Source organism: Argentina anserina, chromosome 6, assembly GCF_933775445.1.
Source record: "Argentina anserina chromosome 6, drPotAnse1.1, whole genome shotgun sequence".
Taxonomy (NCBI): Eukaryota; Viridiplantae; Streptophyta; class Magnoliopsida; order Rosales; family Rosaceae; genus Argentina; species Argentina anserina.
Window position 1 is genome coordinate 11,924,337 of NC_065877.1, and position 54,913 is coordinate 11,979,249.

Sequence of the window (54,913 nt, forward strand, 5' to 3'; positions counted from 1 at the left end):
TATGGTCGATCTCTCTCCTTGGGGGTAGTTTCTTGGGCAACTCCACAAGTGAAACATCCTTGAACTCCTCAAGAACTGCTGCTACCTCCTTGGGCATGGCATTTTGCGACCTTGGTTTCTCATCATCGAACTCACTAAGGATGGCCAAGTAGCTCTCCTCTTCTCGCTTGATGCCTTTTTTGAATTGCAATGCCGACAATACATTGATGTCTTACTTTACTCTTCGGGTTGTTGGCACCACGCACAACCTCTCGCCATCCCTTATACATAGGCTATTGGCGAATGGCACCGGGAATGCCTTGACTTGATCGTGAAACTCCAACCCCAAGACTACCTTGTAGTCATCCATCGGTACTATCAAGAAGTCTAGGCTTCCACACCAAGCTCTCACGCTTGTTTTGACTCCTCGAGCTACTCCTTGTATGGGAATGGCAGGTGAGTTAACCGCCTTAATGGAGCCTCCTCCATTTGTTGCCTTGAGTCCAAGCTTGCTTGCCTCTTCAACGGAAATGAAGTTGTGAGTTGCCCCAGCATCGCCGTTGTTGGTTTCCCACATATGGTGATATCCGTGTAGAGCAAACCTTTGGCTTGGACCTTGGGTGTAGAGCAGATTGCATTGAGCACCTGTAATGTGCACCTTCATTGCCACCCTCGGCTTCACTCCCACCTTGATGACTTCTTAAGAGTGCGCTTAGAGCTCTCATTTGTGGGAAATGCCTAGCCCAATGCAGACCATCGCATAACAAGCACTTGTTGTCATTAGGCTTGTCTCAGCAACGCATGTCCCTTTGCTTGCCTTTATCCTTGAACCTTGCCGAGCAGCTCTCTTGGCGTGGCTCCTCCTTATGTTGCTCTTCTTCTCCTTACGCGCGTCTCCCCCACCTTTGGCATAGTTTCTCTTCTTCTCCTTGGGCTTGGTGGACTCTCTTGGACTTGAGAAATCAACTAAGCCTTCGGCCACGACAATGGCGGAAGCAAGGTCTTGCACTTCTCGTTGCCTTAGCTTCGTCTTGGCCCATGATTGGAGACCATCCATGAAATTGAAGAGAGCATCCTTGTCGGATAAGTTCGGGAATCTCAAGAGAGCATCCTATGTGCTTGAGCCTTCGCAAGAGAGCTCTTGCCTCATCCTCGGCATTCTCGAGATAAAATTGCTTCTTGAGCTCTTTCACAAAGTCATCAAAGGTAGAGATGGTTCACGTACCTCTTTCAACATCTCCTCGCCTTCTCCTCCACCACAACATGGCGGTGTCGGTGAGATAAAGAGTTGCGGTCCTTATCTTGGCATCTTCCTCCATGATGCTTACGGCCCAAAAGTATTGGTCTAGCCCCCATAAGAAGTTGTCTACTTCTCGAGCGTTGTGCATGCCTCCAAAACTCTTTGGTTTTGGCACCTCGATCTGCTTGGCTTTTACACTGCTGCTGGTGCTAGCCCCCGCGGCTAGTGCGCGCTTGCATAGGACAAGATCTGCTTACATTGCCTCCATGCGTGCAGAATCTGCCTGCATCTCCTCCATGCGTGCAAGCATGCTATTGTGCTCCCTTTCTTGCACTTCACGCATCCGGGCGAGTTCCCCCATGAACTCCTCGCGAACCTTGTCTATCTCACCCCGCAAGGACTCCTCTAGCTTGAGCATCATGCCCTTGATCGCAGTGTAAATTGCGGCGTCCTCCGCCTCCAAGTCTTCCACCTGGGCTCCCATGCCACTCACACTCTCTTCCACTTGAGTTAGTCGTGAGTTGATTGCAGCTAACATGTCCTTGACCCGTTCCTTCTTTGGAACTGTCGGGTTAACATGTTCTTCAAGACCATTCTCCTGCGTGTCATCGGAAACACTATCAACAGGATTGCCATTCTTTGCCATTGTGTCGAGCTATCCTCTTGATCAAACTTCTGCTCTGATACCAACTGTCACGAGCTTACTCTTTGTCTATGCAACTCGTGCGGGCTTAGCAACTCCATTATGCTAAGTCAGCCTTACTCTCGCAAACGTCCTGCTAGAACAATTGAAAGACAAAAAGAATAGCTCTAAAAGAGGACTTATATTGAACAAGGAAAGAAAGCTTACAAGTATGCTTCTTACTTGATTGCTTGCTTGCTTACTTGCTTGATTAAATGAGAGGGGTGTCTTGCTATTTATAGGCCTCCTCATCCTACCTCTATAGTTTTAGAGAATTAGGACTATGTACAATGTAGATGACTCTAGAGAATTCTACATAAGTCTAAGATGATCCTTGAGTATTCTAGAGAATTCTGGAGTGGTCTAGTTCCCTTAGCCTCTCCATGGTTCTAGAGAAATCCGGAGATGTCCCAAGGCTTCTTGAGACTTCTAACGCCTTCTAGGATCTTCTATAATCTTCCAAAGAGTTCTGCCATATTCCGGGTTCGTCTAGAATGCTCAAGGTAAATTTTGGTTAAGTTTGGCGGGATGTGACATTGAGCTGCTAATGTGTGGAGTCTTTTCTTTTTGAAGTTCCATGTTTGACTGAGCTTTTCTGTGAATGATATATGGACTGTAGTAGTTGATCCTCTATTTCAGGAATTGTACTTCTAATATTTTTGTTGTGTACATGTTTTATATGTATTTGAAGTATGAACCTGGAGAACTTGGTACTTAATGTGGTGGAGTTGTTTTGAAAGACAAATTGTAATTCTTTGTTTATAAATGAAGGTTGTTATTAAATTGATCTTCTGTTTTATTTACTTCGAATTTTTCTTTTGGAACCTTGCCAAAAGTCTGACTCAGAGGCTAAAAGCATGGTTGCAGGTTTTAAAGTTCAAGTCCTTTTTTTGTTATCTTTCCTTCTTAAATAATTATTATTAACAGTTTGGTACTTATTTTCAATCAATCCACCACATTAGTCATAACCCAGGTTGGAATGTGACATGTTGACTTCAATTTCAACCGTTATATTTGAACTTTGAATGATAGCCAATTGTTATTATATTATCAACATGTTTGAGTACCGATACTCTAAACAAGTAAGACGTTTCTCTATATGTGTAATTTTCCATCATTATGACACAACCTTCCTACCATGTTACCCCCCCCCCCCAAAACAGGTTTTCAATTTTTGCTCTCCTTTTCAAACATGTTTATCTTCTTCACTTTTGCTTCAATTAATTATTGTATCTAACCTGTAAATGATTTGAGATTATATACTAAATTTGAATACAATTTTAAAAGTTAATGACTTGAGATTATATACTAAATTTGATTGTTGTAATAATTGTGGGACATTCCCAGTTTTGTCATGTACATCCACTATTAAAAAAAAATTTGGACAAAGTCCACATATCCCACGAAAGTTTTGTGGCGTTGGTGGTGTGGCCTTTGCAAAAAAAATGCCACAAATTTCATACAAATGTGGCAATTTAATTATTATAATTAATTTAATAATTATAATAATTGAATTGCCACATTTGCATGAAATTTGTGACTTTTTTTGTAAAGGCCACACCACCAAAAGTCACACAAGTTTTATGTATGGCCTTTGCCAAATGTTTTTGTAGTGATCTTGGATTTCATTTTAAATGAAATTGGATTTCATTTTGAATGAAAATTAATGCTATGTGAATTAATAATTTTCATGAACATTAACGTCGAATACATTATTACTTGTTAATAACTTTCAATTGAAATTTGTGGCTGTAATGGAGGAATTCCCATTTTGGTAATGCATGTATTGAGTGATGACAGGTTCAAATATAAAAGAAAGCAATGCAAGATTGCATCTTTAAAAGAGTCTATCGATAAAAAATTTCACATCCCTCTCCTATATTGACAAGTTGAATAATGATTACTGCCATAAACTTTGTTGTTTTCAGCATACTAGTTTGTGTATGGAGAGTTCTGAACTACGTGTGGTTAAGACCAAAAAAACTAGAAAGATGCTTGAGGAAGCAAGGCCTCAAAGGAAATTCATACAGGCTAATGACTGGAGACATGAAAGATAGCTATATGATGCTGAAACAAGCGCAATCCAAACCAATCAACCTCTCATCCTGCCATGATATTGCAGCGCGAGTCATCCCCTATGTGCATCAAACTGTGAAAAAATATGGTATGTTACAAGAGAATTACTAGTCAAATCTCTTTCTTTCTCTTTTAGTTAAATAAGGCCCTAAGTTTATAAGATTTTGTCTGTGCGCATCGTGCAGGTAGTAATTCTTTTACTTGGAATGGCACCAGACCAAAGGTGAATATCACAAATCCAGAAGATATAAAGGCAATCTTCGACAAACATGATAAATTTCATAAGGTCGTAAACCCAATTACAACTTTGTTAGTATCAGGGTTTGCAATCTATGAAGGTGAAAAATGGGCCAGACACCGAACTATTATCAATCCAGCATTTCATGCACAGAAGCTAAAGGTACTTAATTACAGTTACATTCTTGTCAATAAGACTGAATTTGGGAGAAGAGTACAGAAACAAGACATAACTTATTTTAGAAATCTAAGCATTCTATGCTTACCAAATGCGGTTACAAAACATCAACAAATACAACAATTCAAATTTTATAGGATAGAAGAGTTGAATTCTTTCAATACTCCTGGGAAAACTACAAAAACAGGACATAACTTTATAAATCTAAGCATTCTATGCTTACCAAATGTGGTAACGAAACATCAACATGATGTGTATAATTCAGATTTTTATAAAATAGTAGAGTTGAAATTTTTCAGTTCTTCCGGAAAATCATGTCACCATGTCATGTGGTCCTCCCTAAAAACATATATATCTTACAAATCTTTAAAAGGTGGTGTTATTGACACCTCTTTTTTGTTATTCACACATCCCACTAATGATATGAGTTAATGAAAACCAAGTAAAAGTGGTAGGTTGCATTAAAAAGTAATAATAAATAAATAAGGTGTGTTAATAATGAAAAATAATGCGTTCTTAACAATACATCAATACGCTTTTTAAAAAATGAGGCCAGAATATAGGAAAATTCATTTCTTGAAGGGAGCTAAAACAACACTTAACCTCCATATTTTCCCAAGTTCATTTTGATTTTTTCAACGCATGTGAAATTACTAAAAATACATATAAGAGTGAAAAAAAACAAGAGAATCTGATTTTTTTTCTTTTTCGTCAATCCTTTATTTATGTATTTATTTCAAGAAAATCTAAATTCAGAATAATAAATTGAATAAGATGATTTATTTACATTGATTTGTTATTATTAAAATATAAAATAAATAACATTATTAATCTTCATATATCAATTGAAAACTACATAGAATTTTTGATAAACTTCAGTTAGGATCTGAGAGAAAAAATTGTTCAATACATATTATAATTTTTCATGTTGATTTTAGTATTTGGTGAGTTTCAAATCAATGAATGAAAAACAAGATAACAATATTATTAATTATGAATTTATAAGGGATGGAGAAAATAAATTTGAGAAGATGGATTATGTAATTATTAAGATTTTTTCGAATTGTTTATAATAATTGAATAAAAGTATAATTGGAAAGATATTAATGGGTAGTAGATTGAATTAAAATCTAATAATGATATATTGATTATGAGTATTTTCAGAAAACTATGGAGGTCTAAATAACATTTTAAGTATTTATAAAAGTAAAATTGAGATCTAATAAGTGAGAAGGTCTAAATACCGTTTTTAGATATATGAATAGAAGCTCTCTTTCTTGAAAGAAAAAAATAATAATTAAATATCAAGGTAGTACATGTTTCACAAATTTAAGTATTTATGTGAAGTGTTTATTAGCCTCAAATTTATTCATTTAACCCCAGTAGATTTGATAGGCATCATAATAAGTGAATTCATGTCTAATGTGTAATAGATCATATGTATCATTGTGAGAGTTCCAACAGTGTCAACATAGCTTCTTGATCCGTATATAAGATGGCAGCGAAAGAATATGTAATGGCTGCATTTGTCATTGACGGTGTACTTTTTCCTTATTAATTTGAAAGTTAAATGACATTTAATTTAAAAAATTGAGAGATTATAGTATGAGTTACTGCATGCTATCCATTAACTTTATCCTAAAATTGTAATTGAGTCACCAGGGTAGTAATATTGTCCCCAAACTTGTAACGAGTTTTTAAAGAGTAAATTTTTATTTACCATTAAAATAGTAATATCAGTTTCCAAAGTGATAAGTGAGTCATCAAACTTATAATTACAACTTTGAAAACAACATTTTCATTTTAAAAAATAATATTACTACAACGATGGCTAATTTTACAACTTTATGATAAAAATATTCATATACATCATGTTGTTGCCCAATAGTTTTTCTTTTTTACACATCTTATAAAATTTTCAAGTACCAAATTTGCGCACTGAACTTCATTGAAGTTCTTCAAACAACTTATCACATGCTTCATGATCCAAAATTTCCATCCCTTCTTGTGTATGCATTGTTCGTTATTTCTTCCTTTATGACGATTCTAGTCTAGAATTCTATTTGGTTTCTTTCAAACTAAAATCTGTGTGCTTATTATTTTTTTTTATATTTTTTTATTGAGTGTACTTATTTATTTTTAATGAAATGTTGTTCGATAAAAAGGAGAAAAAAACTTCACACGTGTAAAATTTTAAAATCTGTTTCGTTTGTGTACTCTTGTTTTGCCCTCGTTTCAATCGCTGTCATTCTGGCCTGTGTTTGTGTACGCTTACAACATATTATGCTTTAATTTATTTATCTCATCCATCATATATTATTTCGAAAATTTCTTATTTTTAAAATTTTATATTTCTATGTGCATGAATTGCAGGCTATGTTACCAGCCGTTTTCGAAAGTTGTAGTGATATGATTACTGAATGGGTGAGATTGGTTACTGAAAAGGGTCAATGTGAGTTGGACGTGTGGCCTTATCTTCAGAATTTGACGGGTGATGTCATATCTCGGACAGCATTTGGAAGTAGTTATAAAGAAGGACTAAAAATATTCCAACTCTTGAGGGAACAAGCAGTACTAGTAACAAAAGCCGCACATTTGGTCATTATTCCAGGGTGGAGGTAAAACTAAAATCAGTATATTATTTTTGAGCTAACCACTTATTAAATAGAAAAATTAAGTTGTCATTTGAGCGAAGATGTGGAACTCACATATCAAGATTTTAATCTCAGCAATGATAATATTTTTTGTGCCTAGAGGGTATTACACGTTTTTTCATGATTTATGACATCGATTAGTCTATGAGCCTAGATACATTTAAGGAAACCGCTTAATCTTAATATTTGGATAAAAACAAGTTGCATAATATGATTTGGTCTTGTTAATCTCATTTTATTTACCATGGACACCCATGCATAATTACTGAACTAGAAAATCATGAGTAGAATGTATAACATTAATAATATCAATGAAGGAATTACTAGCTAATATGGTTGTGAGTTTTTTTTTTTTGAGGGGTGGCCACTATGATTGTTGTGTACGCAGGTTTCTTCCAACTAAGTTGAACAAGAGGATGAAGCAAAATGCCAAAGAAGTACAAGATTTACTCGAGGACGTCATAAATAAAAGAAAAGAGGCAACTAGGGGTGGTGAAGCAACTAAGGATGACTTGTTAGGTATACTTTTGGAATCCAATAGCAAGGTAATTCAAGAAGATGGGAACTCAAAAAACATCGGATTAAGTCGTCAAGACATCATCGATGAGTGTAAACTATTTTATTTTGGAGGGCAAGAGACCACTTCAGTGTTGGTTGTTTGGACAATGGTTTTGCTATGTCAAAATCCGATTTGGCAAACTCGTGCGAGAGAAGAGGTTATGCAAGTATTTGGAAGCAAAAGACCAGACTTTCAAGGGATGACACAACTAAAAGTTGTAAGTAAACAATATTACATTTTAACTTTTATAGAGAATATTTATGTACGTAATAGTCTCATCTCATATACATTTTGACTACAAAAATACATCAATGTTTGGGATACTGATTTTTCTTCAAACTATATATATATATATGATTTGAATCTCAACTTACAAATGCATGTTGCAGATGACTATGGTTTTGCGTGAAGTTCTTCGGTTATATCCACCAATAGCTTCGCTAAATCGAACCGCTTACAAGAAAACACAACTTGGAACATTATCATTACCAAGTGGAGTTGAGATATCCATACCCACATTGCTTATTCATCACAATAAGAATTTGTGGGGTGATGATGCGGACGAGTTTAAGCCAGAGAGGTTTTCAGAGGGAGTTTCAAAGGCAACAAGGGGACAAATTTCATTCTTTCCCTTTGGAGCAGGTCCTCGCATTTGCATCGGTCAAAACTTTGCTATGATGGAAGCAAAAATTGTTCTATCATTGATTTTGCAACACTTCGTCTTCGAGCTTTCTCCATCATATGCTCATGCTCCTTCATCCTTTATAACTGTCCAGCCACAATATGGGGTTCATATCATGTTATACAAGCGCTAACGCCTAACTGCATGGTGACTAAGTGGTGGAGCCACCTTAAGTTTGAATAATAAATGGAATGGAAAATAATAAGAAATTTGTTATTGAGATTGGATACAAGGTATGTTTATTTTTCTTTTAGGACGACAACTATGTTTTTATTTTATTTTACAAGATCTTTCAAAACCACAACAAACTACCAATTAGTAAATATTACTAATCTAATGACGACTCTGATACAGTGGTAGTATAATAAAAATATCACTAGATATGTAACATGAATGCATCAAAGATTAAATAAACGGGTTTCCTAGAATAAAGTTGGTGACACTTAGTTTAATCTTGACTAGGAGGTTGCGTCCTTTTTACCAACCAAATGCATCTCTAACCTTGAGTAGCTAAGACACACAAGGCGTATAAACCGGGACCAAACCCATAACTTTGTACCGTAAGAATGTAAATTATTGCTAGCATATTGCCAAAAAACAACTAAAGATAAAACAGTGATATAAAAAATAAACTTAAAGTAGGACTTGAAAGATAAATGAAAATTCTAGCTTATGTTGTTGCATAGGATGCAGCAGCATTTTCTTCCACACACTACCACACCACACACTACGTGCATGTTATGACACTCATTCTATCACCACACACCACGTGTATGTTATAACATACACTGCTTCGCAACAGATGAACCTAAAGATTACCACTACACCGCAAAAATTAAAATATGTGCCACTAGAAACTAAGCCGCAACTAACTTGACTATTACCTCTTCAAACTGCTATAAAACCAAGCCTGACCACAAACGACATGAAAAGCACACCATTGTCACATCTCAGACTTTACAAAGCAAACATGAACGACCCTTTTGTAGAAAGGGGAAGCGGCCCTTCTAAACCTAGGGTTTTGATGTTCTGTAGTTAATCTAGATATATGGAGCACTTTTTAAAAGAATACAATTTTATATTAAGAAATTTTAAATACACTCCACTAAATACTTAATACACACTCACTACTCAATACACCACTCATTTTATTTCTCATTCTAATTTTTTACTAAATACACAACCCAAAGTGTCTAAAATACCCTTAACTCAAGGTGTCTTATCATTTCATATGATTTTTTTAAAAGATTTCATATGATTAGTATGTACTAATTTTTGTAGTGATCCATAAATATTGATTATTTAAAAATTCTTACATATACTTGTTCTTTAAATTCTCAAACATGAAAAACGATGAATGCATTCTTCATCTTGTGTGATAAACTTTACATATTTGTCATCTTCATCATCGATTTTGTTTTTTTTTTAAGAAGAAAAATTACATTGAAATGAGAAAGATCATAATGTCTTAACATAAATTACCTTGGTTTGACATTCTAAATTGAAAATTTTAAGAAAGAAATAAAGGGATGAATTGATAATAAAAAATTTCTACTTAATTTTCTATTAGATATATATAATTTATTTCTTTGTAGAAACTTATTTAATTTTTCACATTATTAGTTTCTGAAAATTTTAAGATTGTAATATTTATATTTTCTTAATTAGGAGTATATTTTGGTCATTTTCCATATCTAAGAGATTTGATTTAAAACTTGAAAAGATATGGATGTGTATTAAGTAATTAGGGGTGTGTATTTAAAACTTCTCTTTTATATTTAATCAACCAAAGAGTTATTATAGATGTTTAGATTATAGATTCTATATTTCCTAAGCATGAATTGAATCCAATTTTTCACTTTCAACAAAACTACAAAATTAATTCATGTTTACATACTTTCTCTCAAAAGATATTAAAATGATGAATATCAAGGTGATTAAAATTAGGATTTATTAAGGTTTACTAGCTTAAACTTTAGGTCTATTATCATGTGTCCTTATTCTTTTATTTCAATCATGTGTGCTCTTAAAGTCTTAAAATTGCACAAAGGTACACATGATTGAAATAAAATAAAAGGGGCACACTCGATAAATGATCTAAAGTTCAGGATAGTAAACTCAAATTAATCTTAAAATTAGCCTTGAACCCATAAATTTATATTTTTTATTTTATTTTGATAAATAATGCATAAATGTCAATTTTACCCTTTATATTCAATACATAAGTCAACATAAATACCAAAATGTCACATAAAATTGAACTTCAGGTACTTAAGTACCATTTTTGAATAATAAAATACAAAAGTGTCCAGTTGATTATACTTAAGGTAATTTCGTTTAATTTTTATTAATTAATTGATGATCTCTATTTACAAGGGTTGTATAAACCATTACCTCTAACAGTACTATTACATGCAGGGAGTTTTTATTCATAGCTCCCAAATTAGCACCTAAACCTCCTTCTTTTTTCATATCAACGTTAAAAAAGTTAACGAATGTAAAATAACCAAAAAAACAACATTAAGAGTACAAATATGAATGAAAAGAAATAAAATAAAATTAGTTCAAGAACTATATATCCATAATCATTCACAATCAATGATTAAGTAAATTTTTATGTCATTTTAAAATGTTATATAATTTGTAAGTAGTGACTGATGTATTTTCTGAAATATGATACTCGCGCACTCGGTTGAAATATATTTTTGTGGTTTTTAACTTCTAATTATAGTGAGTTTATTTTTCGGTTTCACTTCATTTTTCATGATTAATGATGAGATCAAAAAACTTAGAGATAAATATATTTGATGATGTACTGTAAATTAAACAAACATGCTTTGAATCTCAACAAAAATTAAGGACTTATTGAATAAAAACAATTATCATTGTCGAATGTTCAAAATTAAATGAGGTATGAATGGTATTTTATTAATTCAATTGGACTGGACATTTTGGGAAAAAATATAGAAATCTAAATAGCATTTACTATATGTAGTGAAAAACAAATTGGCTGTCTAGGTGCCAATTTAAGAAGTATAAATAAAAGCTCATTTATATGTATATGTCCTATTAAAGAATACCTTTTAAGCCTCCTAGATCCAAAACTTATCAATAATAGAATAACTAGCACGTCGAGCTAAATTAGGAGCCAACATCTTTATTTCTGAAACACATGCAATTTGAATTGCATGTTTGATTAACAATTTGTTTTATCCAGCATAATATTCAATACATACTTTGATGAGTTGATCACAAGAGGGAGCGTCCCACAATTATTGCACTTGGGTTCAAAGTTGCAAAACTAAGAAGCAACTCACTACGTTCAAATACATCCATCTCTTGTTTTTCCAGGTTCACCCAAGCTTCAATATCTTCACCCCCTTTGGTATCAATCAAAGTAAATATATTCTTGAATGATCCAGGTCGACAAGTTGCCCAAATGGGTTTCCCCCACCCAAAATCCATATCATAAAGAGGAAATCCGCACATACTTGTAAACCGAAAGATGTTCACTCCCATCTTGCTGGTTAGTTGATCCTCCTCCCTAAGGGATGTAGAAATGACCGCTAAAGCGTCTTCACCTTTGAATCTGTTTGCCTTATGACTACAAAAGTCTTTGAACCCTTTTCTTATATTGACAACAATCTCAGGTAATTCTATGTTATTATCCTCAATGAAGATATTGAATGAAAAAATGAGATTCCCCATCGTATTCGCGGGCAGCGAAGGGACCATTTTATTTCGTAGATTCACCACTTGGGACATCAACGAAGGCCTTGGTCTCCCTAATACAGATTGTGAAGAAGCAATAGCACATTTCAACAAAATTGCTGTTACTAGCTCAACTTTTGTGGGGGGAGCATTATGACCTAGCTTTCGAAGTAGCGTACTGGATTCCGCCTTCAGACTGGCCATCTTTGAGTGGTTGAAAACAAACCTCCTTCTGATGAAATTTTGAACTCCAAGAAGGCCAGGAGTTGGTCTGATTGGTATTTCAGAAGGTGGCATCAGAGATGGTTCGATGAACTTAGGAAGAACTCCAATTTGACCACGAACATCTGCTGTCCAGCTCCTAAGAAAAGTGAGCATGGATGATGCATCTGCAATCTTATGTAACATACAGATTCCAACGACAGTACCACCACAGTTAAAGACTGTGATTTTAATAAGCGTAACAATGTTGCAAGCTTCATGATCGCTAGTGAAAGGAAGAAAATGTTCAAGTGAGTTAGGATCAGGTTGGGAGAGAATATCAGACAAGTTGCAGTCCATTTTGGCTTCTACAAAATAAGCTCCTTCATCATTGCAATCAATGGAGACATCGTCTTTGAGCCGCCCTGCTAGAGGATAAAAACTAGCTAAGGTTTTGGATAGCGAATTTTGTAGGTGGTTTGACCTTTTAGAGATGAGGGTTGCGAAACTAGCCCTATTGTTGCTTCCAGGATAGAATAAAGTGATCTTTCCGTACAAATTAGACGGCATTCTTTGGTCCAACAGAGAGAGCTTGAAGGTTTTTAGGTGAGGAGGAGTGAGAACGGATGGCCTAACCAGTTTTCTTGAGACGATATTCATTTTTGTGAACTCCATGTTGGGCTTTATTTCAAACATAATCGGATTCTATTTATACTAGATGAAATCGCATAACTATAATTTGATACTAGTTAAGGACCTGGGATTATATTCTAAATATGTCCGTGGGTATCTATTTTCATTAAATGCTGCTTAGATTTGATTCTAAATAAATTTTGATTTATTCCATTCAGGTTAAATTTTACTTTAAAAATCCATTCCTCCTAAGCAGCTCTTGATTTCTTTCCAATTTCCTTCCATGCATACATTGGATTCTATATTTGGAACAAAATCAATCCCGTTGAGGTATTGTATAAAAATGTTAACAGGTTACAATTAATAAAGGACTTGGATTTCATTCTTTAAAAAAAAGGACTTGGGTTTTATTCTAGATTTGGTTGCAGTAATTGAGTACTGCCAATGCATTTAAAACAACACAGGAAAAAAAATCTCTTTCCATTTTCTTTCCAGCATCTTAGATTATTATTTTTTTATATTGGAGTCTTAGATTTTATTTGAAAAAATTGGATTCTATTTGAACAATAAATCCCATTGACCATATATATTAATTTTTTTATTGAATGTCATTACAACTTTTAAATTAACCGAAAACGCATACAAAGTAAGGTCAGAACAACCATTACCCTTATGCAGCCATCTCCGTGCCGATACAAGAAGTTGTGAAGACAAAGAAATCACAATGGTAAGCCCATTTCACTTCTGCATTTTGATTTAATTCATTATATTTAAGAAGGATAAGATCGATGATGCTTCTATTTACTTAAGACTAATGTGAATTTAGTGTTTTAATAATGTGATGGATTTAGTGGTGTAGACACGAAAAATCCTATGACAAATAACGGAAAGATGCGTGTACAAAATAATATAATATATTTATGAATTTGAAGATTACAATCTTTGTGGGTATTCTTTTATAAGAATGTCATCTAATTCGATCTCCGACAATGATTTAATTCAAGGGTTATAACACTTGATCTTGAATTGAATGAGTTTGATTTGAACTTCTCGTCTTGTTGATGGCTTGTAGAAGAAAGTTGACCGTAGAGGCTTGATTTCGGTTGGACTTGAATCACGAGCAGCGTCACATGGTGAATGTTCCTCGGCTTTGATAACTGATAGGGATCGGAACATGTGCTTGGTGCTTGTTGACCCTCAACGAGCTTGTTGAAGAACTTGATTTTTCTTTGTTGCAGACTTGGAGACGAAGGTCGATCAAGGACCGTTAAGGCTTAATATTGATTAGGTTTGGGCCACAAGCGATGTCGCGTAGGGATTTGTACTCCGTCTGAAGATTGGTGAAGAGACCGGCTATTTAACAGCTTGATGGCTCTTCGAGAGTTTGACAACTTCTGGACTTGAGGTTGGTGAAGAAATTGGCTACTTGAGAACTTATTGATTCTTTAAGAGTTTGACGACTTCAGAGCTTAATTTGGCGAAGGAATCGGCTACTTGAGAGCTTATTGATTTTTCGAGAATTTGATGACTTCGGCGGAACTTGATTTGGCGAAGGAATCGGCTACTTGGGAGCTTGTTGATTCTTCGGGAATTTGACGACTTCGGAGCTTGATTTGGTAAGGAATCAACTACTTGGGAGCTTGTTGATTCTTCGAGAATTTGACGACTTCAAGGCTTTAAACTTATGAAAGAATTAGCTATTTGACAGCTTGTTGATTCTCTGCGAGCTTGAAAGGTTTCTGAGCTTCAGGATGATTTCTCTGTCTATGTCTGAAGTTTTCGTCGTCTTCTGCTCCTCTTCTTGGCCGAAGTCCCACTCTTGATTTTGGAGAGGGTTTTATAGTGTCAAGGTTCCTCCACGTATGGAATGAATAAATGACACTAATTTAACTTTATTTCCTTAATCATATAATTAAATCAATCGTAATTACTTGATTAATTTAAATATATTTATTTCCATAATTAAATCAATTAGATATTTATATTTGAATAATTGATTTAAGTTACGACCATTAAGGAATTTCGTTAATTTAGTTAAATGTCTGACTTCCATTTCGGTGATTAATCTATTAATGCCAAATTTTTGAAGACATTTAATACTTGATTTTATTCAGAATTAAGGTAATTTATTCCCGACTATCCATTTATGTTCTGCCACGTGTCCCTCTTGGAATATTGCTGACTTTGACGACTTTTGAGTCATGTATGAAATTTGTCGGACCTGTGTTAATTTAAATATTTAATGAATATAATTTTCATTAAATTTTCAATGTCAACAAGTGGACATGACATGACATGACACGTAGAAAATTGAGGTTATTCATAGATATATATATATATATATATATATATATATTATTGAAGACCTTTCTATGTGGCCAAATTCTAGTATTGCGCTTTGGCCTCTAAAATACCTTAACAGGTCAAGGATACATTTTCATAAATCTTAACTTAAACGAGCTCGAGACAATAAGAATCATAGTAAAATTATCATTTCATAACTCTTGGGGAAATTCGAACCTTCAATGGATTTTTCATAACCATGGTGAACTCTTGCTTCTCCGTCAAGTCAACATCCTCTATACCTTTCCACTCGAATTTCCAGACCAAATTTGCCACAAAATACTTGAGGTTAAGCAATGCCAGGCCAATGCCAGGGCAAATCCTTCTCCCAGCCCCAAAAGGCATCATCTTAATCTCTTTGCTCCCAGTTATATCAAACTCTTCTCCTTCTTTATTCAGAAACCTCTCTGGCTTAAAATCCATGGGGTTCTCCCACACCTCTGGGTCCCAGCCCATGTCCGCCACCAAAAAATTCACTGTCCCGTTCTTCGGTACCATGTAACCATCTAAAATGATGTCGTGCGTGACAGCATGCGGACTCAACAAATGCGCAGGCGGGTGACGCCTCAGCCCCTCCAAAATCACTGCTTGTAAATAAGGCATCTTGGGCAAGACCTCCTCTTTCACCTCCTCATCCTTTGTCTCCACCAGAACTCCTTTAATCTCTGCCAGGAGCCGCTCCTGTACAGTTGGATACTTGACAATGTTGGCCATGATCCATTGCAATGCAGTGGTAGTTGTATCTACTCCTGCATTCATAAATTCTGTACATAGGCTTATGATCTCGTCCTCAGTCAGCTTCCTCTTCTCATTAGGAAGCTCGAGATCCCAAAGTGTGTCAACGTAAGAAAGCACATAATCTTCACTCTTGTTTTGCTTGACCTCTTTCCGTGCTCTAATTAGAGGAATGAGGACTTCTTCTTGGTATTTTCGGTGTTGGAGGAACTCCATCCACCACTTTTTCCATACAATTTTTGTGACTGAAGGCCAGAAATTGAGAATGTTAAACCGGCCATTGCTAAGTAGTTGCGGCCGTTGGAGATATTGGATTTGATTGATTTGCTTCTCGTCGAGTTTATCTCCAAAACACATGAGTACAAGCATGGAGAACATGGCATATTGGAAATGGTCTATGACTTTGACTCCGTTTGATTTTGTAAGTCGATTGGCGAGAATGTCGAGTACCCATTTTCGGGTCCCGTTGTAGGATTTCAGACGAGAGGGATGTAGGATTTCTGATGTAAGGTTGCGGCGGAGGAGGCGCCATGTGGGGCCATAGACAGCGGAGTTGATTTCGTGTTGGTTGCTGCTGAAGATTTTGGTGGTGGCTAAGGCTGGTGGGCGGTCAGCGAAGATAGCGCCATTTTGGACTAAGGCTTTGTGCGCCAAGGAGCGGCTAGAGATGAAAATGGAGGGCTGCGAACCGATTTGGACAGTGATAATTGGGCCATAGAGGGCCTTGAGGTTGCGAATGGCAGGCTCAAGCTCCGTGAACGATTTGCGGAGCCATAGGAAGCCACTTATTATGGGGATATTAATGGGTCCTGGAGGAAGCTTCTTTGCCTTGAGATGGAGAGAAAGAAATGGTATGAGGAACATAGAGATTAAGGTGGAACAAAGGATGAGGATCCAAGTTTCCATGGTGAGTTCTTGTTTTCTCAGTTTAATGAGAGATGATAATGTTCATATATAAGAGTTTAAAGAGCGAAGCAATTTGCACAAATGTATTTACCATTTATGGTGGATTTGGAATTAATGTGCATTCATGGTGACAACTTATATACGAAAAGGAAAATGACATTTAGTAATCACCTTATATTACTAATTTGAAGAGGTAAGAAATTGTCAATAATCAATTAAATTGATAGAGTTTTACTTGTTAACTTAAATTGACAATGTTGATTTAGGAAGAAAATCCAAATAATTTTGAAATATTAGATTTAAGAAAGATATGATTGTCTTTTAAATTAAGAATGACTCGGTTTGATTTGATAAAATGGTGATTTGGTAAATTGGTGATGTGCCTATGTGATTAAACATGACACCTAAGATTAAGGTCTTGTGGCCTAAATTTGTGGACAAAATTTTCAACCTCCCGGAGAACTATGTGGTAATGTACAGTAGTTCTCCTCACCTGCTATATTTTAGTAGTGGATTTATTACACCAAATTTATCATTTTATATATTTTTATTATTTGTGAAATAACCTTCATGGATATTGATGATTTTGAACTAAGATTTTGGGTTTAAAGTTTAGTGTTTAGGGTATAGGTTTTATAATGTAAGGTTTATGGTATAGGGTTTTAGAGTAGAGTATTAGAGTGTAGGGTTTTAGAAAGAAACTCAAAATAATTTTTAATAAAATAGCTTAAATATGATTTTTTTTATATTAAATTTTTTTGAGTGTCAAATAATTTAGAGAAAATGACCACCGGACATTGTCACGTGGTTCTCTGGGAGGATCGAAAAAATGCTCAAATTGATGAGGCCCTATATCACTTGTCCAGTACTTTAGAAAATCTCCAACATATCCTCTTAAAATTCTCTATTATAGAGGATGAAAACACAAAATATGTATATAAAAAAGACCTCAACTCCAACAGTTCTTCTATTATATTGTATAAAATTAAATGCAAATGTATATAATTAAACGAAAATCAAATTTAATCTCATAATGTTATAATTTATACCAAGACCAGAGAATGAATAATAAAGAGTGAATTAAATCATTCTTTTTTTTGTTATTTTTTAAGATTGTTATGGTAAGAAATAGAGTTTAGAGATTTTTTTTGAAAATTATAAAGATTTTAAAAATTCTACAAATCTAGAGATTTTGTTTCTCTCTCTTCCCACTTTCTCTATTATAGAAAACGATTTAGAAGAGTTGTTAAAGTTAAAAATTGATATTTTTCTTCTATAATAGAGATTATTTGAATTTTAGATGAGCTGTTGGAGATGCTCTTATATAAATCATTGGTGCAAGGTCAAAATTGCAGCTTCAGCTACTTCAGTTGGTGACCGGTTGGGATTCCCCGAAATAATTACTTTTGTAGTTGTTTGACAGTGTTATACGTTTGTTGTTAATTAACATATTCCATTAGAAGTTCCTTCTGAAAATTCTATTTTTGGGATTCTTATTGCGAGGCGAAACTAAGTTGCTCATATGAGAATGTAATGGGGAGAGTGATGTGATAACAAATAGTAGAGGCCGCTGTCATTTTTAACTTTAGGACATTCTTAGCCTCGGCAAAGTCCATCTTGTTGAGGGCGGGCTGGCTGTTCATGAGGGGGACTTTGATTTCACCTGTTTCAGCCTGCGCTTTATAAATGGAGAGGGCCAAAGTGTCTCGACCGGAGGTTCAAAACACCAGGCACAGGACTTAATGGCTTAAGAAGCAAGCCAAAGCTTTAGAAGAGTCGAAAAATCTATCATTTTAAAAATATTATTATTAGAAGTCATGTATCAGATAGCAAAGTTGTCGGATTAAGATTTTCAGCTCTTATTGTTTCTACAGTCAATGTGTTCTAACTTTCATACTCAGCTAGAAACGTACAGTGATGAATTTCGAATGAAATCCATTTCTAATACTAAGGAGACTCAACAAGTGGTCTATCCAAGTAAGAGATTGCTACAGCAGCTTTCAGGGCTACTCCTATTGGAAGCGCCTCTTCATCAATCACAAAATAAGGTGTATGCAAAGGCCGGTCTGGTTTCTCAGTCTCATTCTTCACCCCAAGCACAAAGATTGTGGCTGCAAAGTGCTGTGAGTAGAAGCTGAAATCCTCTGCTCCCATGATCATTGGGAAATAATGTACATTAGGTTCTCCAACTAGAGCCTCTCCAACCTTCTTTATATGCCTATATAATGCTTCATCATTAACCATTACAGGATAAGGCAGTGGCTGTTCCTCCTTAAAGTCCAGTGTAGCACTACATCGATGCACGAGAGCTTGTAGTTCGGTGACCTGCAAGTGAAACATGATTGCTATCTTCTTTGACAAAGGAAAATTGTGGTCATTCAGTGATTGTTAGTTTACCTCTTTGATCCTTTCTTTGAGATAGATGAGGCCTTCAGCACTCAAGCTCCTGTAAGTCCCTCCAAATTTTACAAACTCGGGGATTACATTTTCTGCTTTACCTCCTTCCAAGTACCCAACTGTGACCACCTACAGATTCAAATACTGTACGTAAACTTTACCATACTAAGTTCATCCAGTGGGTCTATGAGTAGTGATATGTACTCTATTCTTATAACTACAGGCTTAATTAAGAAAAAAAATCAGCTTATCTTTCTTATGCTGATATTCATTATGCCCTCAGGACATGAGAGGTATAATCAGCACAGGGAACTTGGCCAATAATTCACTCTATAGTTCAATTAGCTAGAAACTGATGTAAAACAATGGTAATAGTATAAAATGTGAAGGTACTACTAATTAGTTACTTCCAAATTCATACTCTGGATTCAAGAGGATCGGTTTCCCTTGATACGATCTGTTGAAGAGCCAAAACAGCAGAGGCAGCAGCAATAATTGGATCCCTATTCTTGTGTGGTGCAGCAGCATGTCCACCTTTCCCTGTTATCATGGCTGAAAATCTGCCAGAACCTGCGAGCATTTGCCCCGGCCGTGAAGAAATGACACCAGTGGGCAGGTCTGGCACAACATGTATAAAGAAGATGGCATCGATGTCATTAAGAATGCCGTGTTGTAGCATATGGTGAGCTCCAGAGTAACCCTCCTCTCCCGGCTGAAAAACCAGCTTCACAGTTCCCTATGGCATCAAAGGAACAGTACATCGATGACTCAAGTTTGCAGTGATTTGGTAAATTTGCTAATGTCTCTTAAGGTTTCTATATAGTATGGAATTCAGACCTCTGCTAATTATTTTGTCATCGATCTTGTGCTTAGGTTGAAGAACCGAGTCATTTTCTACTTGTATTAGGTTATCATCTTCTACAAACATTATATACTGAATTCTAAACTCGGAAAAAATAACCCTTTGAACTTAAAATGAGGCTGCCCGGAAATGAAACACAAGATCAACAGCAGTAGTACCAGGTAATGCCAAAAACTCATTTAAATTCATATTGACTCTGGATGTGTGTGTGACAATAGAACATTTCTACGACTAATGCATACCTTTAACCGGTCTTTTCGACTCTGAAGTATCTTGGCTGCACCAAGCAACATTGCTACATGAGCATCGTGACCACAAGCGTGCATTTTGCCATCTATTTTGCTCTTGAACTCCCACTCTACTCGTTCCTAATGTCAAATCCAACTAGTGCAATTTGTTAGATAATTGACCAAATAAACCGAAAACATCAAAGGTATCGGTAAGATGTGACATGTTGGTTATACAGTTGACACACTTAACATAAGGTTCACTCCAACAGACGATCCTAAATACAACCACGTTTCATAGAATTAGAGAGAGGAGACAGAGAGAGGAGACCTGAATAGGTAGGGCGTCCATGTCAGCTCTGAGAGCGAAGACGGGTTTGGACCCGGACCCGACAGAAGCGACGATACCAGTCTCGGCAACCGGCCAGGTATACTTGATACCAAGCGCGTCAAGCTCGGACCTGATGAGTTGACTCGTCCTGTATTCCTGGAAGCCAGTCTCTGGGTACTGGTGGATTCTTCTCCTCACTCCTATCAACCATTCAAAGAACTCGGGTTCCTTGGCCGATTCCAGCAACTCCCGAGTCAATAACTCCAGCTCCGACTCAGTGGCACTGGCAGTGGTTTCTGAAGCCCAAGATTGACTTGAGATGGACAAGAGCAATAAGCAGAAGAGCATGAACCCCATGATCGATTATGAACCCAAAATGGGATCTGGGGAAGAAATAGCTATTGGGGTTGAGAAAGTGATGGAGTGAGAATGTAGTGAGCTAGACCGTCTCTGCTCTTATACCATTTTCTGTTTGTTTATGGAGTTGTAATGTTGTATGCCACGCATCATCAATTGGTGTGTCACATCTGTTTGTCAGAACTCAGAAGTGATTGTTTTTTGTGTTAGTTTTGGTAGCGACTTTTTATTGGTTGCTTGAGCATAACTTGATCGAAGTCACCCTCATTTCAGCTCCAAATAGTATAAAACCAAAGGGGTGATGTCCACATGCCCACGTTCATCTAACACAAGGTCTTTTTGGGTTCTATGGCTTCAAAAGGCATGAGAATTCTAAAATTAAGCTTGTTCGGGTTAGAGCAATCCCAGAATAAGAGATCACTGGGAAGTTGCTTGTGAGTTCTCAGAAACAAAACTGTGAAGACTATGTCCAAAACGGACAATATCGTGTTACGGCGGAGCGGTCCGTGATGTTACATGCACCAATGGAAGAGTTTGCACTAGAGAAGCCACACAGCCTCCCCACTCATCACGCACGACAACCCTAACACCTCCTACCTTCATACCACTATGAAAACTCCCATCAACATTTATCTTGAGCCTGCCACTTGTTGGAGGATTTGACCACTTAGTCACAACTTGCCGATCTCTGGTCTTCACTCCCCTTCTGTGCTGCCCCTTATATTACTCCAGTAAGCCATACATGTGATGGACCATTCGTTGAGGCTCAAACAATCCCTCCTTCCAGACTAGCTTGTTCCTCAAATCTCTCAGAGAGCCATCACCACCATCTCAAAGTGAAACCCCTGCATACTAGAGCACAACCACCAAAGCCAATCACCAATATCAGTTGCTCCATGTTCGACCAGTCCCACATTAAGACGACTCAACATCCAGAACACACGAACCACCATGCACTCTTTAAAGAGATGAAGGTTATGCTCAACTGCCGACTGACAAAAAGGGCAAACAAGAGAAGGAAGTTAGATCTTTTTCGACAAAGCTGCTCGGGTGGGAAGTATACCTCAGACAATTCTCCAAGTACGCATTCAAACCTTCGGAGGAACATTCAAACGCCAAAGCTTCCTCTAGAAAACATCCTAATTCCCACTGCCTCGCTAGAGGAACCACTACGCATCGCATGCTCAATATAACTTAGTTGTCAGTTAGGGATTTGAAAGAAAGAATTGGAGAATTCTATTGTTAACAGTTGATTGAAACTCTCAATGACTTGGAAGGACGACAAGTGTTACAAGAATCAGAGTTTCACCACACTCTAATTTTTTATTCATGATTTGCAATTAATTTAACTCATACTAACTTTTACTTAATCATTAATATTTTACTAACTTATTTTTTAAGATCATATCTCTAGTTTTTTAATTATCTTTCTTTTTATGCGATGCAGTCTACGAGTAGAGTGAACATGTATTGAGTTTTGATATAGCAAGAAGACACACATTTGGAGGTGTACAACTCCAAGTGGCGTCGTCTAAAACTTGAAAAAAAAAGTGGAAGAGTCTAGGCTAAAAGACTATAAAAGTTAAGCGATACATATGAGGCAACCCATTTTCAATTGCACCAGTGTATGAGTCGTCTACGAGAGTTTGAATTTTCTAATCCCTTCACTTTTATGGTTGAATTATATATGTTTGGATTTGTGAACTTGTTTTATACTTATGAATTACATTCTTACTTTTGAGCTTACATTGAAGACAATGTAATTTTCTAAGTGTGGGGTATGTTTACAAGCATGCTTTGTGTTTGTTTGTTTCTATTAAAAAAAAGTTCAAAAATGTGTTTACTTTATTTGAGTCAGTTGAGTCTTAGGATGTCCTTAAAGTCTATGATGATTATGTCTCTAAATGCATAGATAATGGTTTTGCATTCCATAAAAATTAAATTGTGAGTTTCATTGATAATGTGGATTTGATATGAACATGTGAGATATAGATTGATTATAATATGACACATGTTTGGTTAGTTTGAAGTCCATAACAACCTATGAGTTTTTGAGCCTATATGTACTTTCTTCATGAGATATAATAATAATTAATTTCGCGGTTATTTTTAAACCTCATTGTTCTTTGCATATTTAATAATTATGTGCCATAACTTTTAATAGACTCTAGAATTTACTATAACTCGCTTTTGTAATTGTTGAAACTTTTAAGTCATAAAATGTTCTGACTTTGAAAGGGATTTATGGATCATTTCTAGGAATACCATCACTTTTGCCAAATAACCATGTGTCATGTTTGAGACCCCTTAGTTGAACCTCATTTTAGCCTACATTGAGTTTTTTCTTCATTACCTATATTATCTCCATGATTAGTATAGTAATTTCTACATTGTCTTATAGACTTGGCAAAACTCTTTTTGAGGTGATGATGTATGAAATAAGTGTGTGATGGAAGACATGAAAAAAAATTAAAAGCTTTTAAGCAAAGTGACGGAAAAAAAATGATGAAGGAAATTGAAAAAAAATAAAAAATGAGATAAAAAAATTGTTATATTGTCTTATGTTTGTGATTTGGAGTTGCGTTGTAATTGAATGTCTAAAAATGTTCATTTGACCTTTGTCCATTTTCACTTTGTGTATAAAATGATGATTTGGTCTAACTTGTTAATATTTGGCCCTTGATGGTGTTTGGTGTCATAAATTTTCAGATATGTGCATATGAATTTAGTGCTTGAATTCAGTCCCTAAGATTGTATTTGAGTGATATGTTCATCATCCATATTGACACAAATCGAATCATGCCCTAAGTGGGTTCGGTTTGTGTTGATTAAAGTGAGAAATTCTGGAAATTTACATGTACCCCATAGTGAGTGACGTCATCGTGAAGTCATCGTGAAGCATGTCTCCAACAAAGATTTGGTGCTTAAATATAATCTTGTTTGATTTCTACCATAAATGTTGTTAAACTTGATTACATGCAATTTAGGTGAGGCCCTAAGTCAACCTAAATGTCAATAGAAATCTTGCATGATTAGATGTTCCCCCAAGGCTCTAATTGTATTGGTGTCTAAAAGTATGTAATCAGATGAATTAGACTGCATGATAGAACCAAACTTGTAATTATGTGGTGCATTTGTGAATTTAGTTTAGTTTGATAAAGAGAAGTCGATCATGTAAATAATAATTTGGGTTTTATTTTAGTACTTAATAATTAATCTCAAACCCCCCATTATTTGTTAACACTAAAAGTTTAGAGTTCCATTCAATTCCCCGGACTGAACGATCCCTGCTTATTTTATACTAACGATGACATTTTACAGAGTTAATTGTGTGACGCTCGCGCGTTCCATCATCGCTACACACACGGCTACAGACAGTAATAGTGGCACTCCCAATACCTCTTAAAACTCGGTAGCAGGGGAATCACGTCCTTGTATACCACCCAAGAAACAAAAGAATCAGGTCGAAAAGGAAATGGAGGTTGAAAGCCCACCTCCTAAATTGAATGAAAGCAACAACATTAATTAAAACATACTTGTTTGTTTGCCAAATGAACAACATAATAGTTGCTCTTGATTAATTCCATGGTTATGCTTGAATCCACAAATATACGTTGTATTCTCACCATTTGATTTTATATCGGCGTGTGATAAGTTTCACCAAGATGAAAACATATGGTTAGTTTAAATTCATCACATAGAAAAAAATTAAAATTAAATTACTGACAGTAGATAACTGTGTTTTCACTCGTAGATTATTACAAATTTACTTGGTGGTAAATTACCATGTCCCCTTTTTACCAATTGACCGAGAGGTAAACTCTCTCCAATTTGTTGTGGTTGGTCGGATAAGATTGACTGGGTCGGGTCGACATAATCAGGTCAACTGGGTTTGCAGCTGAGGGTATCATGCAAGGCTAGGACTGTCGTGCAGCATTGGTCTTTCATCGAAGTTATGGGTTGAAAGGCAAGCTAGGGCATGCTCAAGGGCACCAGAAGACATCGATGACGTCGCTATTTTGCCACCATTATGGGTTATGTGAGCTTGAATGTGGCGCCGCCGAAAACAATCTTTAACCTGAGCCTGCAAGCGAGCATGGGTGCTCGCGAGTTCTGGGTTGGCGATGACCCAAGGAGGAAGCTAGCTCACCAGTGCGGATCAACCTTGGCAGGTCGGAAGAAGACAGGGGTGCCAAAGCAAAATTTCTGGGTGTCCTTGGTCAAACGAATTTATGTTGTTTTTTTGTGCGTTTCAGCAAACTTTTTCAGCATAAGAGTATTTATTTTTAGAGATTTTTATCTTCTTCTGCCGAATTATTTTCTTGGCAGAAGGAATTTTTCAGAAATTAGGCATCCGAATATGGAGAATGTAATACGCATCAGAATATAGAGAGAACATTATCTTTATTCATTAATAAAAATGCATTTATTTATCCATTACATCGAGTATCTCGTAGAATCAGAGACTATATATACATCATTTTTATCTAGATTATTCTATACTAATTAGGACAAAATACACCAGAAAATTACATAAAGTAATTCTCATACAACAATTTATACAATAAATTGTATGTCTCATCCTGCTAAAGTTTACAATTATTAAAGCTAGTATTTTTTTTATAGGAGCAATTTACAAATAAACTCGAAACTGTAAAGGAAAATTGGGTCACTAAATCAAATGGCCTATATCCTTTATTTTACCACTCACGGCGGTATTACGACAAAATGTACCAAACCAATTAAGGTAGGAGCCAAACCAAATTTACTATTGGATTAAATTATGTATGCTTTATATTCTCTACTTTAGAGTTGAATATGAGTTTATCTCCTGCTTGATCAAGCGTATAGTTTTCATTTGAGTTTCTCTCCTGCATAATTATCAGTAGTTGTAGGCTTCAGCCGTATGGGTGACTTATTTAGTGGAATATATCATTTTCCCTAAGAAAATAAAATATCTAGGCTGTGTTGTTGCATTCTTATTGCTCAACTCCATTCCTAATCAGGTTCCTCTATCCCCATATGAACTAAGGAATGCCAACCAACGTCACACAACAAGTTTCTATGAACTCATTACATCTCTCTCTCTCTCTCTCTCTCTCTCATGTGCATAACCAGTCACACAATAATTACTTCAATAATATTTTACTTAAAACCACTTCCTTCTTACACAAGCACACACCGCTAACCTAATTAAATTCCACCAAAAAAAAATTAAATACCGAAACTTCATTTACTGATAAAACGACACATGTCAATAAATCAAGTCGAGTCTGCTCTTGCTTGCTTAATCGTGTAGGTTGTCACTGGCCTATTTGACGTCAACGCTCGGTTGTGACATCGAGGCTTTGGAGCTCTAGGTGCCAGCCAAGTTGGATCATCGATAGAGAGGACTATGAGACCTCCATGTTCATCGTCGATGACTTTGTTGAGATCGGGATCAATTTGGACTCTCGACAGCGCCAAAACCAACGTTACTAGGTTGGCCAAATTTGATTCAAGTCGAGATCGAAGCTACCGCGGTGTCGATCTGGACAATGTCGAGTGGTGCGCCATCGAGGAAGGGCAGCGACGTCTCTGCACTACGGTTGCAGCCATGGAGACGGGATTCAGAATCCAATTTTGGAGTTATGAGAATTGTTGGTGGATTAGCATTGTACATACTCCTCGTTGAAAGTTTCAAATAATGCAACATCTTACGAGTCTACAAACACACTGACAAGTCGCACTACCAATTTTTGTTGCGACAGATTGGGCCAAATAACAGACATAAACCGAACAAGCCCATCAGACCTATACCCCCAACAATTTCTCCACTACTATAAAAACCTCAAAACCCTAGCCACACGCCCCCCACTCAAAAAAGAGACCACACTCCAGCCGTCTTCCCTCCTCCCAAACCCTAACCTCCCCAGATCACCGCCGCATCTCCGCCATGGGACGCGTCCGCACCAAGACCGTGAAGAAGTCCTCCCGCCAGGTGATCGAGCGTTACTACTCCCGCATGACCCTCGACTTCCACACCAACAAGAAGGTCCTGGAAGAAGTCGCCATCATCCCATCGAAGCGCCTCCGCAACAAGATCGCCGGATTCTCCACTCACCTCATGAAGCGCATCCAGAAGGGCCCCGTCCGCGGCATCTCCTTGAAGCTCCAGGAGGAGGAGCGTGAGCGCCGCATGGACTTTGTCCCCGACGAGTCCGCCATCAAGACCGACGACATCGCCGTTGACAAGGAGACTCTTGACATGCTCACTGCTCTTGGAATGGCTGATATTCCTGGTGTCAGGAAGGTGGATCCCACTGAGCTCCAGGCTGCTCCCGTTGGGTTCGGCCGCGGCGGGCCCAGGAGGTACTAGGGAAATGAGCCGGAGATTAGTGTTTCGTTTTTCTGCAGTAGATTGGTTTTTTTTTTTTGGATTTAGGAACTGTTGTCTAATTTGCTATATGGATCTTTTTTTGAGTTCGTTATGATGAACTGGCGCATTTGTGGAATTTCTGTTCTGGATTAAGTTTTATAAGCATGCGGCTTTTTATAATTATATTGCTACTGGTCGGTGCTAATGTTTAGTTGCTGTGTGTTTTGTGGCATTTTGTTTAAATTGCTAAATTCACACAGACCTGTTTTTTTTCTTTTTCTGCTTATGCTTGAATTGTAGTAGTTAAAGTCATTGGTTCTTGACGCTGCATTTTTTTTCTAGTGTATATACTAGAGTTCCACTATGGCAAAATGTGTATGTATGAAAGTTGTGCTGGAGAGTGCTGTAAATTTGGGGGAAATAAGAGTGGAGCTGATAAGATGATAATCATGAATGGGAGCCAACAAGATGTAAAGTGAGGGTAGGCTCGGTTCTGAACATTCAGTTTCAAAATGATGGGACAGAGACAGTTTTTTCTGGAAAGACTGGTTTTGCTTATAATTGGTGGTACAAAAATTTGAAATCTGGTTTTGGATTAGGCCCTCTAGAGTGGTGTTTGTGGTAGAAGATGTTTTACATTTCTATGATGTACTTGGGTCTGAATCTTGGTATTATGCCATTCCTTGCAGTCAAACTCTAGCTGTCACAGCCAGGTTGTTAACCAGTTGCAAATGTTTTATGGGATTCGAAAATGTGAACACTTGTTTGCTATTATTCTTGAGGCTGTTCTTTCCATTGCTATCTACTCATGAAAGTACTGTTTCTTTTCTTTGATGCTGCTCTTCTGTTAGGTAGAGGTTGTTTGACTAGTTGTAAATGAAAAATTCCTGCAAGTATGGTGTGTAGTCAATTGGATCATTTATTGATATGAAATGTAGTGCTTCAGATTTGGTAGCCTAGTGCACAATAAAAAGAACATTATTTTCGCCCTAGTTTCAGACTTTATTTTTTTGGGGGGCTTCAGTCTTTATAAAAGGCTACAGAAAGTAGAGTTACTAAGATTTGAAGTGTAGTGGCTATAGATGGCTTCAGAGTTGCTCGAGGGCTGCTGTGGAGAAATCTCCAGGCTGTGGAACTTGTTCATGAGGAAGTCTTTTTGGTTCTTCATGCTTCTCTTTAACCATCTTCGTATCGCCACTTTTCCTTTCCATGTTCTCATCTATAGTATTGTTCTTGTTCTGGATTTCCTTCTTGGCCAACTTAATCTCCGATGAGTGCATGGCGCTCTTCTCCTTTGTGTTTTTATCCAGTCTGATAATAGCGGCAAAGCTTTAACTAATGAGTGTTGTTGCCCACAATTTATGTAGCACCAAAGTATGCATACTCACGCCTCCAAGGGTTGCTGGGCTGCTCCACGTGGCAACGTTTGGACATTGTGATTGACACCAAGTCATAGATAACACAAAGTTCTTGGCTTCTATATAGTGGATCATTTACTCCAAAGAAAATGTGAATTATCTGAATACCAAACTAAGCCTTTGTGCGCGACTACGGTTGCAAATTACTAGCCTTAGCGTAACTGTATTTTTCATTTTCTGCTCGTCTTCTCATGACTGGCATTCTAAAGCTCCATCATCTCCAGCTAATGCAATATTATACTTCTAGAACATTTGTGTCCCAAGTGCTCGGAGTACACTACATATGAAAGACAATGACTGATAGCGAAAAGGAGAAGCCTCGACTTGTATAGCATGCTGTAGATCAAATGTCAACTTATAAGACAATGCAATCACAGTGGAATCCTGTTCAGCTCATATGCAGGTAAGCCACATCAGAAACATGAATGGCTCATCAAGAAATAAGATGGAACTGTTTAGAGAATCCTGTAAAGACGTTCAAATTACAACCATAATATGATACTGTACATTACTCGCTGGAATTTGCAAGCCCAACCATGTTGAGCATATGGCGATCTTCCTTGAACCTCTCCAATATAGTGCCTTTAGCACTGTCCTGTTTGTCTTCATCTACTGCTTTCCTTACAACTCCCCAGCATTCTATTACTTCTGGGCATATTCGGCTGGTCTTGGAGAGGCAAGGGGAACCAAATGTGGTACACTCAAAGGTATGTCCCTGATCAAAGTTCGCTGAAAGAAAGAGACCAAAGTGATTCACCTTTCCTCCAAAACCAATGCCATTCGGGATGCTCTCTGAACCAAAATTCACAGCGCACTGGCATAAAGGAAATAACAAGATCAGTATATGAATTATAAGAATTTGAACTCAAGAGCTTCAGTTATGCAGATGATGCACTTAAGTGAATAGTCTATGAATGCAACAAAGAAACCCTGAAGACATTCTTAATCAGTATAGCATACCATGTATATTTTATTCTTGAACCCAAATAACAATATCGAATAAAGTAATTTTTATTCTTGATACTCTTGGTATTGAATCACCAGAATTTGTATCAAATACACTAACTATATGAGGTAGTGTAAACTAAAGAATCAGCAAGAACTCCATGCTACTTCAAAACTTCAATTTCCACAGCACGTCTCAACCAACTGATTTAATGGTTTGGCTCAAACTCCACTACTGTAGTGTTTCTGAGTTTCTCCTCAAATTCATGATCATTCATATTCTGACGAATCCCGAAGATCTAAAATGTTGTATCCTTTCTGCCCATAAGTTAATTAAAAAAACGGAGGGCAGGAATTTAAGGCTAAAATCTATCTAAAATATTACACTGCAAAGTCTTCTATATCAGAGTCAAATGAGATTCAATCAGAAACTCACCCATTGTAGATTAGTGTTTACTCCAGTAGGCCTAAATATAGATGCCTTCGGATACAATTGGAAAAGAAATGACTTCAAATCACCATAGAAATCGCCATGCCGCTCCCACGGCTGGGAAGCATAACCTCCATACACATAGCCATCTTTATCCTTGATAATGAATACAGTTGGCCCTTCATCGCTTCTGCAGTTAATGAACAAGTACCCATTCCAGGCCAATTAGTTGCAGCAACTGAGAAAACTCGACTATAAGTAAAACAAAAATCTAACATTTTATCAATCATGTGTATACTGTTGTAATCTATAAACCTTTCAAACATTCTGGAAATTATCCAATTAGCAGAAGAGATATGTGAGAAAATGGGAATGGCTTGGTTGAGTCAGATCAGCCACTTAATGTTAATCTAACCTAAACAAAGGGCTACCATATGGAACTTGCACTTGCTGCTTATCTAAGAAGACTGGCAATTTTACTAGTCTAAGCGTAACTCTCACAAAACATTTATAAATTGAGCACAGTGCAAAGACATATTTGACCCGAACATATGTAGGATATGATTTCGTTCAAGTGACAAATATAATACTCACGATATATTTCCCACGAATGTGTTGAAGCTGAGACCATTAACAGCACTATGATATAATAGTTTCCATTCTTCCAGCTCTTCATGAGGAAGGATTCCTCCTATATGCCAGGCATACACCTCATTCAATAATATCAGATTTGAATTGATGTTTTCCTCTGACAATAACCGAGGAACTTGAGAACCTGGTCTTACTACATTGAACACATTTTATTAAAAATAAAGGTCAGAATAACCATCAAATTTCAGATTCTTTTAAAATAATTATGGGGACCATTCAGATTGTAAAACCAAAAGCAAAAAGATAAGAGATCGAGTAGCAAACCATGATCAGGTAAAATCAATAAGCTTCCAAGGAACTTCCTGACAGAAGGGAGAAGAGTGCACCAATTTCTGAAATCTTCAAAAGATAAACTTTCCTCGGTATCTCCTTCATCACGCTTTGTAAACCGTGCAACATTAAGAAATATGGTCACAGTTTCGCGATATGTACTCGATCCAGGTTCAGATTTTTCCGTTTTGAATATATATTCAAACATCGCAACCAGAACACCTTCCAGATCAGACCTGAATTTTTATTCCTGCGATCTATGTATCAGAGAACACATAAAAACGAATTGCAAGGCAAGAACTTCTAAATTCACTAAAACAAGCAATCACCAAACTGTTCCTTATTTCTGCAGCTCACATTAGCATATACCACATGCATATCCTAGAATTCCAATCCGTAACTCGAAATCATCACAATGACTATTTCTAGCCCCTGAAGCTGTAGAAGTAAACTAACACTAGCAATAAACCTTACAGAATTACTCAACTAAATGCCGATACTTTCCTGATATGAAACATATATGGAAGTAGACAACATCCAATCATTGCCATCACTTTTAATACGATTTACCTCCCCAAAACGCCATCGCCATTTAAGTCCAACAATTTATAGATGAACTCTTCAATATCATCTCTTGTTCCCTTCTCATAAGTCCCCTGCAGTCACCACAACCTGAGCAGTCAGAAACCAAACACAATACCACAATCCACAACTGGGTTTCGATTCTCAACAGAAAGTACTTACTTTGGCAACCACCAGGTCTTCAAAAGTGAGCTTCTGATCCTTGCGTTCCTGGGTTACTAAATCAAACATCCTATCTCCAAGAGGACCATGAAGCCCGAAAAAAGCCTGCCAAGTCGTTAAGCTTAGTTAAACATCAACTTCATGATCACAGTATAATGAAGATCACAAAAGAATGAACATTGACCTTAAAAACGGAGGGAGAGATGAATTGGCCATCACTGTGTGATTGGGAAGCCAAGGACTCCACCAGGGACTTGAGATCTTCAAGCTCCGTGTGAGTGAAGGCTCTGCAATCAGTTGGGCATCAAAGTTAATGTGTGGGTGTCAGAGAGAGAGAGAGAGAGAGAGAGAGAGAGAGAGAGAGGGAGAGGAACCTAGAGGCGGAAGCAAAGCGAGGATCTTTGTGAGGTGACTGAGAGTTGCCCATGATTTGTGTTCTGCAGGGTCTGCGAACAGAAACTAGATAATATCTGGAACACTGGCGACATACGATTTAGGATTTTCACGTTTCATGTAGTTTATGTTTCATAATAGGGGCTTCTACTTCTGGCAATGTGTTGAAACTGCCCAAAGTTTCTCAATAATTTATATTCTAGCATAAAATAGTGTAGAATATTTTTTAAAAGAAAAGAAAAAGAAAGCAAATATAGCACGTAGTAGTGTAAATATTGTAGACAAAAGACTTCACACCTCCGCTCCAAATTTAGCTACGAATTAGACGATATGGACCTTTAACATTTATCAGACATCATTAAATCTAGTATTACAAAAGTAATTGCAACATGCATTAGCTCACCAAAACTATATGCATCGAAAGTAATTTTAATGAATTTTAAACATTATTCATGAAATTATTTTTGTTTAGATATATTGACATGTAGCATGTATTTTAAATTTTTATAGGGGCATATATGTTAATATTTGAGCTAATATTTGGTATTTTAGTTAATATAATACTAAAAATTTTATTATATACAAAAAATCAGTGAGGGCTCATGCACCAACTTGGCGCCTTTTGAGTCCACCAGTGCATTATCCTACATGTGTTAAATAACAAGGTTTAGGGCTGAGAGGGTCACTATTAAGAATCTTGTTCTTCGATTGACTTAAATACATTGTAATAGGAAGTACTCGCGTTGGTCTTGAATCATTACCAAACGTCGTATCGTATAAATATAAACGACATATCAATAAGGTCAACTAGTCTCTCATTCATACAGGTTTGTTACGCCCCCACACCTTTAATAAAGAATACAACACACAAGTAGGAGATCAAAAAGGACTATTTTTGTGGTTAACCTCGATCCCCATTGAAACTAAACTAATTAGATACAAATTTGTTTGATAAGAGATAAAGATAAGTGTATATCCTCGTACTTTTAGATAATAACGTCTTTTTAGTGCGAGTTGGGATTGAACATGACACTCATAAGTCTTGAAAATTAAGTTCACAAGGCTATGCCTCGTTTGACTCAACTCACCCAAGTATAAACCTAACAATGGCTAGCTAAGTGAAAGAAAAATAACACCAGTCTTCATTTGACTCGACAACTACCAAAGTTATATCATATACTTGTTTTCACTTTGTTTATACACTTATGTGAAAAAATATCAATCTTTCAATACATTATAGTAATGATTTTTGAATGCGGATGTTGGTTTATCGGATACCGTTTGCTCTGTTATTACTTTTTAATGCAGAATAATGTGATATCGTATTTCAATGTCAAATATCAATCTCTTTTTTTATTATTAAGAAAAATAACATGTTATCGTTTGATGTTAAAGTTTTCGAATTTCGAGTTTCAGATAACTTTTCTATCTTGCGGAAATAAAGAAAAACAAGGTGTCATTTTCAAATATTACAATGCACCAGTACTATATCGAGAGTTCAAGACCTTTAATTGTAGAGATTGAAGTGCAAATTCCAAAACTTCAACTTCTAAAGTGCAAATGACCGAAATGTCGATATAGTAAACATGTAAACTCATTCTAATACCATAGACAACGACTTGGGGAAGCCAAAGCCAATTGTTAAACAAATATATCGAGTTAGAGGTACACGGTATAATCGAGTATACATTCGAGTTCTAAAGTGAAAGACGCGTTGCCCAACCAACATAAGGCCATCTCTGAACTTTCACTCTCCGTTTTGTTCCAGACTTGAAGGGTTGAGCAACACTGAGAAATGCCCTTCTTCTTCTTCTTCAGCTCAGATCTGTAAGTTTCACTGAACTTCATTACCCTCTTTCTCTTTTATTGTTTCTCTCTTCTGGGATTGTCATTTCAGTTAGCGTTCACTCTTCTAGTTAGGTTGATGAAGATTTATTCGTAGTGTCTTGGATTGGGTATACCGACTGTTGTTGGGTCAGTGAGCAAAATGGTGCCAGCAAGAAATTAATCCTATAGGTCACAACTCAGTAAGTATCAAGTTTAGTACTTTGTATTGTTATTACTTTTATGCAGAGTTAGGAATTAAAGATTTGATATTTTTGAGTTCTTGGTGGAGAACGAAGATAATTAGGAAAGAAAGCTTTTATTTTTTATATGCGCCCAATTGCTAAAAAGAATCTGGTATACTTTTCTCTTGCACCAACTACTCAGTTCCTGTCACTAATTAAATAATTATTGATACGAATGAAAATCAAGTTGTTATCTTTCTGGTCAGAGATGATATAAGAGACATTCATGTTCTTTGGCTCTAATTTGCATATTCATGAAACTAAGGTTACAAGAATGTTGCTGTGCTAATTCCTATGTGTGTGACAGATTGGGTGATCGCTCCTTTTGACAATGTCAAGACCCTGGGTACTGGTTTGTCTTCTCCTGTTGATCGTGTTTACGTCACAGTTAGAATGGAAGCAACAATATGGGAATGATGAGCGGAGTCCAAATCCTTCAAAGAAACAGCAATATATTTCTGAAAGGGAAGAAGCTGTGAAAGAAAAGGTGACTTCTTTTCTTTGCCTAGTAGTTACACCTTATTGTGTGTTTGCTATTGAATTTTTTTTCAGTGTTACTGACTCTAGGAGATGTAAGAATTATCAGTAGTAACTAGGCTGTTCTGTCCAAGAAGAACAACCTTTTGTTTTAATTAAATCTCTATGCTGTATGTAGCCTGTTGATTGACCCTCCTGTACCTGTGGGATTAACCATCTTGAAGAGCCCCAATGAATATGTGATATTATTAAACACATAAGCAGAAAATTGTTTTTAGGGTTTTTGTGGATCATTTTCTCACTACTAACCAGTGGTTGTCAGAACTAAACCACTTATTCACATTTTCATCCTTAGTACACGGTAACCTTGCTTTTAACCCTTGCTCAAAGAAATATTTTACAAATGACTTATTACAATCCAGATATTCATCCTTTAATTGATCCCTTTGACAAACTATGACCATTGAGAATATGGTTAAATGGCCATCTGTGACATCAAGATCCGAGGTGTTTCACGGTTCCCACTGGTGTTTTCTCTCTGTAATATATTACTGGTCTTTGATATTTCCATGTGCTTGTCAAAATATTTCGAACTTGAATCATGCCTTTGAAAGTTTCTGTCATTTGTTTTCATATATATTGAAGGATGCTCTCCCATTGACACAACTTTATACAATGAATATCTGGCTTATATGGTAGCATGGTGGGTTGGGGTAATGATGCAGGATCATAAAACTGCTAAATGAAATTAGGAGTTTATTGCCATATAGTGCTGTTTTAGGTCTTTTTACATTCTTGCTGATTTCTCATTTATATAGGCTTTTATTAAGATTAAAGTTACCCCTAGTATATATAGCTGCGTTTGGAATCTTTGTAATCAGTTTTGCTTTTCTGATCATTGCTAAAAGCATATAAATAGTTACTTTGGGAATACCTTGCCCAGAACTCAAATATATCGTTCCTTCCTAAATCATACAGCTTAAATCTTTATGTTTTTTTATTGTTTCTAGCTGAGTTATTTTTTTCCTTATGGTTATTATACACAACTAGCCCTTAAGGCAAACATTACTAGCTTCCGCCTTGCATTAGGTAACCCGTGTTGGGTTGAGTTTGTATCTTGCGAGAAAACGACAAAGACTCGTTTTATCCTTTTTGTATCGACATTTTTATTCTCTATATTCACTAAGTGAAGAATAAAACAACTATCAATTTCCTCATGTTCGTTCTCCAATATGGCCGTTCAACTTGTGTTTCTGGATAATGGTTTCATATACCATATAATGTTTAGTGTCCATGTCTGTGGCTGTAACCAGCACCAGAGGACCAAATCACATGTAATGAAAATTAGAGACACAACCCTGCATATCCTACTCTCCCACCACCAGTTACTCCCACATTATTTATGGATTACATGAACTTCTCTCTCTCTCTCTCTCTCTCTCTCTCTCTCTCTCAAACACACACTCACAGACAAACACGTGTGTACTTCTGAAATAAAAAAGCACCAAAGCAACTAGTGAAAAGTGAAATTAACTTGGCATCAATGAATGAAATAGGAACAAGCAAAATCACGTATTTCAGTGTCTGATGGGAAGAGGAAGAGCAGCTTGCTTATATGTTTCTACTATAACAAAATTGTGTTATTGCACAATTATATAGATGATTGCAACTTCAACCTGGTAGATTTATTCATTAATGTCATTGGCTTTCGACTTTACAGATTATCCTCTCTCAAGAGAAAAATATACAGAAACTTAATGAGCTCGTGCGGAGTCTTCGAGAACAGTTACTACAATGTAGAGGTGAAAGTGAGGTTGTCAATGGCACTGCAACCCCTTTGACCAAACTTCTTTCTGACCTAGAAAGGCATGCACTCTTGGAGGATTAGTCATTGATCACACGCGTTAAACATCAAATATGTATCTGTAAGTAGGCACAACAAACTTTTCCACTAAGCCATAGCTTCATCTGAAACATATCCTTTAATGCTTGAATGCCAGAATGCAATATTGAACTCTCATCTCAGTATTCTGGATCTGTGAAGTACATGTCTTAGTCATTGGCTTTACTGAATATATGTGTCTGTGATTCTGCAGCAGTCACTGGTAGTAAAATTTGGTGGATTATTGTATGCTGTTATTACGATGTTGGTAGATGAAAACCAAGGTTCAAATGTGTTTCACTGAATGCATTGTTTTTTTAACATCATATAGTTACCTATTAATTTAACACTTTAATGTCAAATAGATGGAAAGAAATGCTAACTTGCATCAGATAAAGAGAATCTCATCTCAGGTTACAGATATATAAATTTCCTGCATGCTGAAAATGGGAAATTTGTATCGATCATCTATGTCATTCTCAGTACAGGTATATTGCTTCTCACTAAGACTCAAGACCTTGATTGGACTACAAAGCCGAACTTTTGATTTACTGTGTTTCTGGATTGAGTTAGAGTTGATTGAGGGTTTCTCCATTAGCTTAGAAGAACCCGGTGATTTTATTTATCTTCATGAACCTGTTCAGTATTTCACTTTATTGTTGATAACACTTCTGAACAGTTGTCCTGGTCGATTATGTGTGTTCAATAACAATGGGATTAGTAAATATAGTCAGGCCAATATTTGGCATTCCTGTGGTCTGGGTTTGAACCTACTGTCTGTAATTACTAGGTATTTGCTGGTGTCTCGTGCATCTCAAATATTTGTAGGTTCTTGCAGGGGCATTTGTTTGAGCCTAAATACGGTAACTGTGTTTGGAGGATTTCCTTTTCTTTTCTTTTTTAAACGAAAAGTATGTTATCTTGATACAGACTTCTGTTAGAAATAAAGAGCAGTCAGGACGGATGCATGAATTTGTTTAGTGATTGTCCACCCTGGATTATTCATTGTACCCCTCGTCTCATGTTAATTGTGTGAAGTCCATTGAGACTGATGTTTGGGATAATATTTAGGTCAAAAAACATGGTTGCATAATCAGGAACCTAATGAGGTGAAGGCGCATCTTGGCGATAGTTGATTTTAAGTTGGCAATTATGTCAAGTATGTTTAAACTTATTGACATTATAGATTAATGGTAGGTGGGCAGGCCTGTACACCCTCCTAAGTTTAAGATGCATCACCAGAGTTATAAGACATTGTAACTACTGTCTTGCTGCTTCAACACTCCTAAGTTTTTATTATCTTGTTCCTCCAACATCAGCGCTACTGTTTGGTTTCACATATGCATGACGACTTTAGCTTTCTGTAAGATTCAACATTTTCTTTACTATTACAAGACTACTGCCACATGACCCAAATATGAACAAACAGTAATTGCAATATGATTGTACTATGTCTGATATTTCAAGTTATAGTTCTGTGTAGATTTACTTAAATGTGACAGTGCTCTAACTTCTTCTACCCATTTTCCAGACATATTCATGTTGGATTCTGGACCTTCCTTACCTACTTATCCTTGCTTAGACAACTATGTGATTCTATGAAATTATAGAATAGATTCGTGCCTGAGTATGCTATTTGGCAAAGCCATGCCAGTCATGAAGCTATATGATTTAACTCAAACATAATTGTTCTAATATGGCTGGCTCTGCTAGTATTCAAGTATTGATAATTTCCCAGTTGTGTGGTATTTGTTTCCACTTATTCTATTGAGTGCAGGCTTGTGTTTCAAGGGTCTTATAGTCTGGAGTATTTTGTATAATTAGTTAATTGATTTGTTTCTCTTTGACTAAAGTATGCCCCTTTTTTTCTTTTGTTTAGTAAAAGCAAGCCATCCATGTCAAGTTACTCAACCCAATTTCTCTGGTAGTTAATTCTTGAAATGGTCCTAAACTCCCAATTTCTTCGAAGCTAAAAAGTATGCTTTTCTGAAATTCGAGGTTTTGTTAATTTTTTTTTTCAGATTTGTGTACTACATTATAGCTTAATGCAACATGGACGATCCTAGCTAAAAAAACTGTAAGTAAGAGACTGGTATTAGCAACCTAGTTTCCAGATTAAGCCTGATTACTCTAGATATCTGATGGTAATGCATGAAGTTATAATGCAGCTCATCTACTTTCCACCTTAGGTAAAGGATGTAAGAAATTGAGTTACGGTTGTGCAAGATGGTAATTGGTTTGCTTCAACTTCAATCTGTCTTGGGTCTCTGGACAAAATACTGACTGCGAAATTGAGTTTAAAGTTGGAGTCATCAAGTTACTGAAATAAGTTGAACCAAACACCTTTCTTGATTATCTTTAATCTGCTCGACTCTAGATACTTCGTTCTGAACTTATTCTTCACCTGTATGTCAGATAAAACAGACTAGAAGTCTTGCTTGGCTTTTACGTCATAAAGTCAAGCCCAAGTAGTCAAGCTCTGTAAAAAAATTAAAGTTATACATGTGATATTGCTGATGTATATTAGATGTGAGAACCCACATTCATAAATTATAAGGTGACAATCACAGTAACTTTTTCCTGTACACAATCAAACAGATTCACAGATTTGATGCCATCATTGCATCGGCCAGTAGAACTCATAAGGTACATCACTCCTAACTGATTTATCAAATTGCTGGACAAGTCTGGGCATCTATCTGTGATTTTGGTACTGCACTTGAAGGTGCATGAGGTCTAGGCTTTACTCAATTTTAAGGTGAATCAGTCAATGAATTTTGTGTTGGCTTTGCTTTGATGACTCCCTCAGTCCTCACTAGTGAATGCTAAAAATATATGCTGAGCCTGCTGTGTAGACTTATAAGACATGAGGAACAAAGTTAAGAACACTATACTCTTGTTTCAACTCCTTGCGGTTTTGGAGATTTTGTGTTTTTGTTTTTGTTTTTGTTTTTGTTTTGATCGAGTTTCTTTTTTTCCTATGGAATAATAACTCTAGCAGATTTAGTTTGCAAGTTTAGGGCTTAAAAAATTAATAAGGAAAAGAGACAGGTTTACCAAGCGACTAACAGTAATGTGTCAAGGACACAAGTAATCTTGCATGCAACTTGGTCCTTCATGTATAGCTACAGAGTTGTTTTCATATTTATGTCCGGCACATTTTTCCCATAAATGGTGCAATCGTACCCATCATCTGATCATGAATGAGGACCTAAGAATTGCTCAGCTGTATCACCAGATATGTCTCTGGTAAAAGGATTTGGCATCAGTAAAAATTGTTTTCATAACTCATCCGGTGTTTCCGATCAATTCTACGATAAGTGGTTTTGAATGCCGATTAGCCATGAGTCCCATGACCATATCTTGAAATTATGTCAACTGTTATCAGTCTCATGAAAGAAAACAATACGTCTAAAACTAAAGGGAGCAATATGTGTAAGTCTCGTCAACGGGCCGGGTCGGGCCTTAGTTTATTTAGATAAGTAACGGATTGGGCCAGACCGGGTATTTTTACAAATATGAAGATCCAAGCCCGCCCATTTAAAACGGGTTTTGCGGGTTTTTTTACATGTCAGGCTTTGCGGGCTTTTACGGGACGGGCCTTGCGGGATTGTTTAAAAAAAAACATAATACTCTTATTTAAGGGTTTGGAACAATAAAAGAATTCTTGGAAAACATTCTAAAAAAAAAAGTCACAAATAAATTTTGGTTTTGAAATATTGTCGATCGACACCCGTAGATGTAATCGATATATATATTTAGGGACCTTGTAAAATTTTGTCCATTTTAGACATGGTTTGACCGTCCGTACCTACGGTCAACCAAAAAAGATGTGTTTTGACATATTAAAACCACATTGACCGAGACTTTGCCAAATAGGTTTTCTCGACACAACCGCGCATGATCGGTGATAAAAATTAGGTGAATTCAGATATGCAGATGGCTTTCGGTGTTCCCATCTTGGTAATGAGTCTTCTCTTAGGACATACTAGTGGTGTTTTTGGTTTACTGGAAATTCCGACAGTCAAACGAGGTCCAAATTAGATGAAATTTTTACAATGTCACTAAATATACATACCGATCACATCGGCTGGTGTCGATCGATCTCGAGAAGTTTCATTCATATAGTTGCTTCATAATGTGATAGTTTTATTAACCTAATAAAATATGTATGTATAATATTTTATTACATGGCGGGCTTTTACAGGCCGGGTCTTAAGGGCTTTTACAGGTCGGGTTTCACACCTATAAACTAAGTCCGGTTTTCTACCCACGGAAGTGGACTTTCTCACGGGTTGGGTAAAACTCATCGGGCTTGCGGGCCTCCGCGGGCTTATCGGATCCGCGGGCTAAATTAAGAGGCCTAGCTTAACATATGGTTGGAGAAGAATTAACCACGGCCGATAATATGTAGCCGTCGATTTCATTGATATCCCGTCTAATTTTTCATTCCATGTGCTGCTTAATTTAAAGAGAGCCAAATAAGATGGACAAATCAATTCAAGCAAAAGCAATTGACAGTTTTATGATCAGCCACAATCCAAATTAGGAAGACTGAGGCATGCACCAACACTCTGATAGAAAAGTAAGTAAGATCAAATTTATTGATACAGGCTTACCCACCCACTGGTTAGGTTTACAACCTCAACGATTTCCTTGTTGCAAAACAATGTATGTTTGCTTCAGGAAAGTACACTTCATGAGTTTATGTGTCTTGGTCTATGCCAAATATGATTAGGAACATCAAGTAATACGCTAGTTGTAGTATATGGGTCTATTTGTGGAACTCGCGATATCTCACTTACAAAAGGAACTTATGTATTGGCGTGAAACGGTACTTGACGTGATGACTTCTTTTGGTTTTAAATAAAACTTACATTTCCTATGCCTTTTAAAAAACAAATAGTTTTACAGATTGATTGATGACTTCAAATAGTTTCATACATTAGTTTTCGTTTTCCCAAGTTGAACACAAACCTAAATGGGCCGGAACAGCTGGGAAATAAATTTGATTTTCATATGTATAAGCCACGCATGCATGGATTTATGCACGTAAAAGTATATACTCTTTTTCGACAAGCTGCACGTAATTTACTCTTGGCCTAATAGGAGCAATTATCTGTGCTTATTTGTAAACTGCTTACAAAATTCCCTCACCTTGAACTGAAATCGTGCATGATTATCTTGAAACATCATCAGTTCTTCACAAGACCAATTGCTATTTATTTTCAGTATCAATGCTGTCGCTAGAGAGTGGTAAATGTATCATTATATTCGTCTTTTCTTTTGTCAGATATTGTTGATCAGCAAATCTGAAGAACATAAATATCGTCAGGATCTTTAAAATATTTCAGCTGGAAATTACTGAGGCGATGGCATTTAAATCAACATTTAAGTTTTTCACTGTGTTCATAGTAAAGACCGCAACGGATGGCTCTCAATGAATAATAAGCAAAGAAATAGTGTTTATTAGGGCAGAGGTAAATTGAATGTACATAGATATATACTCTGTACGTAAGGGGTTCCCGCCTGTTGGATTTTGGGTTTACACGACAGATAGATATGAATGTTCATGGATCGGTAGGACATGATGATCGATATGATCATATGACTGCTGACTGCATTTGATCTCCGTTAATGGCATTTCAATGAATGCTTTCAATTTCTTGGCTATGTTTTGGGTTGGTCAATCTGGAAGAGATCACTGATAAGATGAAAAAAGAAAAAAGAAAAAAAGAGAGGTAGGTTTAAATCGAAGCGTATCTGTAAATGTTTGCATGCTTTTTAATGAAGAGGAGGCTGTCAGGAGGTTGAGAATTCAATTCAGAATTTGAAGTTTCATCAATGGATCGAGTATATCAAGAAAATTATTAATTTTAAAGTTTTACGATCGAATATTTATATGAATTCTTGACGAATGGCAGCATGGGAGCACATCACCTATGCCCACTTTTCATGTGCCAAATATGTGAAGTTATTGACATGTGGAATTCTACTAAACACAAACTAACATAATTTTTATTCGGTTAGTTTTTATAAGAGATATTCTATTTGCATCTCCAAAATCACTATTTGTACTTTCATTTTTATTAACACCTCCAATTACTTTTAACAAAACTAAAAAACTAAATACACCTCATACTTTTTACTGTTATACCCTCCCTCCATTTAAACTAAGTTTTATCTATTTCACCCTTAATTTATTCTAATTGCATCTCACTTTTTGCTATTTGTACCTCCTTGTAATTGTTTATTCTATTTTTTTCTATGTTTTCAGACAACCGTAAACAAATGAATTCCGACAACTCTAATTTTTTTTCATTATCATTTGCGTCCTCAGTGTTACATTGATGTAAGCATTGATAGGTTTAGGAGAATAAGTGAAGCTTCTCTTGTGATAGATTGCACATATCATGCCTTTGTCTTATATATTATAAATAAACCAATATGTATGATGCACGTATCTTTAGTCAAAGTATATTTCAATCAAAATGACTATTGAACAATATTAAGTCATCAATAATAAAAATTCCTGTAACTACGGTAGTAGGACAACATATTTTGTATTCCTCCAAACGGTCATGATATCTTGAATACAGATGTATAACTTTAGAGTCTGCATTCCTCTCCCAATTTGGTGCAAGATATGGCAGTGGATCTCCGGGAGACAATTGAAGCTGAAAAAAAGGAAGCACCATGTTAGCATCTATTGAAGGAAACTTAAACCATCAATACATGTATTTGACTCTAAGACATACATGTACATAGTGATTTTTATTCACATGACCGATTCCAATCTCTTTAAGTTCATTGCTACTCAAATGTCCATTTTGGTGGTCTTCTAATGGGAGAAACGTTATGCATTGTTCATCTGATATGTTGATCACCACCACACCATAACAAGTTGCAATTAGATGTCCCATTTCTGGGAAGCACATCCAATATTTTTCAATAGCGAATCCAGAATTAAGATGGCCAAGTGCATCTCTAACCTTCTGAACATGTTCAGTACCAAAGAGTATCTCATACAATTGCGGCATACTATCCAATTCGAACAATAAATCCTTACGAACCCGACGCCAAGATTTACGACCGAATCCCACCGCAGACGCAACAACTCTATAACCACAATTACCATCAGATTCAACATCATATGCACCGATAATATATGGTTGCATTCCAACTCGAAATTGGCAATTATATTTGGTTGTAAGGACTGTGTATTGGGAGTTTTTTTTTGGTTCTTTAAAGTAAAAGAGTTAGTCAACAAAATTTTACAAAATGATTAAATTAATTAGTATGATAAAAGAAATTTGTATCTCAATTTTATTTGGAACACCCTTCGGTTTATGGTTTGATGTAGTAAGATGAATAGGAACAACTGGACCATAAGGAACATCTTGCGCGACTTCATAAACTGTAGGTCCGGGTGAATGATTAACCTGATCAATTTGAACATTATCAATCTCCCATGCTGACGGCAAACGACGAGTACTAGTGTCAATACGTGGACGCCCCTTTGTCTTCACTCGTTATGCAGGTTCTTTAAGAAACGTACTACCAGGATTCATCAGCTCATCAATCTTTATAAAAAATTCCCGCCTTCTTTCATCGTTTTGTTGTTCAACCCACTTCTCCAATCGAACCATATGTTGTTTAACTGGAACCTTTTCTTGGTCATCAATCCCGTCACTAGTATGCATGGTTTGACCAACACCCAACTGTCTCCAATGCTCGTGAATTACATCAAGAGGAATAGGCTTATCAAAACGTTTGAATTCAGCAATCTCATGTGCACAAGGCAAACCGTGCGTCGTTCGTATAGCACAACCACAAAATACCAAGTCCTTGATATTTTTGATCCTGTATTTGATGAACAGATTCAAATAAGTATAAAATACATTAATATATAGTGGCTATATATATAATCATTGAAATTCAAATCACCTTTCAGCTTCACACACAATTTTGTTCAAGGCTTCAATTGATACATAACTTATTAATTCTTTCAAATAGTCATGTTTGAAATTATTTTGCAGGAAACATCGACTCTTCTCAAAAGAAGCCTTGATATCGGTATGATGCAACTCCATCAATGAATGTATATTATCCCATGAATTATTGAAGTCGAACAGACTAGATTTAAGTTGTCTCTTTAACTTTGAATGCACACTCTCCACCCTAACAAAAAGAGCATGCAAATTAATGACATAAGACACAGATTAAGTATGTTTTGAAAATTTAGAAATAATGGATCAGAGCATGAGGATCACCTATTCGAAGTAGTGGTACCAATGTGCATGCAATTGTCTGTACATGCAACCACAAATCGTTCTTTGTACTTGTCCAACCAACTGTTTTTCACATAGTTTACTGCACTTGGATATGAACTGAATTTAGACTCTAAATCCTTGAGATTTTTCCAATACTCATATTCGCTCGTAGAACCAACTACAGTGTTCCAAGCACTATTAAATGATTCCCACCCTTCCTTTCTTGCAAACTTCTTCTTGCACTCTTTCATCACATTCTTGTTAATATGCCACTTACACAAGAGATGTCGGGCATGAGGAAATACTTTGTTGATGCTATTCATTAGTACTAGTTCTCGATCAGTGATAATAACATTTGGAGTATAGTCATCAAACAAAAGAGTCTTCAATCTACTCAAAGCCCATGTAATTGTCTTCTGCCTCTCTTGACATGTAAATAAATGCAACATTGAAGGTTTTCTCAGTAGATGTTACCCCAACAATTTCAAAAAGAGGAAAATGATATTTTTTGTCTTGTATGTGCAATCCATAATAAGAACATATGGAAATGTACGTAAGATCTTAAGATAATCTGGATGACACCAAAATAAGTCAGTGATGATATTACCTTCACTCCTGTGGTGCTCAATGTAATTGTGTTCCCTTAACTTATGTAGCAAACATTGTATCTGCGATCTTCCAGCCATAATTTTTGTCCGATATGCTGCTCTAACATTATATATGGTCTTCATAGTTGTTACGTTTTCTCGATCTCGTTTCTTTAGAGCAATGAGGATATCCTTGGGTTTTATCAAGCTAGTTGACATATCCACTAACATTGCATGTTCTTCCTTAGATAAACGTCCAGCATAGGAATGACCATGAAGGGATTGAGCATGATGGTGGTTATGTATACCACATACTACCTCCAATGTCCATTCATCCCCAAAATCATTGATTCCCCTCAATGCAAATGGACACCCAAATCTCTTCGTACCACTAGCCTTCTGACGCTTTTTCTTTCTACTATCTTCATCAACATGCTCTTGTATATTTTTACAATGAGCTTTAGTCTTTAAAATACGCATGTAATAACCACCACGCTCGCAACAAAATTTTATTTTTGGTCTCTTTTTCTTATTCCCAATCATTCCTGAATCAGACCTTTGAATAATAATAACCATATTATTTTTCTTTCCAATACAATGAACCCACTCTATTAGGGCATCTCTACTTGGGAAGGCCTGCAACACAATAGTATCAAACTATCAAATCTATATTTGGGACAACATATAAGAAAGTCTCAAATATAACAAGTGTAAAACTACTTAATTGATGAAAATATAACACTAAAATACACTATATTGAGCTGTAATACTACCAAAATAACTTCAAAAGTTTCTACATGTCAATGTGATGAAAAGCTATATTTCAGATTGGATTTGACCACTAATGCAAGCTGTAATACTACCAAAAGGCATTATCATTTGTAGGATTGGATTTGATACCAACTGATATTATTTTGGTTGAGTTCTTTATTATGTAAATGTTTCTAAAGTAGGTCATGTCTGAAAAGTGTTTGTGACCATGTTATTAATATATATTTTTGCTAGGAGTTCAAACTGCAGTAGTGAATTTAATCTTAAATATTGTAGCGTATGTGTTAGTGGTGATATTACTACAACATTGTATACCATATCATGCTATAAATCATGAGATAAGAGTATTAAACTATGTTCCCTATCTTTTTGTGCTTAGTTTTAGAAATAAGAACATCAAGGATTGAGCAGTGCTGAATGTAATCCGCAGTTATGCACTACAACAACTATGAACTTTGTGGCTATAATTGCACTCTAAACATGACTTTCTTTTGATTGCAGGATAAAAAGCTATAATGCAAGCCACTCTAATGTGGTTTGTTTCTGAACAAGATGGAGGTAGCCATGTTGCTTAACACAAAACAGATGACTAAAACATTATGGGAGCTGGTCAATAAATAATTTTGCACTCTTGTTTTTCTCCACTTTCTTATTCTCTTTACCTTTCAGACTTAAAGGAAACAAAAGAGGACATTCAGATTTACAGAATCAAATTGCTCTCAGTCACCAGCTAGATTATGTTCTGCAAAGGAAGCTAGACTTGGATCGAGATGTGGGCGAGATATATTTGGCTCTGCTTACCGGGAAATTACAACAGAACTGAAAGAAATAAATCAGAAGTACAACTTCTCTCTGGAAATTATTTAGTTGTGGTTTCTCAAGTATTTTGATTATCTTTGATTACAACTAAATTTCCTCATCTCTTATAAACTTGGAATATTTGTGTGATGATTCTTTCTATCGGAACATTTAATCAAAATTATTATTTTACAACCTCTTTCTAGTACCTACAATATACCAATTTCTTCTTGCCTTGCAATGAACATTTAATTAATCATAAATCAGTATAATACTGAGAGAAAGAAATAACAAAATGAAAATATCAAGATGTATTCAATTGTAAAAGTTTAATGCAAGACACAATACACTAGTAAAGATACAAGGATGCCAAACCCTAACAAACAGTAGCACATACATGCAAAAACAAACAAAATTGGAAGTCTTGTAGAACAACAGAGGCACAAGACTAGGTCGAAATATTATATAGATTGACAATTGCAAACAAAACCTAAATGGATAACATTACGTTTGATTTTGGTTTAATAATTACCTGGCTTGACATGAATAGATTTGTATAATCTTTCATGCTTTCTGTTTCTAATCCAACCCTATCATATTGAGAGGATTCAATGTCAACTTCATCTTGATTTTGTTCCTGCATAACCAAATCATATATTGGCATTCAATTATATAAATAAGAAATAGTAGACAAGAACCTTCTTAATCAGCCCATACCTTATATTGAGATAGAGCCATCGAAATTTGACTATCCACCACTTCATCTTTAGTTTCTTCCATAGAATGCTATTTTAGGGCAGACATAGATTAACTTGAATATTACTCTAATCGTTAAAAAATATGAAACGACTTGATGGAAGATTTTAGGGTTGTGACTTGTTCTTGTTTCTGGGTTAAAAGTTGTTAAAGAAGAAGAGAAGACCAAGAGGTCGTAGGAAGAAAAAGAGAAGAGTCGGAAGACTGAACGACCTTTTTACTGAGTAAAGAAAAATCTTCTCCTTGTTCTTAATTGTCTTTTTAGGTGAGTTGAAAAAGTCAAAGCGAAAAAAAAAAAATCAAGAGGTACAAATAGTAATTTTGGATGTGAAAATAGAACCTCCCTTTTTATAAATGTCAGCTTTTTAATAAAAGAAAAATAATGAAAACTGTTCAAGGAGAAATGATAATATAACAATAGAGAGAATGTAGAGATAAATTGAGATCATCTTATTCATTGATATGAGTCTCTATATATAGAGGATTACATGAACATAACATAAGTAAAGTAGGAAACATATCACTAGTAGTAATAGTAAACCGATTACTACATGGTATGCTTATTCCTGATTCTATATGGAATAGACCAATCACACATAGAGTGAGTTTCCTAAAACACTCCCCCTTGTGCCACGCGTCTATCATGTGCTTTCATATTAAGCATAACACACCAATCTTCATTTCGAAGATAACAAGTATGAGGTAGACTCTCCCTGATGTCTACCTCTCCCCCTGATAACTATACTAATCAAGAGAGCCGCTATTTAGACATAAATGGTGCATGCAATGTTGTCTCGTTAAGAACATTGTCAAGTAACAAAAATCTCTTGGGTGAAAAATAACCTTGGTCAAAGGAGAAAAAAAGTTCAACGCACCCTTCATATTTGAAAGTAACATGTAATGTACTAGACTTCCTCGAATGTCTGCACCTCCACTTGATTCATACTTAATCATGGGAGCTTTATCAACCTTAGCATATCAATGCTTAGCATGTGTTTCAAATGTGGTCTTGGGCAATGATTGAGCTACTCATGCCGTATGATCAATTTCACGTTGATCATAAGGAGAAGGCTGCTTGAAAACTTAAAACTTAAGTTCGCACTGAAAATCAAATTCTTACACAACATGACCTCTTATTGCTTAATCAGTCATATCTTTCTCTAGGAAACAGATATGAACGAACCGTTGAATGATCTGGAAAGTAGACATCCTTGCCTTTCCAATGACATATGATTCATAATCTAATTCGTTAGGACCTGCTCACAAAGCTATGTTATAGCTGACTGATTTACAAGTTCCGCACAAAAACGTCATACTTTGCCAAAACAACTATAACTCACTCAATATAATAGATATGATCGAGTGGTTGGTCGGAAAGTAGATACATAGAGCTTTCTAGTGGTATCTCTCTCTTTAGAGTAAAGACTTTAACTGATCATGAGAGTATATGAGGCCTCAATTATACCTTTAGAGTGCCTAAGCCGATTGGTGAATAATCACCAATATTACAGTCCTCGACTACCTTTTCGAGTTGTGTCTTTCCCAGACCTTTTTCATTTTTAACCTTGGATTTTCGATACATAGTTAGCATGTCTATGTTAACCCAGAATAAGCACACATGAGCATAATTTAACACCGTATCTCTTCCCAATCAAGATGTCACTTAGTGAGTGTTTCAAAACCCTTTTGCAAACCTGCTATGTGGTCTAGAGCCACTTGATTTGGGTGAATGAAGTTTGCTTAACAACCTTCATTCATATCTCATGATTTCGATCCCATAGAGATATATAATGACCATATTCCAAAGCTGCTTGGTTAGTTTTTCAGAAAATGCCTAACTAGCAAGGTAACGGAGTGCGATGACATCCATTTACGAGAGCAAATCTCATCGTAGTCGATTCCAGGGCGTTCCCACTATAAGGTAAGTGATAACTCACCGTGAGTCTAAACTCTTTTTCTCACTACACTTTCTAACAAATCTGATAGGATTTATACGTGCAGTGTTGGTTTCACCTTTGCAATGACCTATTTCTTTGTTTAAACTGGATTGTTCATTTCTATTTAGGCCAAAGCTACTACGTTGATACTTTCAACGATGTATAGTTTGATGTCTAACTCATTATCCCACTCCCTCATGTACACTAATGTAATTTCTCTTTGTAGAGATCTCTATATGGATAAACTATGTCATTAAGGCGTCCCCTAATGAAAAACACAATCTAGAAAAATTTCATGAGACAGATGAGTATCTTTTGATCAATGGATCAACCTATGACACCATGTTGCCATGTTTATGGTGTCACCGTGCCACCAGCCCATGTCTGCGGTGCAATGCCAAGTTCTTTCTTGGTTACCCAATTATGGGTAGCGCCATGTCTTCTTAATGAGACATTAACCCTTGAAGATTGCAGCTATACGATCTCGTCACTTTAATTATGAGATTTGGGGATCATGATGAGACATGATGGGGACAAACCACGACAATTCCAAGTTGCTTCACCTGAACACCTTTGTTCTTATCTCCCCCTAAAGATGAGAAAACTGTCTCATTAAAGTGATAATACGTAACTATAACGTAAAACGAGATCACCTCTCATGGTTACTAACATTAACGGATGTAGTTGGAAGTTCCTATCCAATACAAATACTTATTCATATATCAATCTAACTAAAGAACCCATCATTGTGCGCTATGGCAACACAATATGACACATCTAACTTAGCTCAAAGATTGTAGATTCGCTTCAATCTTGTCGAGCTCAAGTATTGCAAGTGCTAGTCAATTCTCGCACATATTCACTACTCTTTAGTGAAAAATACAATGATGGTGGGCATAGTTGAATAAGTAACGTTGCATGCAATAATTACATAACCCTTAATACAAAAGTTTGGAATGCATCACCAAATATCAAGACTATCAACATAGTTAATTATCGTAAGACCAATTGGGTTGTTATATATGGATATGAAGCTCATCATAGATCCCATATAATATGCTCTAAAATCATCGCCACCTATAGAAATTAAACCCAGACTAGGTGCTTTGATTCTATAGCATAACCAACATAAGTAGTGGATGATGGTATAACACGTAACCAATGTGTTACCAAAAACAACCAACACCATAAAATTTCTATGATGTATGCAAGTTGGTTGAATCAATCCACATAATCTCCATTTGATTCAAAGTAAGAATGATATATTTTCTTATATATCTTTAGTGTAGGAGGGTCTTACTCCTATTTTAGGTAAAGAATATGTTTTATAGATGATAGGAGCACTTAGTGCGACGTTTTTAACATGTTTTTACCTCAATTTGTACTTTGTTTAGCTCTTATTGTTGTACTATTGAGTCATTGAGTCGTAGTAAGAGTCTTGAGCAGTATTGGATGCATTTTTGTGCTTACATGAGTTAAAACGCATAATTGGTTTAGAGTCCTAGTTTGACTAGGAATCCTTGTTAGGTTTTGAAACTAATTATCTCTTACTTATGATTTTATTTTCTTATTTTCAGATTGGATTGAAGAGATAATTAAAGAAAAAAAGATGGAGCCAAGTCATGCAACAATTAAATAGAAGATGATCATTAAAGGCATAAAACATGACATGTTTTAGAGATTAAAGTATGACATGTTTTAGGGAACAAAACACGGCATGTTTTAGGGATTAAAGCATGACATGTTTTAGGGATTAAAGCATGGCATGTTTTAGGGATTAAAGCATGGCATGTTTTAGGGATTAAAGCATGGCATGTTTTAGGGATTAAAGCATGACATGTTTTAAGGGATTAAAGCATGGCATTATTATAGGAAGAAAGAAGCAATTTCAAACCCTCAATCTTTCCTCTATATATACATGGCTTCACCTCTCAAATATGATCACTTCTCATTTGCATTCAAGAGCCAAACCTCTACCAAAATACTACCTCAAACATCTTTTACCAAAACAGCAAGCCATTCTCCCCATATACAAATTCCATCTCCACCGAAATCACCATTGAAGACACACCTCCAAGGTTCCTACAACGTGTGATTTTCGCAACTCTTCTCCACGGGTTTGTTCGTTTTTGATTTTTTACAATACTTTGTCTATGAAGATTGTAGTATGATGTTTGTGTGGGATTATTGTTTTGTATTAAGAATCGAAATTTTCAGATTGTTTTATTGGATTTTTGGTTCTTTGCCAAATTAATGGTTTCCTATAATTAATGAGTTTGTATTTCTATTGTTGTGTTCTAATCATCTTTCTCATACTTTTAGATAATTTTCAGATATGTGCATATGAATTTAGCGGTTGGATGCAATCCCTAAGATTGTGTTTGAGTGCTAGATTCATCAACCATATTGACACAAATCGAATCATGCCCTAAGTAGGTTCGGTTTGTGTTGATTAAAAGTGGTAAAAATTCTGGAAATTTGCATGTGAAACCATGGTGGGTGACGCCACACATGAAACATGTCTCCAACAAAGATTTGGTGCTTAAATGTAATCTTGTTTGATTTCTACTCTAAGTGTTATTGAATTCGATTGCATGCAAATTTAGATTAGGCCCTAAGTCAATCTAAATGTTAATTGAAATCTTGCATGATTAGATGATCCCCTAAGGCTCTAATTGTATTGGTGTCTAAAAAGTATGTAATTGGTCGAATTAGAATGCATGATATGTTCGAACTTGTAATTATGTGGTGTAATGGTAAATTTGGTTTAAGTTTGTTAAAGAGAAGTCGATCATGTAAATAGTAATTTATGTTTTATTTTAGTAGTTAATAATCAATCTCAAACCCCCCATTATTTGTTAACACTAAAAGTTTAGAGTTCCCTTCAATTCCCCGGAAAGAACGATCCCTGCTTATTCTATACTAACGATGATGTTTTACAGGGTTTATTATAGACGTTATAACAAAACGCTCTATCAATAGAACGAGTGATGGCATTGGTAAATGATCAGAGAAGTATCTAGGGAAATGTTTTTGCATCCCATATTCGCATTGCCTTCGATCGACGACCCTTGGGGCCTCCAACACTGTGGAGCCATGTTCGTATGCATGCCTATGCATGATTTGTAGCATACCCGTGCATACATGATAAGTGCTTAGTATGAGAAAGCCACGAGTTGGCTTTTCAATAATCAAACCAACTGTTTTGATAATCAAAAAAGAAAGCCACGTATAAGCTTTGTATGAATCATATAACTTAATTGAGAATTAAGTTGATCCATGCCATGATCACGTCCAGTAATAGGACAAAAACTATTTCGACCATGCATTTGATTCCTGCCGTGTTCAATAACACGATAACCACAATCTAATTGGTTATTAAGATGCTTCGAGTAGTTCAGGTGACGTTCAAGTCACCGAGGTAGGATCCAATAGTCCTAAGCGTAGTGAATCTAATTCACAAGATTGACTCATAAGCTTTTCTAATAGGTTTTTTTTTCACACTCATTAGCGGTAATACATAAGAATTATAATCATTCTCATAAATCATTAGCATAAATTGTCTTTAGAACATTGCAAGGTTCAATAGCTTCTCTGTCTCTAGAGAGCTTCTGTAACATGAAATATAATGTCAATATGCAATATAAATCGAGCATTTTACTTGCTCACTTGTGATGATCCAATCATCACAGTCACAAAGAAATTTTATAACACTAATTCCAGAATAGTTGTCGATTCCTTATAATCAAGTGAGTATTCTCACATGAGCGCAAAAGTAAAAAAAAAACACATTGGAAGCTTCAATGCTGTGTAACGTTGCTTCTCGAAAGCAAGGATGGCGAGCCTACCTCCCGAGGCCGTGTACACGTGCTCGGTGTCTAGGTGATGTAGTTTTGTAAATCAAAGTCATGACAACTATGATTCAATCCATCAAGAAGAGCGAGTATGTGAAAAGAAACTAAAAATTGAAACCGTTCGGTAACTCCAAACTAAATGGACTTGTCAAAAGAGTAGGGGGCAGGTAGTGCGAGGCACACTTAAAACCGCTAGACTAGGTCTAGACTCCTTAATTTATCCTTGACATAAACATCACACATAGTTTGAATGAGCCTAATTATGAATCGACGTATGGTTATATCCGCCAAAACGCATTACAATTCTAATTCTAAATGAATAGAAAAAGAAGAATCGAAGACCGCACCTTCACCATGAAGGCCGACACGAGTTGCCGAGCCTCCCCCTGAGACTGGCTGTAACACCGCGCCTCCCTGAGGCCGTCCTTTGTTGCTGTCCACTCTCCAAAAGGATGTCGACAAGTTTTAGTGCTTGAAAATAAGTTTCTAACATTCATATATAGTCTGTGACTTAATGATAATGCCGAAATAATCCGAACCAAAATTTGCATCTAAGGAAAAATAATCGAATGGTTTACTAAAAACACACTTTGAAAATCTATTTATCCGTCACGATTGCATCAAGATTTATGATTGACCTAATTTATAATGACCCAGTCAAATTAAAAGCTAAGGCAACATGCCTTTACAATAGGAAGTTGATGCGATTTTAGACTGTACGTCAAAATTCAAAGTGTCCATGTCTCTAGCAATATTGCTACCAAATCCGCAATTGTGAGATTAGCATTACAAGCTTCTATCTCAACCTCATTCACAAGATTAGTCTCTAAAGACATTAAATCTTTGTACCTCTATTGCTTGCACTGCAGTTCCGGACTCAGTGTTTAGTCAATCTATATCGAAAGCAATGTGCATTATTTGTAAATTTATGTTTGACTGAGGGATATATCCCATGTGTGGTGTGGCTACCCTTGCCAGTGACGCCTCCCCAGTGTGTCCATAAGTTGGCACGGCCCCTGAGGCCCTAGCCATGTCCCTTGCCGTCGCCAACCCGCTCGAAACTATTTCCACGGTTTTGTGGTGCAGCATGCGTTTTCCTTTTGCCATTTTGCTGTTTTCTACCTCTTGCCGTGTTGAACTAAGATTCAAATCTTCTATGTTCCAAACGGTCTGACATTGATATTGAGAAGAGTCGCTTATGCCACTCTACTGTCTGAAATAGTAATAAATGAGCTCGCTGACAGCTATATAGTTCTTCTTACTATATATGAGCCTATATTGATTCACAAGAATCGTGGCTGTAGTAGGGA

General features: G+C 36.2%; 8 protein-coding genes across 9 annotated transcripts; 3 read left to right on the plus strand and 5 right to left on the minus strand.

Annotated features, from left to right (window-relative positions):
* The first annotated feature begins 452 nt into the window (after nucleotides 1-452).
* On the plus strand, nucleotides 453-8,420 carry LOC126800935 (cytochrome P450 CYP72A219-like). The gene is made up of 6 exons (XM_050528365.1): nucleotides 453-483; nucleotides 3,811-4,065; nucleotides 4,163-4,377; nucleotides 6,766-7,010; nucleotides 7,435-7,822; nucleotides 7,995-8,420. Exons 1-6 carry the CDS (start codon nucleotides 453-455, stop codon nucleotides 8,418-8,420), a joined length of 1,560 nt encoding a protein of 519 aa, XP_050384322.1.
* A 3,116-nt stretch (nucleotides 8,421-11,536) lies between these two features.
* LOC126796891 (acyltransferase Pun1-like) lies at nucleotides 11,537-12,874 on the minus strand. Its single transcript, XM_050523605.1, has one exon. The coding sequence runs from the start codon at nucleotides 12,872-12,874 to the stop codon at nucleotides 11,537-11,539; it is 1,338 nt and encodes a 445-aa protein (XP_050379562.1).
* A 2,448-nt stretch (nucleotides 12,875-15,322) lies between these two features.
* On the minus strand, nucleotides 15,323-16,816 carry LOC126800933 (cytochrome P450 89A2-like). The gene has a single exon (XM_050528364.1). The coding sequence runs from the start codon at nucleotides 16,814-16,816 to the stop codon at nucleotides 15,323-15,325; it is 1,494 nt and encodes a 497-aa protein (XP_050384321.1).
* A 1,782-nt stretch (nucleotides 16,817-18,598) lies between these two features.
* Nucleotides 18,599-21,113, minus strand: LOC126800936 (IAA-amino acid hydrolase ILR1). Its single transcript, XM_050528367.1, has 5 exons — nucleotides 20,634-21,113; nucleotides 20,318-20,443; nucleotides 19,635-19,949; nucleotides 19,214-19,342; nucleotides 18,599-19,141 (listed from the first exon to the last, which is right to left on the minus strand). The coding sequence occupies exons 1-5, from the start codon at nucleotides 20,988-20,990 to the stop codon at nucleotides 18,764-18,766; spliced, it is 1,305 nt and encodes a 434-aa protein (XP_050384324.1). The 5' UTR covers nucleotides 20,991-21,113; the 3' UTR covers nucleotides 18,599-18,763.
* Nucleotides 21,114-26,839: 5,726 nt separating this feature from the next.
* On the plus strand, nucleotides 26,840-27,531 carry LOC126798742 (40S ribosomal protein S17-2-like). Its single transcript, XM_050525785.1, has one exon. The coding sequence runs from the start codon at nucleotides 26,926-26,928 to the stop codon at nucleotides 27,346-27,348; it is 423 nt and encodes a 140-aa protein (XP_050381742.1). The 5' UTR covers nucleotides 26,840-26,925; the 3' UTR covers nucleotides 27,349-27,531.
* Nucleotides 27,532-29,064: 1,533 nt separating this feature from the next.
* Nucleotides 29,065-32,295, minus strand: LOC126798618 (uncharacterized). The gene is made up of 8 exons (XM_050525626.1): nucleotides 32,181-32,295; nucleotides 31,991-32,093; nucleotides 31,807-31,911; nucleotides 31,633-31,718; nucleotides 31,057-31,298; nucleotides 30,736-30,925; nucleotides 30,148-30,331; nucleotides 29,065-29,580 (listed from the first exon to the last, which is right to left on the minus strand). The coding sequence occupies exons 1-8, from the start codon at nucleotides 32,231-32,233 to the stop codon at nucleotides 29,275-29,277; spliced, it is 1,269 nt and encodes a 422-aa protein (XP_050381583.1). The 5' UTR covers nucleotides 32,234-32,295; the 3' UTR covers nucleotides 29,065-29,274.
* A 1,523-nt stretch (nucleotides 32,296-33,818) lies between these two features.
* LOC126799320 (uncharacterized) lies at nucleotides 33,819-36,780 on the plus strand. 2 transcript variants are annotated; one of them, XM_050526502.1, is made up of 4 exons: nucleotides 33,819-34,026; nucleotides 34,116-34,226; nucleotides 34,576-34,755; nucleotides 36,466-36,780. In XM_050526502.1, exons 3-4 carry the CDS (start codon nucleotides 34,600-34,602, stop codon nucleotides 36,631-36,633), a joined length of 324 nt encoding a protein of 107 aa, XP_050382459.1. In that variant the 5' UTR covers nucleotides 33,819-34,026; nucleotides 34,116-34,226; nucleotides 34,576-34,599; the 3' UTR covers nucleotides 36,634-36,780. The 2 variants fall into 2 exon arrangements, with proteins under 2 accessions (XP_050382459.1, XP_050382458.1); XM_050526501.1 differs by lacking the exon at nucleotides 34,116-34,226.
* Nucleotides 36,781-44,159: 7,379 nt separating this feature from the next.
* LOC126796892 (uncharacterized) lies at nucleotides 44,160-47,836 on the minus strand. Its single transcript, XM_050523606.1, has 6 exons — nucleotides 47,774-47,836; nucleotides 47,589-47,693; nucleotides 45,508-46,123; nucleotides 44,901-45,324; nucleotides 44,575-44,808; nucleotides 44,160-44,490 (listed from the first exon to the last, which is right to left on the minus strand). The coding sequence occupies exons 1-6, from the start codon at nucleotides 47,834-47,836 to the stop codon at nucleotides 44,160-44,162; spliced, it is 1,773 nt and encodes a 590-aa protein (XP_050379563.1).
* Nucleotides 47,837-54,913: the final 7,077 nt, after the last annotated feature.

What these genes read in the sequence shown, in the direction of transcription:
- LOC126798618 (XM_050525626.1), bottom strand. Translation starts at nt 32,233, where the DNA reads ATGGGCAACTCTCAGTCACCTCACAAAGATCCTCGCTTTGCTTCCGCC. An exon ending in GGCGATGGCGTTTTGGGGAG is followed by an intron (nt 31,299 to 31,632) that starts GTAAATCGTATT and finishes ATAAAAATTCAG; the next exon opens with GTCTGATCTGGAAGGTGTTC. An exon ending in ACATTCGTGGGAAATATATC is followed by an intron (nt 30,332 to 30,735) that starts GTGAGTATTATA and finishes CATTAACTGCAG; the next exon opens with AAGCGATGAAGGGCCAACTG.
- LOC126799320 (XM_050526502.1), top strand. Translation starts at nt 34,600, where the DNA reads ATGTCAAGACCCTGGGTACTGGTTTGTCTTCTCCTGTTGATCGTGTTT. An exon ending in AAGAAGCTGTGAAAGAAAAG is followed by an intron (nt 34,756 to 36,465) that starts GTGACTTCTTTT and finishes TCGACTTTACAG; the next exon opens with ATTATCCTCTCTCAAGAGAA.
- LOC126800935 (XM_050528365.1), top strand. Translation starts at nt 453, where the DNA reads ATGGAGCCTCCTCCATTTGTTGCCTTGAGTC. An exon ending in TTCATGCACAGAAGCTAAAG is followed by an intron (nt 4,378 to 6,765) that starts GTACTTAATTAC and finishes CATGAATTGCAG; the next exon opens with GCTATGTTACCAGCCGTTTT. An exon ending in GTCATTATTCCAGGGTGGAG is followed by an intron (nt 7,011 to 7,434) that starts GTAAAACTAAAA and finishes TTGTGTACGCAG; the next exon opens with GTTTCTTCCAACTAAGTTGA.
- LOC126796891 (XM_050523605.1), bottom strand. Translation starts at nt 12,874, where the DNA reads ATGGAGTTCACAAAAATGAATATCGTCTCAAGAAAACTGGTTAGGCCA.
- LOC126800933 (XM_050528364.1), bottom strand. Translation starts at nt 16,816, where the DNA reads ATGGAAACTTGGATCCTCATCCTTTGTTCCACCTTAATCTCTATGTTC.
- LOC126800936 (XM_050528367.1), bottom strand. Translation starts at nt 20,990, where the DNA reads ATGGGGTTCATGCTCTTCTGCTTATTGCTCTTGTCCATCTCAAGTCAA. An exon ending in GTCGAAAAGACCGGTTAAAG is followed by an intron (nt 19,950 to 20,317) that starts GTATGCATTAGT and finishes TTGATGCCATAG; the next exon opens with GGAACTGTGAAGCTGGTTTT. An exon ending in CCGATCCTCTTGAATCCAGA is followed by an intron (nt 19,343 to 19,634) that starts GTATGAATTTGG and finishes TTGAATCTGTAG; the next exon opens with GTGGTCACAGTTGGGTACTT.
- LOC126798742 (XM_050525785.1), top strand. Translation starts at nt 26,926, where the DNA reads ATGGGACGCGTCCGCACCAAGACCGTGAAGAAGTCCTCCCGCCAGGTG.
- LOC126796892 (XM_050523606.1), bottom strand. Translation starts at nt 47,836, where the DNA reads ATGGAAGAAACTAAAGATGAAGTGGTGGATAGTCAAATTTCGATGGCT. An exon ending in GGTACCACTACTTCGAATAG is followed by an intron (nt 44,809 to 44,900) that starts GTGATCCTCATG and finishes TCTTTTTGTTAG; the next exon opens with GGTGGAGAGTGTGCATTCAA. An exon ending in ATTGTGTGTGAAGCTGAAAG is followed by an intron (nt 44,491 to 44,574) that starts GTGATTTGAATT and finishes CATCAAATACAG; the next exon opens with GATCAAAAATATCAAGGACT.